The 72089-nt window shown below is 39.8% G+C and overlaps 2 protein-coding genes across 2 annotated transcripts; one reads left to right on the forward strand and one right to left on the reverse strand.

Annotated features, from left to right (window-relative positions):
- Positions 1-9409: 9409 nt before the first annotated feature.
- Positions 9410-11477, reverse strand: LOC143853918 (uncharacterized). The gene is made up of 4 exons (XM_077363612.1): positions 11082-11477; positions 10339-10942; positions 9993-10156; positions 9410-9838 (listed from the first exon to the last, which is right to left on the reverse strand). Exons 1-4 carry the CDS (start codon positions 11475-11477, stop codon positions 9410-9412), a joined length of 1593 nt encoding a protein of 530 aa, XP_077219727.1.
- A 1938-nt stretch (positions 11478-13415) lies between these two features.
- VPS24.1 (SNF7 family protein) lies at positions 13416-34131 on the forward strand. Its single transcript, XM_077364833.1, has 6 exons — positions 13416-13696; positions 13947-14023; positions 25311-25413; positions 30073-30194; positions 33135-33329; positions 33865-34131. Exons 1-6 carry the CDS (start codon positions 13585-13587, stop codon positions 33943-33945), a joined length of 690 nt encoding a protein of 229 aa, XP_077220948.1. The 5' UTR covers positions 13416-13584; the 3' UTR covers positions 33946-34131.
- The last annotated feature ends 37958 nt before the right edge of the window (positions 34132-72089 follow it).

The raw sequence follows: 72089 nt of genomic DNA on the forward strand, positions 1-72089 counted from the left end.
CTTCTGGAGGTATCTCTTCATTCTGAAACCCTTGGCTTCGTATATTCCGTTCACTTGGTTGACGACGAGCTGGGAGTCGCTATGGACTTTTAACTTTCCTGCGCCAAGCTCCGTGGCTAGACTTAGACCTGCCAGTAAGGCTTCGTATTCGGCCTCGTTGTTTGAGGCTTTGAAATCTATCCGGAGGGCATATTCCAGCATGAATCCTTCTGGGCCGTGGAGGACCACTCCCGCCCCGTGCCCTATTTTGCCTGCTGAGCCGTCAATGTTCAGGGTCCAGTGAATCTCGTCGCTCTGTTCCGCTGAGCTTGGCGCCATGTCTTCGTGAGCCGTCTGTTCGGTGGGGCGCTCGTTATTTTCCATTGTTGTTGGTTCTGCTGCCGGGGCCGTAGATTCCACTATAAAGTCAGCAAGGGCTTGGGATTTAATAGCCGGCCTCGGTCGGACTTGTATGTCGAATTCTCCCAACTCGATGGCCCAACTTACCATCCTGCCCGAGGTCTCTGGTTTTTGGAGAATTTTCCTCAGGGGTTGGTCGGTCAAAAGCACAATGGGGTGGGCCTGGAAGTATGGGCGGAGCTTCCGGGCTGCGTTGACGACTACGAGGGCGAATTTCACTATGTTTAGGTACCGGACCTCCGCGCCGTGGAGAGTCTTGCTCACGTAGTACACCGGATGCTCCTTCTTGTCGCTTTGCTTGGCCAACACCGCACTCACCGCCGTGGGGCTGATGGCCAGATACAAAAATAGTTCTTCCCCCGGCTCGGGTTTGGCGAGTACGGGTGGTGTCTGAAGGTATTGCTTCAAGGCGTCGAAGGCTTCTTGGCAGGCCGGGGTCCATTCAAATTCTCGTATATTTTTTAGTTGTTTGAAGAAGGGCTGGCATTTTTCTGCCGACTTGGGCATGAATCGGCCGAGGGCGGTGATTCGCCCTGCGAGCCTCTGTACTTCTACCGCCGTCGCAGGGGGCTCCATGTCTAGGATGGTCTGGATCTATTCGGGGTTGGCCTCGATCCCCCTCTGGCTAACCATGAACCCTAAGAACTTTCCGGAAGTTACTCTGAAGGCGCATTTGGCGGGGTTCAGCTTCATCCGGGCTCGCCGCAGGGTGTTGAAAGTCTCCTGAAGGTCGGAGATGTGCTTGGAGGCTTCCAGACTTTTCACTAGCATGTCGTCTACATACACTTCTACGTTCCTTCCGATTTACGCCCGGAATAGCTTATTTACGAGCCGCTGGTAGGTGGCGCCCGCGTTTTTTAACCCGAAGGGCATAACGGTGTCACAGTAGACGCCCTGATTGGTAATGAACGCTGTTTTTGGGATGTCTGGCTCGTGCATTTTCACCTGATTGTAACCCGAGAATGCATCCAAGAAGGTGAGGAGTTCGTGTCCGGATGTGGCGTCGATGAGTTGGTCTATGCGCGGAAGGGGGTATGGGTCTTTTGGGTAGGCCCGGTTTAGGTCTGTGAAGTCTATACAGGCCCGCCAGCCTCCACTAGCTTTTTTGACCATGACGACGTTAGACAGCTACTTGGGGTACCAGATTTCTTTATTGAACCCGGCTTGTAGCAGCTTCTCCACTTCGGCCTTTGTGTGAGTTTGACGTTCTACCGCGAAGTTCCTCTTTTTCTATCGAACGGGTTTAAGGGCTGGGTTCACGTTTAACTTGTGAACGGCCAACTCCTTAGGTATCCCGGGCATGTCCTTGGCGGACCATGCGAACATGTCTTTGTTCGTTCTGAGGAAGTTGATCATCTGGTCTCGCACGGGGCCTTTCAGTAGGGAACTGATCCGGACTTGTCTCTCCGGCTGATCTTGGGCTGTGGGGATGGATTCTAGCTCCTCGGCGGGCTCTCCTCTGATTGTGCGGGCCCACTGCCAGGGATCTTCACTACGGATCGTGAAGTTTTCGGCCGGGGCGTTGGTCCCTCTTAGGCTTGCTGCATAGCACTGGCGTGCTATCATTTGCTGTCCCCGAACCTCTCCTACTCCGGTCGGAGTGGGGAATTTCATCTTGAGGTGGGGGGTGGAGACTACTGCTCCCAAATCTCTTAGAGCGGGGCGCCCAATAATGGCGCTGTAAGTGAAAGGTATATCCACAACCATGAAGGTGGTCAGGATGGTCTTTTGGAGGGGGCACGCCCCGAAAGTCACGGGTAAGTCGATTTTAGCATTGACCCGCACGGATGCCCCAGAGAACCCGTAGATGGAATACTCTGCGGGTCCTAGCCTCTCTTGGCCCAATTTCATTTCTTCGGAGGTTCCGAGGTGTAATACGTTGACGGAGCTTCCCGTGTCGACCAGAATCTTTCCTAGGTCGAAGTTGGCGACGACCAGCCTGACGACCAGTGCGTCGTCGTGCGGGACTTGTAGCCCATCAAGGTCTTCGTTGGAAAAAGTGATGATCTGGTCTTGTCGGGGTGGATCCGTTCGGGCCTTTTGGAAGGCATATCCATGGAGAACACCCACTCTGCGTATGCCCGTCGACCAACTGTTGTCGGCCCTCCCGCTGCCGGTCCTCCCTCGATGATATTGATTTTTCCTATGATGGTAGGCGGCTGTTCGCGGGCCTGCGGTTGTTCGGGGGGCTCGTCTTTCCAGGGGCGCTGGTGGCGGCATGCGTCGTGCCTGCTGCGGGATCGATGTCTGCTTCGGGAGCGATGCCTGCTCGGGGATCGGTGCCGGCTAGTGGATCGACGGCGGCGGCTGGACCAGCGCCTATCGGGTGACCGATGCCTGCCTCTGGGCTCGTCGGGTGGATGCTGGACCTCGCGCGAACTTTCGCCAGGGCTCCTGAGATATTGATTCAGGTGTCCTTCTTCGGCCAGCTTTTCCAGCTGGAGGCGGAGGTGGAAGCAATGGTCAGTTTCGTGGCCGTGGTCCCCGTGGAATTCGCAGAACTTTTTGGCGGACCGCTTCTTTGGGTCCGTGGCCATTCGCTTGGGGGGGTCAGGAGACCCTGATCTCTAATGGCTAGTAGGACATGGGAGAGGGGAACCTTTAGTGGGGCGCTTCCCAGTCTTTCGAAGACGGGGATGGGGTTCCGGCTCGCCTGTTTCTCCTCGGCCCTCGGCCTCAGGATCCTTCGGCCGTTGTTGTTTTTTCTTTCATCGGGGCCGGACTGGCTCCGCTCTCGGGCGCAAGCTTCTTCTGCCCGTACGAACTTGTCAGCCTTGGATTCAAGTTCCTGAAGGTCCCGTGGCAGCTTGAGGGTGAGATGCAGCTTGAGATTCGGATCGGTGGTGGCATGCTTTAGTGTGGCGACCGCTATTTGGACGTCCATGTTAGAAAGTTGGGCTAATTCGGCGTTGAATTTTAACATGAAGTCTCTTAGGGTCTTGTTTCTTCCCTGCCGGAGGGCTAAGAGGGCATCCACTGGATCATGGCGGAGGCGGTTGTTGACGAACCTTGCACTGAACTTCCTCCCGAATTCGTGGAAGGATGCGATGGAGTCAGGCTCCAATCTCATGTACCAGTCGTTAGCGGTTTTTCTTAACAGGGAGGCAAAGGCTCTGCACATGAATCTGTCCGACGCACCTCGGAGCGTCATTACCCTTTTGAAGGTTTGGAGGAACTCGAGGGGGTCCGTGCTTCCATCGTACAGACCGAAGCGGGAGAGGTCTATGTCTGCTTTTGCTGGGGTTTTTAAGACCTCCGGGGTGAATGGAGATGCTGTTTCCCTCTCCCATTCGTCGAGGATGCCGTGGGTGTAGGGCTTTTTCATTTCCAGTTTTACCTCTCGGATTTGCCTCTGTAGGTCGGCTATCGGATCCGTGTTGGGCGGTTGCGCTGAGGTTGCTAATTCTTCCGCCCGTACCGGGGGCGGTTCCTAGAAATGGGCAGCCCGGACAGGGGGAGCGCGGCTTAGCGTAGCCTGCCTCCCGCTGTCTCGCTGGTGTCCCCTTGCTACGGGGGACAAGGGGCTATTCGCTAGGGATGGCGTTCGGCGAGTCGGTGCTTGCTTTTACCGGGGATGACGCTCCCCAGGCTGTTCCTCGTCGCCTTCGTCATGGGCTTCCGTCTGGTCCTGCGTTGTCAGGGGCCTCCCCTGAGCCGGAAGGTTCGGCGGGGGCAAGTGTTGGAGTAGTTCTCGACGGAGTTCGTTGAACATCTCCATGGTGGGGACCATCTGCGGTGTGCTGGAGGAGGGCTGGTGTCGGCCTGAGAGCGGTGAGTTGGGCTCCCGGGAGCTTGAGGTGTGGGTTTGTGCGCGTTGAGCCTGGTTCCTGGTCATTACCCCTATTTCTTGTTGTTGGGTGTGGTTTCTCATCGCCATAAGGCGTTCAGTACTCGACGGGTCCCATGGATGGCGCCAATATGATGGCGTCTGAATCCGGGTCTGCGATCGCGCGGTCAATAGAGGGCCTCCACGGGGTCTGCAATCACAAACAAGGGGGGTCAGGGGGTCCGGGGTGGGTCCCGGATGACCACTTCGACCAATCAATATAAAGGACAGCAAGAAGGAGAGAGGGTTTTGGCCGGGTTTACCAGGACCAAGGCGCAGATTCTTTTCTGGGCGCGTGAATGAGTGGATCGGAGGGGACTAGCAGGGAGAGTAGGATCAAGTTCCTAATCTCCTCTGTCGTTGCCTCACCTCTTTTTCCGGTTGTTTTTGTGAGGAGTAAGAAAAAAAGATCGATCCCCTTCTTCTTTCCCTTGCCTCCCTTTTAAAGGGTGGCGTGTGGGCCTCTTCATCATTATGGAGAGAAAATCTTCCTTAGTAGGATTGGGCCGTCCCTCTGTCCGGACGGCGCGCGTCGTTTTGGTAGGATAATCCCTTCCGCAATTTGTGATGATGAGTTTTGGAAGACGAGAAGGTGACACGTCTCGTGGTTGAGCTGCCTTGCCGTTTCCCTACGCCTTTCTTCATGATGGCAGGGCTCTGTAGTGCATGAGTGACACGTGTCGAGCAAAGGGGGCAGTACCGTATTTATGTCTCATCAGACCATATTTGGAAGGCCAAGACATCGGAGATCCAAGACGCACGAAGACTTAAAGCATCGCAATTGAAGATCGAAGTCGTTTTAGAATGTAAAGATCCAATCCTAGTTTAGGTGTTTAGAGGCATAAATAAAGTAACTCACACACCCTAAATATTTAAGAGATTGTCCTTGTGGTGTTCCAACACTTTAGAACCCTCATAACAATCCCAACTTGGTGTAGAGTTGGAAGCCCAAATGAATAAGAAACAGAATTGAAAAACCAGCTGCACTTAGGCTTCTTGGAACTCCGAGAGAATTCTCGGAGCTCCGAGAAATGGTCCAGTAACATTTTCCAACTTCTGTTTGTATTCCCGGAACTCCGAGACCACTTGTTCGGGAACAAATTATAGTCGTTGGGGATTTTGCCAGATTTACCACTATGCCTCTCAAACGATCATATTTGGTTTTTCTATATATATGGGTATTCTAAACTTCCCAATAATGAATCCTAACACTCCAAAAAACCTATTGGAATATCCTAAGAGTGAATCAAGCTTATTTTTGCCACTCATCTTCTATAATTAGGATTTGGATCATAGGCTTCAATTTGTACATCTTCTACAAACCTTATAAACCCTTGTGAGGGATTTTTTGTTTCTTTCTTTCTTTATTCAAACGATTATATTCGGACAAGTGTTCGGAGAAGTGGATCCCACTCTCCGTGGTGAGTATTGCCACCAAGTTTAAAGGCAATTGGAATTGTAATTGGCATCGATCTTCGCCGAAGTTAAGAAGATCAACATAGTGAAGCCATCAACGGGTTTGGTTGGTGGAGTGGAGTAGGCCTCGCGTTTTGAGGACCGAACCATTTTAAATCTCGGGTGCACTCTCTCTTATCTCTTGCTTTACATTTGCATTGCACTTATGATTTAACTTGTGTGCTTAATTTTCATTTTTGATCTCTTAATCTTCATATTTGGGTTAGAGTTTTCAAAAGATTAAAACTTGTTAGGAACCTAAATTTTCCCTCCTCATTGTTGCCGTTAGAATAAGTAATCGGGCCTACCCTTGGAATTTCACTTGGTATCAGAGCCTTGGCTCTTAAAAGATTTTGTTTTCTTAAAATCTTTGGTAAATTTTTTTTAAAATTTTAACAAGGGAAAGATCATAAGGTCTTTGGCATCTTTCTATTTGTGAAATGGCAAACATAAATGGAATCGGACTTCCGGAAGGCCATTCCACAACTAGACCTCCTTTCTTTGATGGGTCCAACTATGGACATTGGAAGACATGGATGCGGATCTATCTTCTCTCTATAGATGTGGAACTTTAGCATATTGCTGAAAATTGATACATTTTGCCTTCCAAACCATTTGAAGAATTGAATGTTGTAGAGAAAAGGCACGGAAATTTAAATTACAAAGCTATAAACTCTTTGTTTTGCGCCTTATCTACGGAGGAGTTTAATAGAGTAGCTCTTTTTTATTCCGCCAAGGTTATTTGGGATACTCTTGCCGTTACCCATGCGGGAACATCACAAGTCAAGGATTCCAAAATAAACTTGTTAAAGAGCAAATATGAAATGTTTAGAATGGGTCAAAATGAAAGTATTTCCGAAATGTATACCCGATTTTCTAAAATATCAAATGAATTAGCTAATCTTGGTAAATCTTATCCTACTGATGAGCTTGTCGGTAACTTGCTTAGGTCACTTCCTCCAAATTGGGATCCAAAAGTCACCGCCATACAAGAATCAAAGGATCTCAAGACATTAACTATGGAGGAGCTTGTAGGATCTCTTATCACTCATGAGATGCTCCTCACTAGCCGTCAAGAAGAGAAGAAGCCGAAAGAGAGAAAAAGAAAGTCGATCTCTAGCTCTAAAGGCCTCCAAGACGGACTCATCATTCTCAAATGAAGCGGATAGTGATGAGAAAGAAGCATTAAGAAAATTTAAAAGCTTATGGAGAAAGAAACACAAAAAGGATAAAAAGAAGAAGAAAGAAGAAAGTGAAGTAGAAGGAGGAATAAGGTGTTACAATTGCAAGAAGACGGGACACAAAAGACCGGAGTGTCCACTTCTCAAGTCATCTTCCTCGAAGTACAAGGGAAAGAAGAAAGATTGGAAGAAGAATAAGGGTCTCGTTGCCGCTTGGGATGCTTCAAGCACGTCGGGCAAAAGCTCAAGTGAAGGGGAAGCTAAAAGGATGATCTTTACTTCATGGCACTCACCCACGAAGATGAGGTAAATTCTAACCCCTCTTGTAATTCATCAAGTAGTGATAGTGAAAAAATATCTTATGATGAATTGTGCATAACCTTGCATTCTCAAATTTCAAAAAATGAAGTTCTTAAAAAATCTATTTCAAAATTAGAAAATGAACTTGATGTTTTGAAAAATGAATCATCTTCTTCCATATCTAAATCTCAAGCACAAATTGAAAATTTTAAACTTGAGATTAAAACCCTTAAGGGTTGTTTGGATGAGAAATCTTGCCAAATTGCTAAACTCCAAAATGTGGCAAGTTCTTCCAAATCTTATGAAGATTACACTAATGATTTTCTAAATCAAATAACCCATCTTCATAATGAAAATGAAAGGTTAAGATTATGTCTCCATGGATTCCTAAATGGTAATAAAATTATTGACATAATCTTGAAGAAGGCTAGTCATAGACATAATCATGTATTTTATGATATGACTAGTCTATCTAACCTTCATGTTATATGCCATTATTGTGGAATCAATGGTCACTACCAATTCCAATGTGCATCTAAGATTAGGGATTGTGGTGGAACCAAGAAAGCTTGGGTTCCCAAAACCCGCATATGATTCTCTTCATATGTGTTTAGATTAGGGGCTTGCACTTAAAATTGAATATCTTTGTATGGTTGTTTAAATATCCCCTCTTGTGTTGAATAAAAACTCTAAATAGGGGGAGTTCTATGTTTGTCTTTTTCCTTGAAGAAGGGGGAGCTTAAAATTGTAAATTTCATCCCTTTGATTTTCTTTTACCCCATCTTTTTTATTGATGCCAAAGGGGGAGAAAAATCTAGTGTAAGGAAATATATATGTGCTTTTATTGGAAAATCTCTTGTGCTTGTCATCATAAAAAAAAGGGGGAGATTGTAAGCCCATTGGTTCCCACCTTGGCATTCCCATCTTCTTTTGATGATTCTAATACACAAGTGATTTTATATTACTAATGTGTTTGTATGTCTAAGTTGTAGATCATAATTGTGCTAAGACAAGATTGCTTGGATTGAGGCCAAGAAGCACTCATTGGACCACATTCAGAAGGCCAAGACATCGGAGATCCAAGACGCACGAAGACTTGAAGCATCGCAATTAAAGATCGAAGTCATTTTAGAATGTAAAGATCCAATCCTAGTTTAGGTGTTTAGAGGCATAAATAAAGTAACTCACACACCCTAAATATTTAAGAGATTGTCCTTGTGATGTTCCAACACTTTGGAACCCTCAAAACAATCCCAACTTGGTGTAGAGTTGGAAGCCCAAATGAATAAGAAATAGAATTGAAAAACCAGCTGCACTTAGGCTTCTCGGAGGTCCGAGAAATGGTCCAGTAATATTTTCCAGCTTCTGTTTGTATTCCCAGAACTCCGAGAGAAATTCTCGAAACTCCGAGAAATTCTCAGAACTCCGAGAAATCTCTCGGAACTCCGAGACCACTTGTTCGGGAACAAATTATAGCCGTTGGAGATTTTGCCAGATTTACCACTATGCCCCTCAAACGGTCATATTTGGTTTTTCTATATATATGGGTATTCTAAACTTCCCAATAATGAATCCTAACACTCCAAAAAACCTATTGGAATATCCTAAGAGTGAATTAAGCTTGTTTTTGCCTCTCATCCTCTAGAATTAGGATTTGGATCATAGGCTTCAATTTGTACATCTTCTACAAACCTTGTAAACCCTTGTGAGGGATTTTTTATTTCTTTCTTTCTTTATTCAAACGATTGTATTCGGGCGAGTGTTCGGAGAAGTGGAGCCCACTCTCCGTGGTGAGGATTGCCACCAAGGTTAAAGGCAATTGGAATTGTAATTGGCACCGATCTTCGCCGAAGTTAAGAAGATCAACATAGTGAAGCCATCAACGGGTTTGGTTGGTGGAGTGGAGTAGGCCTCGCATTTTGAGGACCAAACCACTTTAAATCTCGGGTGCACTCTCTCTTATCACTTGCTTTACATTTGCATTGCACTTAGGATTTAACTTGTGTGCTTAGTTTTCATTTTTGATCTCTTAATCTTCATATTTGGGTTAGAGTTTTCAAAAGATTAAAACTTGTTAGGAATCTAAATTTTCCCTCCTCATTGTTGCCATTAGAATAAGTAATCGAGCCTACCCTTGGAATTTCATAACGTCACTACGGGCAACCAAATTTCATGAAAAGATGTACCTATATGGTGTGATTTCGTTTGTAAGGAGTGGTTGCTTTGGTCCTGGAGGGTTTCTGCAGTTTCATTTGTTGTGCCCCAATATCCCACACGCACTACATTTGTGATGTACTCCAGACACCAACTCTCTCTGGATTCTAACAGTCCGTGGCCTTCTCAGGACTCTTTGGTTTAAGAATGGCTCCACAATAGGCAAAGGTTGTGTAGGTTGAGGCCACTGCGACCTATCCAATGTTGGATGCACAACTTCTTCATATGTCTTACGCAAAGTCTCCATATGGTAACAAGCGTCAGTGAAGTCATAGGAATCTAAATCTTTGGAACCAATAGCGGCCATAGCATAGGCACAAGGTATGCCGAGGTTTCGATACTCACCACAGGTACATGTCTGTGCTTGTAAGTTGACACTATCCTGGTGGTACTTTGATTTCACCTCAAGCAAAAATAGATCGCATCCCAATACCAGCATCCTCCTTCCCTGTTCATCCCCTAGCTGAATAACCTCTAGGGAATAGGAAGTCAACTTGTTAGTCCAACCGTTACTTTTACTCTTATAGTTATCAAATGTTTCGGACGCCTTCCTCTGTGTGCTCAACCAAAGTGGCGATGGGGAGTGTCCTCGCTTCTGGAAGAACAAAATTCATTACCTCGGCCCCATTTGATGTATAAACATTGTATCTTTTCCCCATAAAATACACACCTGCCCAATTCTCCTTTGGAATCTTCATCAACCATTCGTACATGGCCTTATTCCTTTCTTCAATCTTCCCCATGTTGTCACGGAATTCACTTTTCCTCAATGCAGTAGCGGCTATCCAAAGTAAATCCTTACAAACCACATCCTTAAATTTATCGTATAGGTTGGTCTGCAGGTATCTTATCCAATATGTGTTAAACGACTCGGGAAAAACCTGACGAATTGCTTTCATTAAACCTTTTTGCCGATCTGAGCAAAATGTTGTGCCTAATCTTCGGTCCGATGCCATAACGTACATGTGAAGATGATAGAGAAACCACCTCCATGTCTCGAACATCCCCCCTCAACAATAGCATATGCCAGTAGAAGTATCTGATTGTTCCCATCTACATCGCATGCAATCAACAATATACCGGCGTACTTTCCCCTTAGATGTGTACCGTCGACGATCACAACGGGCCTCAATGTCCGATTCCAAGCACAAAAACATGGACCAATTGCCCATAATGGACGGCAGAAGGAATTTTCTCCTCTATCACATAGATCGCATAGCCTGTACACATACATGTGACTCCCATGGTTTGCGCGGTAGAATTCTAATGCATACGCAGGTAATATACGGTATGAGTCCTCGTAATTTCCATGGAAATGATCGAGCATTATACCCTTCTCAATCAGTGCCTTCTGATAACTAAGCTTTACACCCCATTCCGACTTCATGCAGTCAATAGAAATATTTGCTTCAACCAGCTGACCAAATTTACTTATGCAAGCCTCAACTGCCCACCTTGCTGCAGCATGCGGATGATCATTTCCATATAGTTGAGGAGTACAGGTGTGTTCTGCTACAAATCTTTTCACCTTGGCAAATTCGTTAAATTTAATAGCACTTATTCGCCACTGACATCCAGGTGATTTACATCTAACTGAATACTTCTTAGTATTCGTAGTAATTGGAACATAAAGAAATCGCCGCCTTAACGCGTATTCACGAACTACCCTTTTCAAAAAATGACAAACTCTGAAACACTGCTCCTACCTTCAATTCTTGACCATCTTTCCCATATAAAGCATCCCCTTCGTAATTGATCATCTCGGGATCGATATCTACTACATCAACAACGTGATTCACATCGCGTATATTACCTCCACTGTCATCTTCGTCAGATTCAACCCCATTTACATTGACGTTATCATCAATCATGTTAATCTCCTCATCCCTCCAATTCATATTCATGAATGGATCAATCCTACATGGCTCAATATTCCCCGATGGCCTACATGGATTCGCCCTCCAATTCATATTCATGAATGGCTCAATCCTACAGGGCTCAATATTCTCCGATGGCCTACATGCCTCCTCCCTCCAATTCATATTCATGAATGGCTCAATGCCGAGCTCAATATTCTCCGATGGCCTATATGGCTCAATCATGCATGGCTCAATAATGTGCTCATCCCATCATCTCGGTCAATCATGCATCGCTCAATATTGTCCTCACCCAAGTCATACTCTTCATCATATGGGGAACCAGCTGCGCATTCATTTAAGTCAAACATGTGCCGAGATAAGAAAGAAACGATAACTCATTAAAAGATATGCTGATGTATAAATACAATGCACTATTCGGAAAAAAAACATACTCACATACAAACAAGTTATGCAATTACTACCTCGGAGATGGGGGGAAATGGATAATCCAGACCGTCGTCTGACAATGGAATAGTCGGGTAGCTTGAGCTTGGCTGTATTGTATTGCGGACAAAACCTGTATCACTTTCATTATATCTGCAAAGGTATATAGGTATATACCATTATTGGATTAGCACATATAATGCAAACAAATTTTAATGAAGGGCAAATTTCATATGATCCAGCAAATTCACCTGCCAGATGGAGGATCATTACCAACCGCAAATTTCTCTACATTCACATATTGTGGATCGCCCTCCGACAATGGCACACTCGGCAAACTTGAATTTCGGTGGATTGTGTTGGGGACCGGAACATCTTTCACATCTTCCACATTTCCACAAGGTAGAGTAGATACACCCTGACTCCCAATATTCACATGTTTCGTTAAATAAATGATGACAGCATTAACCCCAGGATTATCAAGCATCCCCATTGAAACAGAAAGGTTGTGATCGTTGTTGATTTCATAAACAATGGACTTCGATGGATCGACTATATAGCGACACCGGATTGAGAATGACATATCACTTTCAGTAATTCCAATGGTATCACAAATTACAGATATAAATTCAGGGTACCTAACTCTATGGTTTACCGTTACAGCCTTAAGCTTCCCTCCAACATAATCAAATGATCCATCCTCCCTTACATTACCATCATAGTATACCATAAATGTTGCCATATCTACCTCCATGCTCTTCTCTCAATCAATTTCTAACAGTTGCAATTAATACATATAACTAATGACAACCTCATACTGAAATCAATCTTTTACAACTACACTTCATATTAAATTGCATGCAAAAAACATAGGAGTACATATACCATCAATATTCAATCCATGAAAATGCATTCCTTACATAGTTGTTTTGATCCAAACCCTAAATTGACTGTCCTTCGCGAGTTCAAGGACGAAAGAACCATGACAGAGAGGACTCCTCACCGTCTATAAGCCCAAGGATGGTAAAAACAATTGAAATAATTTTCACAAAATTATTGGATTTTAATGCCATTGGATATCCATCCATTACATTTCCATTTCTCCCCTTCTCTGCTGCAAGAAGGACAAAAAAAAGAAGGCTCAGTATCACTCATATCATTTCCCGCCAGCTTATATTGTTAACGTCGACTCTAACGTCCACATTAATGTTGACGTTAACGTGGAGTTGACTCGTTACGACTAATTCTTCACAAAAGTACTTATGTTTCGCACGAAACTAATTACCATTATAAATAATGCTGAATAATACATTTCTTTCAATAATCAAGGGATGAAAATGGCCTATTTTATTGATTGTTATAGTTACCAACTCTCCATTACGAGGTTTCCCATTCATTTAAGGGGAGTTTAATAAACTAATTTTCTTTACGGGACGTTAATAGTGAGTTTCCCACAACTGCAACAATTGGGTAAAACGTTTAGTTTGTGGGTTTGGGAGTGTCTCGATCGTAGCACTGCATTTATGGTCGACACGATAATCATTAAATGCAAACCGAAAGCAATGTTCTAAATCAATAAAATATTACAAATGGGCTGCAGAACAAAAGAATGATTGAGTTGTACTCAAGGGCTGCAAGGAAGGCAAAATGGTCTATATTTGGTCTGACACACGTGCTTTTGACGTGTCAGGGCGTAAAGTTGAAAACTGGCTGCCTTTGGAAGTTCAGAAAATAAACTAGCCATCTTTCGTGTTTTCCTCTCTTTTTCCTTTTGAAAGTCTCGTCGAAGAACATTACCCATAGAAAGTTCCGATTCCTACCATTCTCTCTCTTGATTTCCCCTCTTTGATATAATTCTTAGGGTTTCTTCTTCCCATTCGTTTCCTTTAATTTCTTTGGGACAAAAATGGAGAAAGTGAAGAACATATTAAAACCAAAACCAAACCCTCAGCAACAATTGAGGGATTGGCAAAGACGGCTAAGGCAAGAGTGCCGTAACATCGAACGCCAAATCCGTGGTAAATTTTGATTTAATATTTTTTTATGTTTTTTTTTTACATTTTCTGCTCATTTTTTTACAAATAGTTTCTTTGCATCTTTCCTATTAATGGTTGTAATTCGATCGGTTTTGGGGATGTGGATTTTAATTATGGGTCCATTTTTTATTGTGTAATTTTGGTTGTGAATTTACATTTTGGGGTTGGGTGTGATTCTTTTTCAATGAATTTGATAAAAAAAAATTTGGGTATTTTTTTTTTTTTTTGGCAGATGTGCAGAGAGAAGAGAGGAATGTTAATAAAGCGATAAAAGATTCTGCAAAGAGAAATGATATGGTTTCTGCAAGGGTATAATTTGTTTTAAAGTGTTTGATCTCAAGCCGTTTATTGTAAATTTGGAGTTTGTATTGATTTCGGTCTCTCTATATATTATAATTTAGTTTGGAATTGTGTTTAATTTTGTTAAACTGAGGATATTTGTTTCATCTCTTGGGCCTTGTTAATGGTTAAATGCATCATTTGTTGCAATTTTAATAGTTCTAATTTTTTTCACAAAACTTAGTACTAAGTCATACAATTTGAAAAAGAGCGAAGCATTAAACTGTTGGATGTGAGAGGTATGTTTTTGAGTCAAAACAAAAATTTCCATTGTGACAATTGATAAATTGCATTGATTGATCCAGCAGATGCTTCCCTATTGTTCCTAGATCAACAAAACTGTTTAGGTTTCCTTCTTGGAGAATTTTGCAAAGGGTCACAAGATGCATTTTATGCATTTTTTTTATCTTTCAAATCTGATATTCTTCTATTTTGTTGACTTAATTGAAAAAAAATTGCAGAACTAATCATATTATAAGCAAGAGAGGGAAATGATTCCGATCTTCAAACTGTAAGCTAATTCTGTGTTCATGAGGCATGATTCTGATTGATGCAAATCAATACTTATGAATGCTAAAAAACTAGTAGGAATCCACCAATCTGCAGTTGAATGGAAGAACTGAATCAAATGACAGGCACTTCTTCACTCTAATTGCCTGCATTAACTACAGAGAGGGAAATAAAAGCATTAAGAAGGATAAGTAACATAGATTTTTTTTTTTTTTTGCATGAATGATAAGCTAGTTGTCGTAATTTTCCATTTCAAAAAAAAAAAATGCATGATAAGCTGAAAATTTTGTAAACTGTTCATTGAAATGCTGCTCATATATATGTATGAATTACAATTGATCCAACCCTTTGATCATTTTTTTTTCTATTCATATTTTTATTTCTAGAACAATTTATATTTGGTCATTAAAAAAAAAAAATTATACTTGAATATATTGACTGTTTTATACTGCCCGAGAACCCAGAAACTGGCCACTATATTCCCTATGGATCTCCTAAAATTACACAGAATCAAATTAGAAACAAAACTCTAAAACCAGCCATACTTTTTTAGTGATAAGGGGCTTTTGAAGAACCATCTGAACAATCCTAGAAAATTTCAGAAAAAATAACCTTTTGCACTTCCGCCATGTAATTTGGGTCGTCTGGAGATTCTCCTGATCTTTGGTCTTCTGAAGCGTTTGTCGAAGAAGGAACTATTATCACTCAAGGCGGAATGTGAACAGTAGTCCTCCAGAACTACTCGGACTTCCAACTTTATGAGCTTTAACAGATGTTGCGACATCCCTTATGGCAACCCTTCCGACAATTTTTTATCATAAGAGGTATCGCATGGAAAAGGATGTGTTGGGGGAAGGCCCATTATCTCCACACATAAAGTCCTTACCATTGTGAAAAGACTTTTCACCTAACTTTCGCCACTTCTTTGGGAAACCCGGACTTTTCTTGGGGCTCCAATTGCTGGGATCATTTGTTACTTGAGACGCATGGCTCTTTCCTGAGCTTTGGAGGCTATATTCAGTTGTCCTCTTAGATGCTAGGTTTGCACGTTAACTACTTGGAGGGACATAAAGGATTCTGGAAATCTCCAATACCTCCTCATCCTGGCCTTCCACCAAAGTTTTAAATTTCAGTTTTGGTTTCGGTTTTGGTCTCTACGAAAGCGGAAACGTTTAGGTTTCAGTCTCTACGAAAACGGAAACATTTCAGTTGAGAATTTTGGTGGAAATCGTGTAAAATTACAAAAATGCATAGAGACATGCAAATGAGAATTTTAAGATGAAACTTGAGGAAATGCTAAAATAAGCACAATTACACACTTAGAAACCATTACATGAGCAAGACAACCATCTGTAATGGTTTAAGAACATCGAACATCTAGTGGCACGCCCTGTCGGCTGCCATGCATGTCTGATAGTTCAAGTACATATGACCATGCACATGCAATTTATCTACATATTTATATAGGGCGGCCCAGTGCACGAGGCTCCCGCCATTGCGGGGTCTGGAAAGGGCTAGATGTACGTACTCTTACCCCTGCTTTGCAGAGAGGCTGTTTCCGTGATTCGAACCCGTGACCACCAGGTCACAATGGAGCAACCTTACCGTTGCGCCAAGGCTCACCCTCTCCATATAGATATTTATATATAATACATATATCACATTTCACATGCAATTCATATAAATATAAGTATGTAATACATACTGATATAGTATACCACTAATGCACTTACGATCTTGGTTTCAATATTTTTTCGGTGTGGATGGAAACAAAAACATTTAGGTCATTTCATGTTAGTTTCGGTGAAAATTTAAAACCATGCCTCCCATGACCATATGATCGAATGAATACTGTGGGCAGAGATGATGGTGAATCCGAGCAAGTAGCTCTTGGCGTGTGTGGAAGATATGCATCAATATACTACCCTAGCTTGAAGCTCTCTAATACTGTTACAAAAGGCATTCTCACTTTAGCAGTCAGTTGGATAATATGCTGAGCTTTGATTGGCGTCTTCATCTTCCAAGCTTTCTGTTGACCCATAACTTCAGTCCTCCAATTCTTTTCAGTGAGCTCTTTCTCACTGTCAAGAATATAGTCTTGGGGCCTCTAGGTCGCCTCTATCTCATGATGTATCTCTGAGGTGATGGGAACAGAGCCTCCCTCTCCTGAAAGCTTGGCGTCCCGTTTATCACCTTTTGAAGAAAGTCCCATGAGGAAAAAAGTAAATTTCATAAAAGAAAATAAATAATGGGAAAAGTAACAAAAGATGACTTGGTCCTTCTGCATCGTAGACAAGTTCACCTTCCTATAAGACATCTCTAAAGAGAAGCTGATTGAACACATGCATCCTAGTAGAAGGATTTATTATATGAACCAGACATTGAAGGTTCTACGCCCTTAGGATCTCCTACAGCACTGTCATCTTGGTTTTCTTCCTCGTGAGGCATACATACAGGGAGATTTGGACGATAACTGTCCATTGGACAACTTCAGTATTTGGGCACTTTTCTTTTGGAAGGGTAGGACAAGAAACTTTGATACATAATCTGTGAGTGGGAGAAAATACCCTGTACTTATTGATTTTTGAGAGCCTAAAACAAAAATAACCTGGTAGAAGTAACCCTGTACTTTGCCAGATGAAGAAAAGAGAATTAAAGCAAAAATACGTAGGCATGGTTACTTGAAGTGGAAAGCTTGGTAGAAGTGCAACAGTTAGAGGCTTGGCACTCCTCTTAGCTACTTGTTTGACTTGAGGGGCTTTGCTCTTTCTTGTTTGGCTTAGCTTCAAATACCTTAAGCATCAATAGGCTCAACATGCTCCAACATAGAAACCAAAGTATTCTCTACTTGTCTAGGATGCTTATGTTTTTTACACGTGGGGCCTTGCTGTGGTGGTCCATTGGGAAAAGACTTAGAAGTGGAGGCTTCGAAGCTAAATGAAGCATCTGGCTCTAGGAATGAAAGATTAGTTGTCTCTGAAACCAAGTGAGCAACATCAGACTTTTGAAGAGGCTCATCAGGGAGATCTTGAAGGGTTGACTCTTCCCACTCTCCAACCACAGTATCAACATCTCTTTACCTCTTGCCTCTGCCTTCCCACCTAGCATTCACCTTCACCCCTTTTGTCTCCATATCAAGAGATCCAAGCTCTATAAGGATGTCAACATCATTATAAAAGTGGGCCTTGTGGTTCTTATACCAAATAAAATCACTTGGAAGCATGTGAGGTATTGGGGTACCTTTCCAGTAATTTGAAATTTTGCTTTAGTGTCAAAGAAAGAGTGATTGGAAATGTTACTGCACACAAACACACTAGTGGAACATTTCTGATTAATGGAGTTAATATTGAAGACAGACATACTGATGGGGACATCAACGAAGGAGGATTCAAAGTTTACAACGAAGAAAGAATCGTAGGAAGGAGAATGACTGATTTTTGCATGAGAGATGGACGTTCACACATGCTACATATACCACAAGTGCTGTGCCACATGCCACATGGCGTCCACTCTATGTTGACGTTTTTCTTTTAGTTGTTTTTTATTTTCGTCATTTTATTTGTAGCCTACTTTTTAGGCATCAAATCTCATCCGTTTTGTGTGTTTTTTGGTATTATTAGAAAGGTTTTTCAATTACCTATCTAATGGGCCCAAGATCACATGAATTAGATGTGATTTGAGCAAGTTATGAGGGTTTTTAGGAAGTGGTATAGGTCTATTACGGGATTACTATTTTAGGTAAGTTTTTAACTTTTTTAGTTTGCTTTGGATTAGATGAATGGTTGAGATTAGTTGCTTAGGTCTTAGGTTATCTTCTAGGATTTCTTTTCGTATAAATACATCTTGTGAAAGCAATGGAAGGGACTTTTGAATATTGAATAAGGAATTAAAGTTTTTGCAAAATAAGCTATTGAAGCTTGGAAATTCTTCTCCTCTCTTCTTGGTGGCTTGGAGCCATTCTTCTCAATACCCTCTCATCTTCTCACTTCTATTCTCCTCTCAAATCAGCCATAAACAACCTCAATATTGCTGTTGTCCGCCAATTAATTCTGCCTCAAATCAACCCTAGTTAACTCGTAGGTGCCTTTAGCCTTTAGATTCATCCCTAAGAGTTCTTATAGTCTTTAATCCCATTAAGAGTGTAGGATTTTCCCTAATTTAAGTATTGTAATGCATCACATACCTTGGCTCTATCTAAACTTGCTAATAGAGCAAGCCGAGCAATAAGGTATGAAGTGAATGTCATTGCCAGACCTCCATGGAAGATTGCATGGATGTTGAGACATCAAATGCCCCAGGCAGTTGATAGTCATGGAAGGACCATAGTCTTCCTTTCCCTTTAGAAACAACCTCCAAATCAATGTTTAAAAATGTGCATGTGACGCGTAACGCGGCCAAGAAAAATCCTTGTCGACTCGGCGTGGATGTGGCCAAGATCGTAGTTGATGTAGTTATAACTCGGGAGAGTCAAAGGAGTTTTTATTGAATCCGTAGGGCAAAATGCAGCATGCGGATGCGGTGCAACGCAAAACACGGCCAAAGTAAAAGGGAGTCGACTTGGGCGAGTTCCGAGTCGAGTCAACGAGTTTTTAAACACTGCTCCAAATAAGCCGTTAAAAGAATTTTTTTCTTGCACCAATGGCGCTTCACAAATCTTGATTAGGTTGCATATTGAGAAGAAACTTGGGAGAAGATATAAAAGGATTCTCTTCCATTTTTGCCAGTTATATAAATATTGCAAAAATTGATATAGATCCATTTGCATATATATTGCCATGGGAGATGAATGGCCACTGATGACAATTTGACATCTTCCGCCGAAAATCCACTTATATTTACCAAGGAATTCAAGCTTATTTATATGAGGTTCAAAATATCGAGAGCTAAAGATATTCTCACTCCCTTAGCCATCTCTACCCATGTCAAAGGTCTCACATTTGATATATTCGTCCTTTGAGAATGCCATGACTTATTTACTCAGCCATAGAGCAAAATACTGAAGTAAGGTCTCATATGATAAACCTTAGGGTTAGAATTGAAAGGAAGTGGTGGTATCATTCCGCTTCTTGTGATTTTTGGCCATTCAGAAAGTCCTTGAAGGCGAATTCTCTTCCATGTCAGTGGGGAAGACTACATTCATCCAATCATTACTACACTTAGCCTATGGTAGGGTTGCTAATAGTGCTACAACCCTAAGTGTGGAAAGACACAGTTATCAAATGTTTGTGTAGAAAACCACACGGAAGAAATAGTTGTGCGGTAAACCACACTAGAAATACGTAGGTGTGGACAGTCCACAATGGAAATTACTTAGTTCTCGACCCTTCTATGCTTTTTAGCCCAAAGATATGGTCCCAAGACTCCCAACATAGTGCTATGACCTGTTCGAGGGTCGAAGCACATTTTTGTTATCCCCTCCAAACCTACGGCAACACCCCACCCACGCGCACACACACACACACACACTCACCGAAAAATAAAAAATAAAAAAATCCTGGGACGATGTTGCTGCAGTGCAGATCACATCATTCCGGCGCAGCAGTCTTGCAGTGCAGATTGTAGCATCCTTAGACTGCGTTTATATGTAGGTTAGCCCGAAACAATCCTGGACTCTGAACTCACAGTGTGAGTCAGTGTGTCAGCCAAGTCACAGCATACAGAGTTCCGAACTTGCACTGCGGATCACAACAATCGACTTGTGAAAATACCCTTCATCTTTTGTAATGTTTCGATTCTTCAGCTCCCATCTTGCCTTTACAGTGTGGAGCACAGTATACGAGATGTCACTGCAACGGGAGCTCTGGTTCATGAGACCCTCTAGGTATCGCAACATGCAGAAACATCATTCCTATAAAGCCTTTGGGGGATCACATCAATAGCCTTAATTATGGGGGTCATGTACAAGTATTCAGGTTTCGGTTTTAGTATGCATTTGTTTTCTGAATATCAGTTTTGCTATGCATTTTTTTAGTCATGATGGAAATGGGAACATGTCAGTTTCGAATGGAAATTATACACCTTCACTCATGGCTTCAATGTGTTGGGGTCTCGTTATCTTCTTTATGACTAACTATTGTGGGGAGTTAGCCTTTACTCTTCTATTGGCCACACTGATGGTGGAAGAGGACATGGTCCTGAGTTAGGGGAGAGGTCGTAGCAATGGTAACAAAAAATGTGCTCATTGTGGGAGATCATCGCTCCTCTGACAAGTGCTGGGACGTGTTTTGGGAAACCTTCCTCCTGCAGATCAGGCTTCCTAGATCCTTGATGGAGATGATACTTGGCAGCATGCTTCCATAGAAAATTTTGCAGTATGCTTCCCTAAGGTGATGATCTCACGTGAAGATTATGACAAGTATGCGGCACACTCAACAATCAACTCATGGGCATGTTGATTCTTCTGATGCTAAGGTTAGAGCACTTCGTTTGGGGTTACATGTTTTTTTGTGATCGGATGGAAGGCTGTCTTGGAGAGGGGGGATTTGTCTAGTGTGATCTCTTGGGCATATGGCAGTAATGCTGGGCCTTAGTGGCTTGATAAGAGGTTTATTGATGAGATATGTGACAAGGTGAGGGGGAGAGCGATTGTGTTCACTCACATTTCAAGGAGTACTAAAAAGCATTCAACCAATTGCCCATCCCCATCCTATACTACTCTGGCACATTCACATTCAGGTAATTCATCCTTCTTGTTTCTAGTTAACTCTCTCCTTGGGTCATCGAGTCTGGTGCCTCTTATCATGTGCAAGTTGAGTCATTTGTTTTTCCTCATTTGATAAGTCTCTTTTAAATTCCCACGACAATGTTCCTATCGTTGCTTTCACTATTATCTATCTTACATGTTCCAACGTTTATTTTTAATTTGTTATTTGTTAGTAAACTCTCTGCAAAGCAGGGGTAAGGCTGCGTGCATCTAGCCCTCCCCAGACCCTGCAATGCCGGGAGCCTCGTGCACTGGGCCGCCCTTTATTTGTTAGTAAACTCCCTAAATCTCTTATTATCTCGTAGCTTTTTTTAATCTCTCTTATAACGATGATTGGTAGTGAGATTGAGCGTGGTGGACTCTACTGTCTGGATTGTAGCCCGGTCAGTGTTACGATGCTGATTTACATGCTAAAATCTTTCCTTATCTTGAGTTTGTAACATTGGCTTAGTTGTCAATTTTGTGCCATTTCGAACAAATTTTTTGAAATATTCAATTCAGTAATAAATTTCAGAACATAAACTCAATCGTTACTTTCGACCGGATTTTCAAAAATTCCAAAAATTTCAATTGAATTCAACTGTTCTAGAAATTTTGTTCGAAAAACTCCGTTTTGCCCAAAATCAACCAAAAACATAGGTAAAAATTCCACCTATGTTTTTTTTTTTTCATTGTGGCCCTCAAATATCATTTTGTTTATAATCATTGAGGGGCTATGTATGTAGTTGTCCCTTCTCACTCAAATGGGAGGGTTAAAACACATCAAAAAACCCCTCTTTTGTACATTTGAGCTTTTCTACATTTCCAAAAACCCTAACAAGAGGGTGACGACGGTCATTTCTAGTTAGCTTTTCATGCAAGCTTTCCTAGATTACATTCTAGACCTACGGGCGAGCTATTTATCTTAATAGAGTTGTGATTTGAAGGCAGTATACTTTTTTTGGTTTATTTTATCGTTTTTTGATGGTGAAATGGGTGCAGTTATACAAATTTATACGTCGGAACTATTTGAACTACATACAGGGAAACATCCAACTGGGTGAGATCGGTTTATACTATTAATTATCTATTCAATGGCACTGTTGGAAAACTGAAGGCAGGGTTGGTTGCTAAAGGTTACGGACAAATGTTTGGAATTGATTACTCAGATACCACTTTCTTGTTGCAAAACTAAATTACGTAGAGTGATTGTCTCTATTTTTTCTTTGCACTCTGCCACCAACCTCGAACCTTACACCTCAGAGACTATGGCAATTATTGCCTCAAACCACTAGAGCATGCAGGCGATTGGTTATTGTCTCTATTTTTTCTAATCATAATTGGCCATAGTGCCAGCTAGATGTAAAGAATGCCTAGTTAATGGTGACTTACAATGCAGAGTTTATATGTAGCAACCTCCAAAATATGTTGCTCAAGGGGAGTCAAGAAAATGTTTGTAAGTAGCGAAACGCTATCTATGGTTTGAAAGTCTTCACATGCTTGGTTTGATACGTTTTAGTTCTATTGTTACCAAGTACGATTTTGTCGTTGTCATGTGAACCAATCATTACATGTATGGAGACAGATGACAAACATTGTGATTTTAATTGCCTAGAAATGATCAAAGGAGAATTGATGCAGCAAAAAAGCTATTTACAGTAGTATATGCAGACCAAAGATCTGGGATAATTATGTTAATTCAGACCAAAGATCTGGGATAATTATGTTAATTCCTTGGCATTGAAGTTGCATGATCAAAGATTGGCATTACTATATCACAAACAAAGTATATTACTGGTCTTTTGTTAAAGATAAGTATTGTTGGTACAAATCCTATTGATACTCCTAGGATCCTAATGTAAAATTATTAAAGAATAAGGGAGATTTGTTTGAGGATCCTATTAAATATTGCCGCCTTGTTGGAAGGCTTTTTTACTCGACGTATTCACGTCCCAACATTACTTTTCTCTAAGTGTTGCAAGCTTGTTTATGCATAGTCCTATTGTTGATAATTGGTACATTTTTTCTAGGCATTTTGAGGTATTTAAAGGGTGCACTCGGCAAAGGAATATTTTTCAAGAAAAACCACTTAAGAATTGAGAGTTTTTAAGATGTGGATTGGTCACTATCGACAGACGTTCGTCAATGAGCGAGTGTACCTTTGTTGTTATCTGGTGCAACAAGAAGCCGAATATTGTTGCACGATCCAGTGCAGAAGCAGAATATCGTGTGATGCTTACACAATGTGTGAGTTGATATGGTTGAAGATACTTATGAAATAGTTGAAGTTTGAAGTTTGTAGGCCAATAAAGATGTTCTGTGATAATTACGTTGTTACTTACATGGCTAGCAATTAATGTTCCATGAGAGGACTAAACACATGGAAGTGGATTGCCATTTTATTTGTAAAAAGGTCACCTGCAAATTAATATCTACTCCATGTTAGGTCCAAAGATCAATTGGTGAACATATTCATAAAGACACTTGCTAGAAGTCAGTTTGGTAGTATTTGTTCTATATTTGGCATGGATGATATCTATGATTTAGCTTGAGGAGGAGTGTTACCATGCCCAGCTTGTGGGGGATTGTTAAGAGATTAATTTAATTTAGGCTGATTTATATTATGTTTTGGTGTAATTTTGTTGCTTTAATTTTCATTTACATTATTATGATGGGTCCCATCACTGATGCCCCTAAATGGCACTTTACATAATTAAGTGAACTTTACTATATAAAGAATGTGAGTCATGGGTTTGACTTCAGCCTCCAAGAATTCTTTCTTCTCTTCTTTTCCCTTTTTCCCCCTTTTCTCTCTTTCTTCCATATGATTTGAAGGTGCTTTGTTTTTTTGAAAAGGTAACAAGTTTTTTTCCAAGATCAAAAGACGATACAAGTGGAAAAGTTGTCCCCAGCAGCAATTATAGGAGCTTTGTATTAGATCAACCATGGGAAAAGGAGGGGTATTATAGATTTCATTGCAACTGGGGGTGGTGTTTTTTTGTAATTGGGAAGTACTCAAACTTCAGACTAACTAAATCTTGAGTTTTGACAGAATTGTGAGGCTTAAACTCCGTAAAGAGTCTAGGCTTAACCCACAGGGATATGCCTCCAATAGTATGTCTCTTTTTTGGAGCCTCGATGCTAATCTTTTTAAAAACTATGCAATCTTCATAGAATTACTAAAAACCCTATAAGAAATTTAAATATTCTGAAAATCCAAAAATGTTTATGCTCATCCACATTATCATTGTATCACTGCCAAATATCTTGAAAAGGGGATAATCTTTGAACTCTTGTCAAAATTTCATTTATCAAATGAGGATTTGATATAGAAGTTACTCAACATGAATTAAGAATTTAACATAGAAGTTAACTCAATATTAAAGAAAGTGATACTTGTAAAGTGAAATGTATTTACATGGATGATACTGGTTGGGGATTCAGCCAATTCAGTTTCATGCGTTTAGATAGACTGAGTTGGGCTCGCATTAGGGTGATACTATGGAAAAACACATATATCTTGAGACACTTTTTTTGCAATGGCAACCTGAAAGTTATATCAACTAAGTTCTCTTTATTATCTCTAATGACACTCTAATCCGTGAAATGTGACTGAGCCTGGTGCCCCATGAATTTGTAGGATCTAGGTGATTCTTGTTATTGTGTGCTTGATATTGGCCACCATACCTTTATAAAGTAGTGTCCAATACTCCAATGTCTCATGCATCAACTTGCTGATGCTGTGAAAAAAAATTACTAACAAGGAGAGCACTTTTTACACGAGGAAATAATGCAATACTATTGGTGTGTAGAGGCAATCCTTTATCAGTTTCCGTTCCAAAATTTTGGTGGATTGTTTTACATCTTATATATTGACTTACATTTATTTTTGTTCTTTCATGACCCATAAATCATGAAATTATACCTTCTCTAGAGTGGTAGCCTATTTTGATGTCTTGGCTGTTCAGTGGTTACTTGCGTAAATTATCATTTTTCATTCAGAAGTTACAGTCCTCGTGAGTTCTTACATGGTTTCCATGTTCTGGTGGTCTTACTTTTATCCAGGTGCTTGCTCAAGAAATTGTGAGATCAAGGAAAGCGGTTAACCGTCTGCATGAAAATAAGGCACAATTGAATTCAATTTCAATGCACCTCGGGGAAAGTGTTGGTATGATTATTTGCATGCTGTAAATCCTTGATTTCTTGTTCCAAGTTGACGGATGTTACAATAATTATTATGTTCAGTTTGTACTTCCTTGCTAAAGGAAGTGGATTTTCTCGGAGGAAACCGTCGTTACTTGTGTGTTAATATTATTTCTCCACTCAAATATATTTGAATGGACTAGAAGCTCAAGATTGATTTGCGGTCAATTTGATGCAGGACAATTCCTAAACGAGGGAAAATCCTACACTCCTAATGGGATAATGGGTTCTAGGAAAGTTTAGGGCTGACTCTTAAGAGGCTAAAGACACCTACTGGTTAACTATGGTTGATTTAAGGCAGAATTAATTGGCGGGCAGCAGCAATATTGAGGCTTAAATTTGCATTAAATAATGAGAAAGAACACAATTAGCATGAAATAAAAATTAAACAAATTAGTCAACAGTTAAAGGGTCCTTCGGGTAATTAGTTAAGGGGAAAATTAGGCTAAAACGGGGTTTTAAACGTGCAACCAAGTAGAATAATTAAAACAGTACCAAAACCTATGAAGTAAACCTTATTTTGATGAGAAATCATCAATAATCCAATAAAAAAACAGTAATAAATTTCTGCAGAACAAAACGGGTTCACATCGGTCCAATTTAGGCCAAAAGGGTATTTTGGTAATTTGGACAGATCTGGAAATTCTGGGTAAACTGCTGTGGGTTGAAAGATACTAGGTTTAAATGATGAAAGAAATCAGATTTTCAGGTTTAGGGGGCTGCTACGTTGGCCGATTACACTTTCAATCTCTAAAAGCAAGTTTTGGGGCTTGGAAGGTGTGAAAATTTGATTGGCCTCGAAAGGGGTTGTAAAACTATGAATTTTGATTGCTATGGCTAAGGTTTAATCCCAAAATAAGTCCTTAAAAGTTTCAAGATGAGATCTTAAACGATGTAGGAGATATTTGAATTTTGGGTTTTTGTATCTTAGGGTTCAAGAAAACACAAAAATTGAAGAACTAATGACTTACTTGTTTATGGCTGATTTGAGAGAAGAATAGAAGTGAGAAGATGAGAGGGGATTGAGAAGAATGGCTCCAAGCCACCAACAAGAGAGAAGAGAATAAGTTCCAAGCTTCAATAGCTTCTTTTGCAAAAAAAACTTTAATTCCTTATTCAATAGTCAAAAGTCTCTTACATTGCTTTCATAAGATATATTTATAAGAAAAGAAACCCTAGAAGATAACTTAAAGTTAAAAACTAATCTCAACCATTCATCTAATCTAAAGTAAAACTAAATAAAGATAAAAACTTATCTAAAATAGTAATCCCGTAATAGACTTATACCACTTCCTAAAAGTATGCATAACTTGCTTAAATCACATCCAAATCATGTGATCTTGGGCCCAGTAGATAGGTAATTGAAAAACCTTTTTAATATTACAAAAAACACGCCAAATGGATGAGATTTGATGCCTAAAACGTAGGCTACAAATAAAATGACGAAAATAGAAAGTAAATAATAAAAAAACAACTAAAAGAAAAACGTCAACATAGAGTGGACGCCATGTGGCATGTGGCACAACACATGTGGTATATGTAGCATATGTGAACGTCCATTTCTCATGCAAAAATCAGTCATTCTCCTTCCCACGATTCTTTCTTCGCTTGTAAACTTTAAATCCTCCTCCTTCGTTGATGTCCCATCACAATTGCATGTGGTTGATGTTAGAGTGTGCTATTGTTGTTGGGGAGATTGATGTTGAGGTCACTTTTTGATGCAATGCAGATGATGAAACACAGATTTGGATTTAGGAATCTTGCTTGCAAGTCACTAAATAAAAAAAGAAAGGAATAACTCAAGAAGAGAAGAGTTTTTCTTTCTCTACTTTTCTTTTTAAGTGTATAAACTCAATAATCATAAAAAATTAATCCCCAAACCCTAATCATGACTGCTTTTATAGTGGCAGCACTTACATGAAAAAAAACCCTAAACCAACTCTAATTCCTCCAGGAAATAAATGAAAACAAAAATAAAAATATGCTAAAATTAAATTCTAGAGCCATTGTTTCGTGTTGTCCCATGATCGATCACTAGATTTGTCGATCGATAGTCAAAACTCTGAATTTATGATTAGTTCTCTCGATCAGTGGATTGAGTCATTGATTGATCTGCTACCTCTCTAAAAAAAGGGCGGCCCAGTGCACGAGGCTCCTGCCGTTGCGGGGTCTGGGGAGGGCGAGCCTTGGCGTATCTTCTTGTTGCGTTTCTTTATAACTATGGTAAAATGTGGGCTTCTCCTTAAACCCTTGCTTCATTTCTTCTTGGCATGATCCAGAAGTTCCATATACTTCTATGCTATCTGATCTGCATCATTCTCCTCGGGTTGGAGAGAACTCGCCTCGAGTTCAAGTTTCTTTATAACTATGCTTGACGTTGAACACGTCTTGAGTAAGGATATGGGTTGGAAGCTTCAATCGGTAGGCATTGCCATCGATGGTTGCAAATATTTCGCAATGAGCAATCTTCTGAGGGCTAAGATTGCTATATCCATCCCTTGGGAACCGGTCTTTTGTGAGGATGACACAGACAAAGTCTCCAACGTCAACCACTAACTTTCGATGATGCTTCTCCACGAGTTTTATACTTGTTTGCGGGACAGTCTAATTTATCACAAACATGGGCATGAATTTCAGGAAGATTAGGACGTGCTTGTCAAGGCTTTCCCATTCTCTCTAGAGAAACCAGGCAGAAACAGAGCATGAGAATCTCGGAAGTGACTCCGAGTTGATCCGAAGAATCCCTTGATTTTAATCATTGGAAAATGAGGAAATACGGAAACGGGCTGTGTGGGCCGGGTGAGCCGAACGAGATTTCAGGGTTTCATATCTTTTCTCATTCCCCCCACTTAAAAAAGAGGAGTAAGTTCTTTTTAGAATGGTTGCCGAACACAACCTTAGCAGCAACCTCTTCCACCTTGCGATGAACACACTTCATGTTTAGTAATGGGGCAAGATCAGGGGCGATTTTAGGATTATATCTGAACACCACCTCAAATGGATTATGCCCCATAGATCTGTTTGTGGATCTATTGAATGTGAATTAAGCTTAGGATTGTTCCCAAGTCCCCAACAAGGTTAAGAAGCAAATTGCCAGGGCTTCGATACACAAATTTTGGTGTATTATCCACTAACCAATGGGCAGTAAAGGATAGTGGTACCAATAAGTTTCCAAAAACTTCACCAAAAGTGCCTGATAAATTTCGATCACAATCTGAAGTATGGAACTTAACACTTCATGCATGCGAACAATCTCATGAAAATATGAAGCAATATGCTTCCCTTGACTTCTGACAAGCTAAAAAATGATTCATCTTTGATAATCAATCCACTACCAAAATTACCGAATGCATACCTCTTTGTGGGATTCTCTAATTGATCACGAACACAAGAATGCAACAAGCTAAAAATGATCCATCTTTGATAATCAATCCACTACCATACTGAATCCATACCTCTTTGTGGGATATTCTCTAATTGATCATGAACTCAAGAATGAATTTCATGAAGATTACCAACAACCTCTTCCTCCTTTCTATGAACACACTTCATGTTGGTAATGGGGCAAGATCAAGGGCAGTTTTAGGATTAAATCCGAACACTGCCTCAAATGGACTAAACCCCATAGATCTGTGTGTGTATCTGTTGAGTATGAATTCGACTTAGGATTTCTCTTGACAAGGTTAAGAAGCAATTTGTGAAGGCTTTGATTCACAACTTTTGGCATATTATTCACCAACCAATGGGCAGTAAGAGGGCTCATGCCTTGATCTCCACTTAGGGTCCTCCATGAAGATCCCAAATGAACTCGTAGATGATGACTCTGATCATTAGAAAATGATTTACATAATTTGTAGGAGGCTAGTTCTGAGGTGGTTATTATGCATACATAAATTTCTGGTGTGATATTGAAGTCTCCATGTTTACAAGAAATACAAATAATATCTTTTTTTTTGCATATCCACAGAGTTGGAAGCTCTGCTTTTGGAGTTTGAAAGTAGCATATGGACTAAATCGACTCACTTTCTTCTGTAATTCACACTCAATTTTAGTGGGAGCAAGATGGTAGCTTTGGGATGTATGATAGTGAAAAAGTTAGCATCTTAGCATGAAATTTTGTTTCCATCAAATGAAACTTGAAGAATTTTTAGCATACTGGTCTTAAGATTACAGATGCATCTGGCTTGAGGTCGTATCTCAGTTGGAAAGTCCTTGGTGTGACAACCACGAAGTTGTGGGTTCAAACCAAGCTTATACATAGACACACACGCACACGCACACGCACGCACGCATGCACAGAGAGAGAGAGGGAGAGAGAGGAGAGTGAGAGAGATGCATTACTTCAAAGGTGCCGCATTTAATGGCCATTTATGATGTGTTCATGTTGATAACTGATGTTTTCAGCCACGTTCCCATATTTTGAAATGGGACGTAGCTATCTGAAATCTGGCCAAAGAAGTGATGTTGTTGTCTTTGTAAATTTCCTTAGGATGTCATTCATTTTGTGAATTTTTTTATTGTTGTTTTTCACATTTTTCCATTGAATGTACTCCTTGATGAATAATCATGACGGTTGAATTTCTAGCCAACCCTTGATGGTTACTGTTATTGGTTGCATCTCCAGCCACTGCCAGAACAGTGGGACATTTGTCGAAGAGTGCTGAGGTCATGAAGCTTGTCAATGGACTTATGAAGGCTCCAGAGGTGGCTGCTACAATGCAAGAATTTAGCAAAGAAATGACTAAGGTATTCTATTTACCATTGTGTTGTTTTAGTTTTCCAATCCTCTTCTTTTTTTCTGTAATTTACAACTGAATTATTTAACTCTTTTATCTCAAATTTCTATGGATGTATGGTTAGAGCTGTTATGCTCTGGATGAAGTGAATGTATTTTGATTGTATCCTAGTTATTATTCTTAGTAATAAATTTTTATTTTTGGTAGATATACCACATTTTTGTGTGAGATCAGTAATAGAATTATTACTGCCAAGTATGATGATAAAGTTTTTATTTGCTATAAATTTAAGGTGTATTGAGTACCTCATTCCTATTATTCCCTTGGTGAAGTGAAATGCTTGCAACCAACAGACGTAGTGTTTTAGGGATCGTAAAATTACACAGGGTGAAATAACTTATAATGGTAATGCTCATGTTCTTAGTTCCATGAAACTATGGTTTGGACTTTTGATGATATATATTCTTGAAGCCATTTTTGGTCATTTGAAATAGATGAATATGGCACCTCATGGCTTTCCTTTGTGGTATTCTCTGAAAAAGATAGCCTATGCTGTAGACTAAAGCAAAGAAAGAACGAGAAAATAGATGGAGCACACTGAATTGGTGTGTCATGGTTTATCCATAGATATTCAATCTACGAAGGTGTTTGAGGGGCAATATGCTAACTGTTTGTTCACATTTTACTCTCAAAACATTTTGGTTTCACTGCATTTAGACTGCAAATTGATCATTGATGATCAGAGGCGGCTATCTGGCCTTCATTGATTCAAAATGTGAGAACTCTTTCAGTTCGTCTTTAAATCTCATGCTTTTTCTCAATATTGTTGTCTTGTTCAATATTCTCTTTAAATCTCATGTGTCTTTATTTTTTTTTTTTAAAGATGACAATTTAATTGATACTATGAAAGGTACACTAGGGACCAGGGGTCCCAACTTACATTACATAGCAACAATACATATTTATATGGCCAGAAGCTTAGTCCTAGGCTAGAAAGGTTACTAAAGGAAGGATATCCTGTACCATAGCCACACATACCATAGTCACAAATTCTAGGCCACCCAAACCCCATAAAATTCTAGCAATCTTCCACAGGAACACCAGGCCACCCAAAAACCAAAAAACTTTAGCACCGCCCCACCTTAACCAGACTAAACTATGCCGCACACTTCTCCAGATCCTCTAGGGTGTGCTGAATCAGGAAGTCCGGCATCTCGATGAGTAATTCCTCCGGAACCCGTTCCAAATGACTAGGGAGTATTCTCTCGGCAATCCTTTCTTCCACTTGTCGGATACCTACCACCTTATTAGTTTCCCAATTTAGCCTCCTCTCAGCCCTTTCTTCGGCCAACAGAGATTTGAAGAAAGGGTGTTTAAAAATGGCGACTGGGTGTCTCTAACCTCGCCTAACCCAATGAGGCTGTAAAAGGTAAAAGGGCAATCTTGAGCGTCTAATTTAAAGATCTTTTCCATTGCTTGCGAAGAAAATCTTCTGCTACTTCTTTGGGCGTCGGATCCATGATCAAGGCCCTTTCTTCATCATAATTCATCGATTTTATCCTCTTGAGACATCCTTAAATCTCGAGTTTACTGGTGAACCTTCGCTACCTGGGGAGATGCATCGGCCGGAAATCATCGAGAAGGGGACGGGTCAAACTTTTGACATTTGCATCGGTGCAGACGTGGAGGAGTGTCTACTAGACAGAGCCAATCGGAATGGAGGTGGTGAGTCTGGAGGTTCTCTGTATCCTTAGTCTTCTCTTCCTTATCTAACAGCTCCGAATGGATGTTAATGGTTGTATATGGACCGGCACGAGCACGGAATCATCATGCACTATGGCCGTGTGGGAGGGGCACTCGTTTTCTTAAAAGAAGAACATAATTTGGGAGTTTAGGGGTTTGGGGACAGAGAGGAAAAAGAAGATGGTGGCAAAGGAATTCTTCCTTAGGAGAAAACCTGATTTTTATATCATTGAATCTAAACTTCGGGGGTAGAGGATTTACTCCGTTTAGATGAGAAAATGATTTCGGGTATCAAGGACCTTGTTTGCGAAATTAGAACGATGATAGCACTAGGAGGAGGTTACCAAATGTGATGGTAGACTGCCTGGTCAAAGAAGGTGTTTTCTTGAAGGTCACAAGTGTCTTTATTGTACTTGGCAGGGAGGATCATTGAATTGTATTCAGGGGGTTGTAATTTCTGAAGGGGCGTCAACACTATGGATATCAGGGTCAAATTCTAGGAAGGTCGAAGGAGTTGAAATCTTAGATTTTGTCTTGGATCGATAAATGTAAAGGGGATGGGTAAACGGGGAATAGTTTTGTATTTTTCATTTGGGCCCTGGAGTTATCTCCTAGGTCCTCATACAATGTAGTTCATGAGGGACTCCTGGTCCCTATTTCATGTAATTCTCGTATGCATTATCAATATTTTTTTTTCAATTTTCAAAAAAAAAATAGTCTCAGTGAATAAACGTCTCCTTCTTCCACCGGAGAAAACAGAAGGATCACTAGAATTACCTTGATTCTTCATTCCTGAGAGGTATCTTGGTTGACCCAAACTAGAAGCACCCAGAATACGTAATGAATCCAAAGAGACTCCTTAAGCTACTCACTATTCTTCAAGTTGCAAAACTTATAATGCCAAAAAACCAATTTGTGACCTTCCAGCTTTCCTTTCCTCGACCAATTGATATTGGTAGGCAGTAGATATTATTCAGTCTGGGCTATTTCAATCAGCTTCTCACTTATGGGTTTAAGACTTTCAAGTGAACTGAGTAGAAGTAATGTTCCACAATTCTTTCACATACTAAAAAGTAATACAAAACATGCTTCATTCAGAAGTTCTTTCTTTGAAATATTGGTAGGCAGTAGATATTATTTAGTTGCTCCAAATTGCAATACGTTGGAATGAGAAGTTCTTTGTTTGAATTGTCCCATTTATTTGTAGGCTGGGGTGATTGAAGAGATGGTAAATGAGGCTGTTGATTCAGCATTAGATTCAGAAGACATGGAAGAGGAAATTGAAGAGGAAGTTGATAAAGTACTTACTGAGCTAGCTGGCGAGACCGCTGCACAACTTCCAGAAGCTGTCAGAAGGGAGAAAACAAAGGAACCTGTCCAGAGAGCAGAAGCCGCACAGGAGGTATGAATGACAAATTTCACTCTTTTTCCTTCCTAAGTCACAAACATCGTTGTGGCAAGGGAAAATCTCTGGATATATATATATTTTTAATTTTTTTCAAAAAAGAATGGTAAAATAAAATTATTTAGAAATATATAAAAATTTTATAATTTAAGAAAAGATATAAAATAAAAAATGTCAAAAATATATTGTGATATTTTCATGGTAAATGGTAAAAACGAAAATATCGCTATATTTTTTAAAAATTTTGGGATTACTTCGGGTTTTTGTCATTCCATCAAATTGACGTGATAAAATTGCGATATTTTCAAATTATCGGAGATATTTGTGACAGATTCCTTCTAGGAGAGCAACTTCGGTCTAGTCGGGTTGAGCTTTTGCTAAAAAAATGAATAGGAATGAAGCCAAACCTGACCCGATTTGTAGATAAAAGCTCGATCCGAATTCCCAAAAATCGACCAGAGTTGCACTCCTAATTCCTTTAGTCTCTTGTTTATTTAATGACAACTGACTTAAGTTTTGTTTGCATTTTCAGCAAGAAGCTATAGCTGAAGGTGTCGATGATGATGAAGAACTGGAAGAGATTAGAGCACGACTCGCAAAAGTCAGGTCATAACTTGACCGTTTATAGGAAGATGAGTTTGTATTTTATGGTGTATCATCTGACTGGTTCTTTGCATGAAGAACAATGATAAGATCTTGGAATTTCTATGTGATTTCTATACCTTATAGATCATTGACTAACAGATGATTGGCTGTTTAACTGTGTTTCAGGAATATAAGGCATATAAAATTTAATATATATATACACACATACACTCTACGATTCTCTGTTTAATCAATCCTCCACCGTCCACTTCCAGCAGATCTTGAGGGCATGTTTGGATGTGGAGAAAGTTTTTTCCTGAAAATTATTCTTTTCTTGTAAGGTTCCTTTATGGATTTTTTTCTCTTGGAAAGGTTTTTCTTTTTTCTTTTTTTTTTTTTTTTTTTTGACATCTTTCAATTTTTTGGAATCTTAAATATTATCATTTGGTTGATGATGGTTAATATTTTCATGAAAAATTATTTAAAGGAATGATGAAGTGAAGCTTGCCTTTTTCCTAGAGCTCATTTGTTAAAAAAGCCAAGAGAAGAGAGAAGGATTCCTTATTTAGATTGGAGGAATTTTCTACAAAAGTTTTCAAAGGAAAAATATTTCTAAAATTTCCATTTTTTACACACGAAAAAATACAACTCGAACAAACCCTATTCAATTTTTACATTGAAGGACCTTCAATTTATGATAACATCTCTCTAAATTAACCATAATAATATAATTTCCCTTAAGCCATGAAAAGAAAAAGTTTTCCCTAGAAATTTTTTTCATCATAAATGTTTTCCTTTCTATCCAAACCGGGCAAAAGTTGGTTCGCCGGTTTGCTTTGTTCAGGTTTTGGTGGCTGGGGTTGGATACAGTGAGATCACGCCCATTACGGCCTAGTGTGTTGCACCTCTGATTGATCCGAACCGTCCATTTGTAGGCTTTGCTTTAGATCCTTTATGGCCCACAAATTGAATCGTGGAAATGATATGCTGTGAGTGATGGAAACTGACGATTAATTTGACTCGGGTATTTATATAATTGAAAAATACTAATAAATTCACTAATTGGGCCCCACTTTTACCTTTATATGATCAGATCCGTTGATCCAAATGGTAACTATAAGTCCGTTGATGTAAACTGACCATTAGTTCGATGTGTGATCATTAGGGTTTCCAAATATGAGATATGGGGTAGATTTTATACCAAATACTTTCTAAAAGTATTGTTGGGCAAAGCCCGCTCCAAAGGTGATACTCCCTTTCAATCCAAATATGAAAACTATTTGAGCAGTAATAAATTGACAACCTTCTATTACAATATTCACCCCCTATTTTTCAAAATGGGCACCATACCATAGGATGATCCTAGCCGTTAAATTCACCCCCTTCTATTACAATATTCAACCCTATTTTTCAAAATGGAATGTACATACCAAACCATAGGATTATCCAGACCGTCCATTTGATGGGCCACAATGTAAATAGGTTGTGCCCCAATCATTTCCATAGGATGATCCTAGCCGTCCAAAATATAGAGGTTTGATTATATGGAGTTTCTCTATAGATCGGAGGGCTAGGATCATCCTATGGAAATGATTTTTGGGCACAACCTATTTACATTGTGGTCCATCAAATGGACGGTTTGGATCATCCTATGGTGTGGCATGTACAGTCCATTTTGAAAAATAGGGGGTGAATATTGTAATAGAAGGGGGTGAATTTATCACCGCCCAAACAATTTTCATACGCTAAGGGGCCGTTTGGATATGCGGATTTTAGAATCCAGGTTTTTAGTTTGAAAACAGTGTAAAAGAGGGTTCTTGATCAAGCTGTTGTATGTTGTCCTGACAGCGCTTCTTTGATTTTAAGTGAGAAATTCAGGTTTTAAAAATCTCTCCTGTATCCTAAGATTTCTAAGACCTGGAAATATGGGATACGTGGATTTTAGAATCTGGGATTTCTTCAAAATTGTAGCTAAGAGACAAAAGAAGAAGCGGACCAACCGAAACCAAAATGTTTCCATTTCCATGATGATTGAAACCGAAACCAACATTTAAAACCTTGCACAATAGTATGTTCTTTTTTTTTGTTGTTAAATATTGGCAATGGGCACGTTTATGAGTCCATAACATTTATTTGTTGTAATTGGGACATAATTGCTGCAATTAAGAAAGTGCTGGCTATGGATATTGCAAGCAGGCTTAACTATTATGGAATACTCTATTCCAAGTGGTCCATATTTTCATAAATTTCTAGGGATAGAAATCAGTACCCCTGAGGTCATTGGTGTTACACAGGCGCACATGCTAGATGTTTGTTTTAGTTTGACTTTTAAGGTTTTATGTCATCTTTTACCCTTAAAGGTCAGCTGATATAGTAACATATATTAATAGCTCCAAAGGTATGCACACGAACTTACAAAATGCTTTCACAACCCCACCCAGACTCATGCTATTTAGATTATGTTCTCCAAGATAGGTTATCTATCCATAGTCTCAGTGAAGAAAGCACATAATGGATATGTGACTTGATGGAATTTTGTTTCGCATTGCATTGTGTGCAATGTTCTTCACGAAGTGGTAGTTATCTTATGTTTTTTGGACACATGAAATACTTCATTTTTCATTTCCATTATTGCAAAACCAACCTTTGATGCAGCACAATATCGTTTTCTTTCTTTTGATTGGTATGATTGATTGAGTCGAAACTTAATAAGCTTTACATCTTTATGGACTCAATCCCATGAGATTCAGTGCAGATCAGTCACTGATGGATGAAACTGCCACTAAGCTCCTAGGGACATGCATATTACCTAGAATATCCTTCATCCAAGCAACACTCTTGGTTATAGATGCCTTACTCTCGTTTCAACCTCTTTGTGGACTACCTTGCTTCTTTATCTCTTAGAAAAAGAAAACGCAGATATACAACAATCCTTTGGAAGAATGGATGAATGTCTAGTCAAATGCTGAATGGTCACTGGCATTTGCAAGAAAAATTAGAGTTTAAGGTAATCTGATGAACGCAATGAGTTTTCTAAGCAGCACCCATCGTTAAAGCCATCGAAAAAGGATATTGCTGTTAATGTGAGTGCAAGAGAAATATTTGCCTGAATCTGAGGAGGTGGTTATGAATTATAGAAAGGTGTGAAATAGTGTCTTGGCATCCAAGGTAAGAATAGATGATCGGACATAAGATGGCATGAGTCTGGGTGATCAGCCATGGAAGACTTCACCCAATCTGTATTTTATTGATATAGCTGTTAGAGTAATTAGGTCAACCAAGAGGTTGCTTGAAGCATTACACCCAAGGTATCTAATTTGAAATACAAAGTTTGTTGCCTCCAGCCCTTATATATAGAGATACACTAGGGTTAATGACTGGTTAATGGACTCTAGCCCATGTAGGCCCACTACACCGGTCCATTATCTTATTAGGCTTATATTAAAACATACATGGGTTATATCATATACCCAACAATCTCCTCCTATGTTCTACACATAGCACAATCCAATAGATAGATTGTGTGATGTCCAAATAAAATATTGAATCATCCACATCACCATATCATAAAAGATCTGTAATCCAGCTGAAAATACAAATACTTTTATGATTAATCAAGAGTTTTAGATATAATCTAAACTCAACCAAAAGATAGTTTCACATATAAGTGAACCCCACTGATCTTAGAGGAATTCATTCATGGGGAATGATTCTCATCGAGATCCAAAATAAAGTTTCACAAACAAGTGAACTCTATACATACTGAAATGAAAGCATAGTCTTCATGACTTTAGAAGATTTACTCATCAAGTAAGTCATCATCATCAAAGTCCAAATCAAGACAAGTTCCTCATTTTTCGCCAATCCCTGTGAATTACCAAATATGGATTTCCATGAAAATGAATCTAATCATTTGTGTAAAACACTAAAGTATCTAGTTCTACCTGAAGAAGAACTTAGTACAATTCCATAATTCACGAAAGTATCTAGTTCTACCTGAAGAACTTAGTACAATTCCAAAATGGTTAAAAAAGTATCAGTATCACTCTCACCATAAGCATCATTGTCAAGTTTCAATAAAGAACAAGACCTAAACAGCTTCTTTTGCAAAGAACCATTCATCATTGTCAAGTTCAATAAAGAACAAGACCTAAGAGTTTCTTTTTGCAAAGAACCATTTCATGTTTTTTTTTGGAATGGTACAGTCATCTTATCCATATTTGAGTTAAGCTGTATCATCAAGTTTGGAATGTACAACCTTTCCCAAAAAGGACATGTCATCAAATGTGGAATGACACACAACAACTGTAAACATCATCGAAACATACTAAGTGCCTATCTTAGCCAAAAAGGAGATTCGAAGATTCAAAATAACATGGATGTAGGTTAAGTCCCGTCTATACAGACTTTAACCTCATCTCTCCCACAGTTTTGAATATTCGATCGTTGGTCAATCCCTTTTGTGAGAGCTTCAGCCTATTATCCTTCGATTTCGTATCAATCAAAGTGATAATCTAGTGTTCTTGAGATGATTCAGCATTACATGTTTCAGCCTAAGATATCTCCTCTTACCATGAAAGAGTGAGTTCTTCACAACCATAGTTGTTGCTTGATTATCACAGAACACACTGAAGGAACTAATCCTTAACCGGGTCAGTGGAATATCCATAACCATAATTAGATGCTTTATCTCTTTTACTTTCATTTGCAATTGAAGCGAGAGCATAAAGGTCCAATTCGACTTCCACACAACAGCGGTAGATTTGTTGGCCCCTAATTCTGATCCCCATGATTCATCATAATATTCTTCCACGATAAGTGGATGGCCACCATAGTTTTGAGCATACTCTTGAGTACACAAAAGGTATCTCATCAACCTTATTAGGGCATCTCTATGCTCATGGCCAGGATTGCTAGTAAAACGACTCAGCATGCCAACTATAAAGGCTATGTCTGGCCTACTGCAACACAAACATGAGACTACCAATCAGTTTAGAATAATCTAACTGGCTCACACTATCTCTTCCTTAGAGATCAGCTTCTTGGTATAATCAAAATGGTGTCTCAATCGGTTTGCACTCACTACATCCTCAAAAGGAAAGTAGTTTTTCATATAATGGGCTAGGCCAAGGGTGATTCCTTACCTTTCAAAAACTTACTTTCATACCAAGAATGGTGTTAACAACACCCAGGTCTTTTCATGTCGAATTCTTTACCCAATGTTAGATTCACATTACTCATCACAGAGAGAGATTGGAAACAAGAATCAACATCTACAGATAAGCAAATAATCATGACCTTATTCGACACAAAATGATAGTAAAGGCATTTATCCGAGTAATTTGTCAGAAATCCAAAGCTCTTTACTACTTTGTCAAATTTTTTTTTATGTCACAATTTAGGTGCTTGATTAAGACCATAACAAACTTTGTATAATCACATACAAATATCTACTTACAGCCCATAGCCTTAGCCCCTTTTAGCTAATCGACTAGCTGCCAAGTTAGATATTCTAACAGAGAGCTCATTTCATCATCAATGGCTTCTGCACACAACAAAGAGTCCCTAGATCTCATCGCTTCCTTATAGGTTGATGGATCATTCTCTACATGGTAGGTCACAAAGTCCTCACCAAAGTTCTTGGGTACTCTATCACATGGAGGAGCATTTAGAGTTTTAGGATGTGATTTGCAGTCAAAGCTGCCTCTCCCCAAATGCAACTACGCATGCCAGCTGTCATTAACATGGAGTTTAACACTTAAGTTAACGTCCTGTTCTTACACTCAGCTATGCCATTTGATTGAGGTGAGTGAGGAGCAGTAGTTTCAAGGATTACGCCCTGAGAGGCACAAAATTCCTTGAACCCTTTCAATGTGTATCTTCCCCTTCTTTATCACTCCTAACTCTCACACTTGTCAAATTTAATTGACATATATAATGGTATTTTATGAGTGTTAGTAAGTTAGACTATTTTCTGATAGTGCACATGTCCCAATCGGTTGTGTAACAACTTAGGAGCAATTAGCGGTGAACTATTCTAACTAACTGTCTCATTATCTAAACTCAAATCAAATATACCATCTATCAAATATGCACAATTAAAATAGTATGAGTTAACAATCAAAAGTTACTCTACCACACATAAATGAAATACATATGCCAGCATAGCCTGAAAGACCAATAGAAATTAAATTCTTTTGAAGAGTAAGAACTACTTTAACATTTTTTAAAGTTAGTATTTGCCCTGAAGAAAGGACCAAGTTCGCAGTACCAGTGTGAGTCACCTCTGCCTCAGCTCCACTAGCCACTGTAACAGTCTCTTTCACGCCAACAACATCCGTAAGTAGTTTCTTCGAGTTGCAAACATGGTAGGTGGCTCCTGTATCTAACCACCAGGCTGAAGAAGTACTGGCCTTACCATTGCCTAACATGGCAACAAAACTCTTAGGCTCAGCATTGCCCACCATCATATGAGCTTCCTTTGGTGGTGTGTCAGATTTAGCCTTCTTAGGTTGTTTACACTCTGCAGCAAAGTGACCCCATTTCCCACAGTTGTGGCACTTGCCCTTCTTTTTCTGAAAGATAGTCTTTTTGGCCTCCAACTTGGGATGTTCACTTTTAGGTGACTTGGATTTTCGAGGAAATTTCTTGGGATATATTACCGCGTTAGCAGCAGACTGTTGCTGTCTAACCATCTCCAAGTTATTCCTAGCTCGATTCTCATCTTCGATTCGAATGAATCATTTGAGATCATCCAGTCCCACTTGCACCTTTTTCCGATACATCTCGGTTTTAAAAGAGTGCCATGCAGATTGTAACTTATATATAATTGCACCCACAAGAAATGAATCACAGACAACTATTTTTTCATTATGCAACTTAGATCGCAAATTCTCTAGATTAGTTACTTGAGGAGTGATTTCCCTGTCCTCTTGAAACTTAAAATCCATGAATTTGTCCACAAGATGGGTCTTGGACAGTTCCTCCTCCTTCTTGAATTGAGCATCTAAGTTGTCCCTATGTCTTTAGTAGTGTTATATTTACTATAGGTTTCTGCAGGACGGTCTGAAAGACAATTCAACAAGTAGTCTTTGCATAAATCCTCATCTTTAAGCCATTGAGATTCATCAACTTCTTCATCCGTCTCAGTAAAGATACTCAAAACGGTGTAAAAACAGTTCATGTATTTTAGACCGAATTAGGTCTTTTGCTTTCATGAGGTAAACTCAGATCCTCCAAACGATTGAAGTTTGACCATCTCAAACGGAGCAAGATTCTTTTTCATAGAATAATTTAGAGAGAAGTAAAAATTGGAAAGAGTGCACCTGATTGGCGAATCGCGAGAACTATAACAAACCGCGTGAACCGAATCCAACACTCGAACCGAGAGAACCACAACGAATTTGCACCAACGAAAATCGGTACGAAACTTGCACTTCAGCTCCAAGAGTGCAATATGGGTTTTGTACCCAAAAGCAGAATTCGGCAATGTAAGATCTTTCCAAAGAAAATTCGAATAAGGGTTTTGTACCCAACAAAACGAATTCTGAGGAGAGAAACCCACGGCCAAAAACAGGTTTCAAGTGAGTGAAATCCACGGCCAAAGCAAGACTCGAGGGAGTGAAACCCACGGCCAAAACAAGATTCGAGCGATGGATCGATTGTCTCATCCAACTCAGTGGCGTCCAACCAGCAGCAAGAAGTAGTGTGAACCACCACTATAAAACCCACACCCAAACCTGAGTCGAGATTCTGTGAGAAACCCACTTCAATGGCAGATTGAATCAACCGGCGGCAGGTAGAAGAGGGAGAAGCAACCCAACAAAATTTCCGCCCAAAAATATCTCAGCAATAGAATCAATCTAAGCCCAGAAAGATTCTTCCTTATTGTTGCTGGTCCACAAGAATTTAGGGGATCGTAATCTTTTTTTTTTTTTGCCTTCTCTTCACAACAGTTGGGTCGATGACAAGGATTAAAGAATGATATTACCTCACATAGATGAAGAACCACCACCGTTTCTAATAAATCTCACGAGAGAGAGAGGCACTAGCTGAAGAAGCCGTTTCTATCAAGAATTTCAACGTTGGCAGATGTGGTGGGAAGACGTAAAAACTCCCCTTTTGCCCAAACGTAAATCAATTAGAGAGAGAGGCGCTTCTAATACATTGAATAAAAAGTAGGGTTCATATGCTTCAAGATTGTTAGAGTAATTACGTCAAGCAAGAGGTTGCTTGAAGCATTACACCCAAGGTATCTAATTTGGAATACCAAGTTTGTTGCCTCCAGCCCTTATATATAGAGATACACTAGGGTTGATGACTGGTTAATGGACTCTAGCCCATGTAGGCCCACTACACCGGTCCATTATCTTATTGGGCTTATATTAGAACATACATGGGTTATATCATATACCCAACAATAGCTTCTACTCTTATTTTTTTCTTGAGTTCAAGTATTTAATTGTTATCATCTCTCATCAAGGAATCTCATCAACCTGAACAAATAGGAGAGAAGTTGTCCTTATAGGAAATCTTGATGAATTGGATGCCACTCTCTAGTAGATTTCTCAGCGGGGACTCGACATATTGCTGCATTGAACTTGACGAATCATGCGTGTAGATGTATTTTTTGAGCCTATAACTCCACGACCTTTGGGATGAAGAGCCCAATAGGAAAGCTGTATGTATACTTTTACATTATCCCTGTGAAGGAAGACATCCATGACTTCAGGTTGGAATATCTCCTAATGCATTACGAAAGCTGCATAATAGATAACTCTGATGGTTTTCATTTTAGAAACAAGAACAAAATCAATTCAACTGTTTAAACTTATCTCTCCCTTTCAACCAGACATGCTCTGTATCTTCCCAAATTCTATTCGGCTTCATGTGAGGTGGAGATCCATTTAGACCCTTCTGACTAGGCCTGTCAATGGTCCCCCAATGAGATCCGTTGGATCCGAATCGGATCGGAATCGCATGGTCTAAAATCACGTCAGATCGAGATCCATACTTTGTATACTATGCTCAACTGTACCATTTCCGATTATGATATATACATATACATAGTACATACATAGATATATACAAATATACATATGAATACATACACACACAAATAACCCTCTGTATTTTGTGTACGAATAAATTATGAAGAATACTTTTGTACAAAAATGAGTTAAAAAAATCTCTTCATAAGTTTACTCCTGCATCAGTTCTCTCACTTCTTCCTCATAAAAAGTCAAAATTTGGTCTGAGTATCATTGTCGCCGTCTGATAACGTACATTGTTTCAGTATGAACCTTTTGTTTTGGGATTTAGGACGGTCGTTTCAAAATGGATCATGACCCAGGCACTAAAAGTAGGATCCGAGGAATGTTACTTGTAAGATTTAGAAAAAGAACCACGTGATGCAAAAGATTGAATTGGATTAATATTGGGTTTAAGTCCAACCCAATAAGGGCTTATTTGGAATTTGTTTTAACTAGAGGGATAATATGGTCTTTTTATACCTAAAGCATATCTCTAAGTGTAGCCCTAATTTTTGGCAACTAGAGAGAACAACACAAAATAGAAGAAAAAAGAGGGGAAATTCGCAGGAAAAAGGGTTTCTGCGCAGCAGTGATCAAACCGACGATATGAGGTTGATCCGTGGTCCGATTGAGCTGATTTGTGGATAGCAGGTTCGTGACATCTTGATCTACATTCTGAACGGTTGGATTGTGATTTGGAGTTCTCTAAATCAGGTTTCTCGGTCGTTTACGGACATCAAATTTTGGGTGAGATCTTCACCATTTTCTTTAACTTTTTCTTCTTGTTTGGAGTTGATATTGTTGCTCTATCTTCACTCATATTTGTGGATTCCATTGTTTTTGGAATGGGGGATGTTTATCCCGTTGATGATGTTGAGAATTAGGTTTTGTACCTAAAGTATTATAGTGGAGATTTGGTTGGACTCCGAGAAAGGTCCCGTAGTTTTTATCCTTCACGTTGAAGGAGTTTTCCACGTAAAAATTCTCTCGTGTTGATTGTGGTTGTTTGTTGATATTTTTTGTGATTAGTATATTTCCATTATTTGTGTTCAATCGTTTTCTCACAGGTTCGATTAAAGCGGGAAAGGGTTTTTTCCCAACACAGTGGTATCAGAGCATTCGGGTTGTTTGCACACAAGGTGTTTGTGATATTGCTTGAGAAAAGCAAGGTTGTTATTGACTTTGATTGAACGATGGAAATGAATTTGAATAGAATGATCAGCTTGAATGGAAGGAATTATCATGTTTGGAGGGGTAAAATGGAAGACCTTCTATATGTGAAGCGTTGGCATCTATCGGTGTTCGGCGATACAAAACCTGACAACATGACCGATGCCGATTGGACTCTTGAGCATAAAGTTGTGTGCGGGTTCATTCGACAATATGTGGATGATAATGTTTTGAATCACATTAGTAAAGAATCACATGCCAGGACTCTGTGGAGTAAGCTTGAATCGTTGTATACGCGAAAGACCGGCAACAACAAGATGTACTTGATAAAGCAATTTATGGGGTTGAAATATAGAGATGGACAATCTATATCCGATCACTTGAATGAGTTTCAAGGAGTGATAGATCAACTTTCAACCATGAATATTAAATTTGAAGATGAGGTACAAGGGCTTTGGTTGCTTGGTACTCTACCAGACTCGTGGGAGACATTTCGTATGTCATTGAGTAATTCTGCTCCTGATGGTATTGTCACCATGGACTTTGTTAAGAGTGGCATTCTAAATGAGGAAATGAGAAGAAAAACTCAAGGTTCTTCGTCCCACTCTGAAGCTTTGGTTGCCGAAAACCGAGGGAGAAGTCAAAGTATAGGTCCAAAAGGTAAACACAAGAGCCGAAGTAAGTCACGTTCATGGAAAAAGGATGTTGAGTGCTATGAGTGTGGCAAGAAGAGCCATATTAGGAAAAATTGCTTCCAACTGAAAAGAGAGAAGAAAAATGGTAGTGACAACAATGAGAAGAAGGATCACAATGACAATGATCGGGTCGCCACTGCCACTGAGGAACTTGTCATTGTATGATATGATGATAATGTTAATTTTGCATGCAATGAGACGAGTTGGGTCATTAATAGTGGAGCTTCGCTTCATATCACATCAAAGAAGGAGTTCTTTACTTCTTATACGCCAGGGAACTTTGGCACATTGAAGATGGGCAATGATGGCTTGGCCAAAGTTGTAGGTGTGGGAGATGTGTGTTTGGAGGCAAATAATGGAACAAAGCTGGTTCTCAGAGATGTCAGACATGTACCAGATATTCGTTTGAATTTGATTTCAACTGAAAAACTTGATGAAGAAGGGTTTTGCAATACCTTTAATAATGGATAGTGGAAACTCACCAGAGGCTCATTAGTTGTGGCTAGAGGAAAGAAGGAGTCTTCTTTATATTTGTTGCAGGCCAAGATTTCTAAGGGTATATGTAATATTATGGAAGATGGGAATGCAACTGAGTTGTGACACAAGCGATTGAGTCATATGAGTGAGAAAGGTATGGGCATATTAGCTAAGAAGAATTTACTCTCTGGAGTGAAGAGTTCAATGCTTGAGAAATGTGCACATTGCTTGGCTGGAAAACAGAGAAGAGTTTCATTTCAAAGTCACCCTCCTTCGAGAAAAGCAGATTTATTTGAATCGGTACATTCAGATGTTTGTGGTTCAATAAAACCTTTAACACTTGGTGGTGCTGCTTACTTTGTTACCTTCATTGATGACCATTCCAGGAAACTTTGGGTTTATGCCTTAAAGATGAAGGACCAAGTGTTGGATATATTCAAGCAGTTTCAGACTTCAGTAGAGAGACAAACAGGAAAGAAGTTGAAATGCATCCGGTCAGACAATGGTGGTGAGTACATCGGACCATTTGATGAGTACTGCAGACAGCAGGGTATTCGACATCAGAAGACACCTCCTAAAACACCTCAGTTGAATGGTATAGCAGAAAGAATGAACAGAACATTGGTTGAGAGAGTCAGATGCCTGATTTCAGATGGCAAATTGCCAAAATCCGTTTGGGGTGAGGCTTTAAGTACAATGGCACATGTTATTAATTTATCCCCCACTGTTGCTTTAGATGGTAATGTGCCTGACAGAGTTTGGTTTGGCAAGGATGTCTCTTATAACCATCTAAGAGTATTTGGTTGCAAAGCATTTGTCCATGTTCCGAGGGATGAGAGGTCCAAGTTGGACGTCAAGACACGACAATGCATCTTTCTTGGTTATGGTTCTGATGAATTCGGCTACAGACTTTACGATCCAGTTGAGAAGAAAATTGTGAGGAGTCGAGATGTTGTTTTTGTTGAGAATTAGACCATAATGGACATTGAGAAGATGGAGAAGATAGTATCCAGAGATTCTGATATATGGGTTGATGTTGACTCAGCCCCATCCATCGAGTTGCAGACGCAGTTGCAAGGTCAGGATGACATCGATACTCAGTATGCTGTTCAGGATCAGATTCCATATCAGGTTCAGGATCAAACTCAGAATGACCAGCAGAGTGCATATGACAATAATGCTCAGGCAGATGGTGTTGTTGATGTTCAGCAGCATGCACCTACAGTTCCACCAGCTACTGCTTTGAGGAGGTCTACCAGAGACCGCCATCCATCCATTAGATACTCTCCTGAGAAGTATGTACTACTAACAGATGCAGGTGAGCTTGAAAGGTTTGAAGAAGCAATGGAGGATACGAACAAGAAAGATTGGGTTGATGCGATGCAAGATGAGTTGAAATCGTTGCATGATAATCGCACCTTTGAGTTGGTGACATTGCCTAAGGACAAGAGAGCTTTGAAGAATCGATGGATTTATAGGTTGAAGGATGATGGGAATTCTTCACATCCTCGATACAAAGTTAGGCTGGTCGTTAAGGGTTTCAGTCAGAAAAAGGAAATTGACTATGATGAGATCTTCTCGCCCGTTGTGAAAATGTCTTCAATCCGGGTTGTCTTGGGTTTGGCAGCTAGTCTTGATCTTGAGGTTGAGCAAATGGATGGAAAAACCGCTTTCCTTCATGGTGATTTGGAGGAAGATATATACATGGAGCAGCCAGAGGGTTTCAAAGTGAAAGGTAAAGAGAACTATGTTTGCAAGCTAACGAAGAGCTTATATGGGTTGAAGCAAGCGCCGAGACAATGGTACAAAAAGTTTGAGTCTTTTATGGGAGAGCAAGCCTATAAGAAGACAACTTACGATCATTGTGTCTTTGTGAAGAAGTTCTCAGAAAATGACTTCATCATTTTACTGCTCTATGTGGATGACATGCTTATAGTTGGCCAGAATGCTTTAAGGATTGAAAAGTTGAAGCGAGATTTGAGTAAGTCGTTTTCAATGAAAGACTTGGGGCCGGCTAAGCAAATCTTGGTATGAGGATCAGTCGTGATAGAAAGGCCAAGAGGTTGTGGTTGTCTCAAGAGAAGTACATAGAGAAAGTGCTTCAAAGGTTTAAAATGGATAAAGCTAAAGTGGTGAGCACGCCTCTTGCTACACACTTCAAGCTTAGTAGGAAACAATGTCCATCGAGTGAGAAAGAGGTGAAAGACATGGACAGAGTTCCTTATGCATCCGCTGTGGGTAGTTTGATGTATGCAATGGTTTGCACAAGGCTAGACATAGCTCATGCGGTTGGAGTAGTTAGTCGGATTACTTCAAATACAGGAAGAGAGCATTAGAATGCAATAAAGTGGATCCTACGATATCTCCGAGGCACTTCTAGTTTGAAACTTTCATTTGGAAGTGAGCAGCCGATTGTTGTTGGATATACTGATTCAGACATGGCAGGGGATGTTGACACCAGGAAATCTACTTCAGGCTATTTGGTCAATTTTGCAGGGGGGCTGTGGCTTGGCAGTCAAGATTGCAGAAATGTATTGCCTTGTCTACAACAGAGGCAGAATTCATCGCAGCAACTGAAGCTTGCAAGGAGTTGCTTTGGATGAAAGGGCTTACAGAGGAACTTGGTCTCACTCAAGAAAGGTATGTGCTACTTTGTGATAGTCAAAGTGCTATCCACCTCGCAAAAAATTCCACTTTTTATGCGAGGTCGAAACATATTGATCTAAGGTATCATTGGATACGAGACATCTTAGATTCCAAAGAGTTGGAACTACATATAGTACATACCGAAGCTAATGGTTCAGATATGATGACAAGGGCACTTCCGAGAGAGAAGTTTGATTTTTGCCGGCATCTGGCCGACATGGATTTCACTTGAGGAGTCAGTGTTGGAATCTCCCTCATTGGGCTGGAGGGCGAGATTTGTTGGGTTTAAGTCCAGCCATTGGGGCTTATTTGGAATTTGTTTTAACTAGAAGGATAATATGGTCTTTCTATACCTAAATCATATATCTAAGTGTAGCCCTAATCTTTGGCAACTAGAGAGAACAACACAAAATAGAAGAAAAAAGAGGGGAAATTCGCAGGAAAAGGGGTTTCTGCGCAGCAGTGATCAAACTGACGATCGGAGATCGATCCGTGGTCCGATTGAGCTGATGTTTGGACAGCAGGTTCGTAACATCTTGATCTACATTCTGAACGGTTGGATTGTGATTTGGAGTTCTCTAAATCAGGTTTTTGGGTCATTTACGGACAACAAATTTTGGGTGAGATCTTCACCATTTTCTTCAACTTTTTCTTCTTGTTTGGAGTTGATATTGTTGCTCTATCTTCACTCATATTTGTGGATTCCATTGTTGTTGGAATGGGGGATGTTTATCTCGTTGATGATGTTGAGAATTAGGTTTTGTACCTAAAGTATTATAGTGGAGATTTGGGTGGACTCCGAGAAAGGTCCCGTGGTTTTTATCCTTCACGTTGAAGGAGTTTTCCACGTAAAAATTCTCTTGTGTTGATTGTGGTTGTTTGTTGATATTTTTTGTGGTTAGTATATTTCCATTGTTTGTGTTCAATCGTTTTCTTACAGGTTCGATCAAAGCGGGAAAGGGTTTTTTCCCAATAATTAACTCTTTGAGGTAAAAAAGGATTACTCGTCTTTAATTCTCGAACTTGGAGGAGAAGGGTGCTCTTTTTACTAATGCAACAAGGTATAGTTCTTCATATATTGAGAAATTAGACGTCACTTGGAGTTGATCCCTTCTGGTTTGCTAAATGTAAGAGACAGGTTCATCTCTCATCGAGATCAGAATTTAGGAGTAATAGCAGAAGTCAAGGGCGCATATACCAATCCATAATTGAACCAGAGTAAAGGCTTCTCAATGAGATTTAGGCTTCTTCTAATCAGTGAAAGTAAATGCTTAAAAGGTTGCAAGCCTCGAATCACCTGCTTATTTATTGTTGGGTATAATTTTTTTAATCTCTTTTCAGAAGAAAGTTAGTTCACAAACTTGCTACCAACAAAGGTAGGACACAAATTGCCTTTTGCAAAATCAGGTAGGTTTACAAAGCATAAACAATTGAACACTATAAGGTCATTATATGAAGGAACACTATCTTGAATAACGTCAAGAAAATATTGATTGCCTGAGCTGCTATAGTTTGTTTGATAAAGAATAAACAATTAAGACAATGCCTTCCTGTAACCTTAAGCAAAATGTACTTTCTACCTTCTTTTAGCCACTATGGTTTAATAGGATAAGAATATATTAGTATTGATGTAGAACTCCATTATCTAGAATAGAAGTTCAGATGTAATGGGTTATTCTTCTTTATCAAATGGCATTTTCTATTTTTATTGTTTTATTTCAGATTTTTTAGTGACATTGAAAAAATTGGAATGTATAGCAAAAACCTCAAAATTATGTTTCATTAGGTAGGTCATGTTCACTAGGAAAAATTATCAACAAATGGAATAAAGTAAGACTGACCTATATGAGGTAAAACATGCATACCTAACAGATTAAACTCTGCTGATTCAAACAATTTGGGATGAGAACTCAACCAAGGTAAAAGGAAGTTGACTCGAGCAAGTCGATATCTGACCCGATAATTTTTTAGACAATGAAATTATCATTCCCATTGAGGTGAGTTTATTCTTATTAATGAAATCCCAAAAGACAACAACCAAGAGGGGGAGTGAATTGGTGTTTTCAAAATTTTCTATTTGAAAAGCTAGGGCAACTGAGATTAGCCTAATTAGTTCTAACCCTTGTTCAAGTTATATTCAAAATAGAAGGAAAAGAGATTACCAACACCAAAAGAGAGAGGAGAAAGAGTAAGGAGACCACACAATGATTTATAGTGGTTCGGTCACAATTTGACCTACTCCACTACCCAAGTACTTCGCCTTTCCTTGAGATTTTCTCCACTATGATGAGATTCCTTGACGCCGCCTCACAAACCGTATACAACATTCACCACTTCAACAAGGGGACACACCCTTGTATTACAAATACACCTCCAAGGATGTTCTTCTTCATTGCACTCCGGCCTTGAAGCAAGAAACTCCTCTTTACAATCTCAACAACAAATGAAAGAAAGATGAAGAAAAATGAAAAACACTCAAGCCTCTTGTAGGCGTATACAACTCTCAAAGCTCACAAAACTCCCAATGATTGAAACCAAAAACTTAAGGAGAACCTCTTGACAAGAAATGAATGCAAGTTCGAATACTCAAGAGATTTGAAGAAGAATCCTTTTGATTTTAAAGAGTAAAGCTCTAGGGTTTGATAAAATGCTCAAAAGGTATAAAAAATGAGGGTTTTCTTCATGTTTAATACCCATAGTTGATTTAGTAAACCTCAATGGCAAAACCGTAATAAAAATGGGTAGGTGGGGTAGTTGCACCTACCACTGGCAAGTTGAAACGGCTCTTTCGCCGAACCGGCGCGGTCGACCTGGCCTCCTCGGTCGCCCGCTCTTATCGGGCGCCTATTTTTATTTTCAAAATTTTAACGCCGCGGTCGACCGGAGTCACCGCGATCACCCGCTGAGGGCTACGTGTTCGAAAAAATATTTTGGCTCGAAATCAATATCGCGGTCGACCGAGGGGGTCGCGGTCGTCCGCGGAGACCAACCTGGATGATTTCTCATATTTGAGAAATCATCCCGCAATTGGCCGAGTTGGCCCGGTCGACCGGCCTGATAAATTTTGAGATGCCCTGGAATTTCAGGTAGCATCCCGTGGTCGTCCGGCCTAGCCTGGTCGACTGGCCCTGCTTTAAAGACTTGTTTTAAAATATTGGTGAGAGGGACTTGGGGCCTTGGTCTTTGGGCTTTAAACATGTGTTTTCAAATACATTAATACACTTACAAAAATAGTTTTAAATATGATTTGAAAACATCAAAACATGCAAATATTAAATGCCAAGAGGACTCATATGCATTCTAAACATATGAACCTTGAGTCTTCTTGATCTTCAATCTTCTTGGGTGCTTGCATGAGTCTTCCTCTGTCTTGAGATAGTCTTTGAACATGTTCTTGTGCTTGTGGTTCCCTTGTTTCTTCAATACACCATATGGCTTGAAGGTTAACCGCTAATACTTGACTTTCTCCAAGACTAGCCCTTGTTCTTCTAGCTTCAAGTGTTGACTTGAATAAAATCTGTCTAAAACACAACACTAGAGAAGCCATTAGCAAACTACCATCAACTTGGGTTTGTTGATCATCAAAACAAGAGAGGGATGTACCCTTGGGCTTACAATTAAGTTATAACAAAGTGATGCTTAAGAGGCCAAGTGACTTCCTTTCATAGTCGGACAATTGACTGAGGGGAGTTTCAAGTAGTAATAGATTTCTACTTGTTCCTTACCTCTAGTTTTTACAATTCACATTGGTATGGAAATTTAGGTTGTTCTTGTACGGTGGATATTTATTTTCATTTAATTGTTGTTATTATACGCAAAAGGGCAATAAAAACATCCAGATTGATTGTCCTCTCTACTTAATCCCTGTTCATATACAATTATAATACCAGCATTAAAATATTATTAAAAACCAAACCATCTTGGATAAATGATGACGGACAAACATACTCGTACATGAATGTGACAACAATATTCTATAGGATTTGTGTTTAATTTGTTATATCTTTCAAAAACTATACTATAACAATTGTCTAACGGAAGAGCATTGTGATTGTTGGTCATGGACTTGTATGTGTATGGGCTTGGATGTGAAGCATAAAACGATTCTCAATTACGATTATGGATTAATTCCTTAAGTGTGTTCTGTGATAATCAAGCTACAATGGGGTTATCAAACTCTCAAAATGCAATAATTGCCAACGGGGGACACACTTTTGAAAAATTGCTAGAGAGGGATGAAATGGGGGTTATCAAGTCTCTAAAAGAGGGTTATTAACCCTCCAAATGGGGTTATCAAACTCTCAAAAGGGGGTTATCAACCCCCTTTAACAATTTTTCAAAAGTGTGCCCCCCCCCAATCCACTATTACGCAATCGACAATTTTTCCATAAAGAAAAGAAGGATAGCGTGTAGGGGTGTCAATGGATCCAGACAGTCCGATGGATCGTCCGAATTTGAACGTTAATGAATGTGGTCTAAACATATGAATAGGATCCATGGGCATATTTCGGATCATGAAATCTGGGATCCGAAAAATTTTGGATTGGGTATGGGCACGCCACAGATGCCCATTGGATAGTCACGATCTGAAATGGTTTGCAAAAATACCCTCCAAATTTTGTTAACCTAACCGTTCTATGAAGGGTATTTTGGTCAAAACCTCTCTTATCACAGAATCAGTTGGGAATGCGATTTCACTCAATTCAATCGTTTCATTTGATACTTTCACGAAGGATCTATGCATCATATTCTTTGATAATAATTATACATTATATTTATGTATGTAATTTTGATTAGTTTTATTGTTTACAAGCATTATTATACACATAGGATACATTTTTAATTCAGTTGAAGAAAATGCATAGAGACACACTAATAGTGGACTGCCATTCTAACTCTTTTTTTTTTAAATTAATTCTTTACTTAGCTTAGTGGGACATAATAGGACACTCCGATGGACGGTCCGAATTAAAATGGATCGTGATCATGATGTGGAAAGTAGGATCCGAAGAACAATCCGAATCCAACCCGACCGATAAGGAAGTTGAAGTGAATGATGATTCCATCATTCCTGAATCTCATGAGCTTCGTTCAAAGCGTATCAAGAAAGCTAAATCTTTTGGGGATGACTTTATGACATATAGTGTTGAAGCAGATCCACAGACATTCAAAGAAGCGACGAGTTCTAGAGATGCTCTATTCTGGAAATAAGCTGTTAATGATGAGATGGACTCATTGATCCAGAACAATACTTGGGAGCTAGTAAATCTTCCTGAAGATGCTAAGCCATTGGTTGCAAGTGGGTCTTTAAGAAGAAGTTGCGTGCAGACGGTTCCATAGAGAAGTATAAAGTTAGGTTGGTGGCTAAAGGCTTCACTCAGAAAGAAGGTATAGACTTCTTTGACACTTATGCACCAGTTTGTCGAATTACAACAGTTCGTGTTCTTATCGCTTTAGCAGCAATAGAAGGAATGATTGTGCATCAGATGGATGTGAAAATAGCATTCCTAAATGGTGATCTGACTGAGGAACTGTACATGCAACAACCAGAGGGATTCTATGTTGAAGGTCAACAAAACAAAGTGTGCAGGTTGATAAGATCTCTCTACGGTCTAAAACAAGCTCCAAAGCTATGGCACGAGAAGTTTGACAAAGTCCTCAGGAGTGATGGATTTGGTGTCAGTAACTCTGATAAATGCCTATACAGCAAGGTTGATGGGGATAAGGCAGTAATCATCTGTCTCTATGTAGATGACATGCTGATCATTGGGACAGATATACAGATTGTGACTTCTGTGAAAGATTTTCTTTCATCACATTTTAGTATGAAGGATCTTGGAGCTGCCAATACTATCCTGGGGATCAGAGTTCTGAGGACAAAGTCTGGGATTGGTTTGTCTCAATCTCATTACATCGAGGGCATGCTGAAGACATATGGATATTTTGATCTGGCTGAGTTATCTGTTCCATATGACTACAACCAAAAGCTCCATAGCAATACTGGAAGAACTGTAAAGCAATTGGAGTACTCAAAGGTTATTGGTAGTCTGATGTATGCAATGCGTTGCACCAGGCCAGATATCGCATTTGCAGTGGGGATGCTCAGTAGGTTTACGAGCAATCCAGGTAAGGAACACTGGAATGCAATCCAGAGACTGATGAGGTACTTGAAGGGTACTCTCAACTATTGTTTGTTCTTCTCTGGTTATCCATCAGTTGTAGAAGGTTTCTCAGATGCAAGTTGGTGTTCAGAGCCAGACGAGTCTAGATCGACTGAAGGCTTTGTTTTTACCTTGGGAGGTGCTGCGATTTTATGGAAATCCAAGAAGCAGACCATAATAGCTAAGTCTTCTATGGAGTTAGAGTTTTTTGCTTTGGAAAGTGCTGGAGATGAAGCTGAGTGGCTCAAAGATCTTCTGCTAGATCTTCCGTTGAAGAAATTGATTTGTCGGCAATTACTATCTTTTGTGATAATCAAGCGGCCAGCACTGTTGCAGAAAATAAGCTCTTCAATGGAAGAAAGAGGACTCTTCGTCTGAAGCACAGCTATCTATCGGATCTGATAAGTCAAGGGGTCATTGCAGTGATCGATGTTCGATCATCAGAGAATGTTGCTGATCCTATGACAAAAGGTCTGAAAAGAGAATTGGTCATGCAGACATCCTCCAGAATGGGACTTATGTCCATTTGAGGTATGAAAATTTGCATTTGAATTATGGTCATTTGCATTTGGGAATGGTCTTTTGTGTTTATATCTACCATTGTAATGACATTTATGGTTCAAAGACTTGTCTACCTAACTTTGTCGTTCATGGTTCAAAGAATAAAACACAAGTAGACGGATTCTTGATTGCTTGCATTTGATGCATAAAGGACTAAGTGCATTTGTTGCACAAGGGTCTCATTGCATTTATTGCAGAAATATTCTCTTGTCGGAATGGGTCTCTTGTCTAGATAATCTATTTATATTTTTATCTACCATTAAACTATATTACTGGTTCAAAGCTTAGTCTACCATCAAATATAGTTCATGGTTCAAAGAATGAAATATGAATGGATTTGTTTTGGTGCACTTTAATATAAATTGTTTGAGACCATTCCTGTGTTAGTGCACTTAACCTGTCGGAGTAGAGGATGGTTGTAAGCCTTAATGAGCCCAAAGCACTTTGTGTGTGGGATGCCTGGCAGGTGCATGCCTTGAGGGACTCACCTATGTATGGGTAGAGGCATATCACCTCTTATGTAGTCTGAGTAGGCAAGACTGCTAGAGCCCTACAAAAATGAATGAGTTGAGGTTGGCTTTAGTGCCTTAATGAGTCCTGAGTATTGTGGATACTCTGAGGAACTCACCTATGTGCGGGTGGAGGTTTGCCATCTCCTATGTAATCTGAAGGATTGCTAGAGCCCACACAGAAACCTGTCATGGTAAAGAGGTTGGTTATTAAGCCTTAATGTAGTCTGAAGTACTTCGGGTACGGGGTGTTTGACAGGAACACACTAAAGGACACACCTATGTTAGGGTGGAGACTATATGTCTTCTATGGAGCTGGCATACTCCTAGAGCCCTCCCAGAACAGGACGAGCACTGTGTGTGCTATTTGTTTCAGGCAAGCTTGTGAGTAGTGTCGTAGTTCAAGGCGTGGTCCACTACGCACTCGTACTCTGAATCTAGTCATGTGTGATTACTGAAAAGTAAAAAGGTGATGGTTTAAGGCTAAGTCCACCATGTACTTACACTACAATTCAGACAATCTATTTGGAAATTCAAGTCTTCGGACATTTTCATTATGCACAATGTGACTAGAGCTCTCTGAGTTTGTGAATAATTTGGAACTTGTGGGGTCTTGTTGGATTTTTTATTAAAATCTAAGTTTCAAATATTCAATAATTGGGCTAAGGCTTTAAGGTGGTTTTTCATATTCCTTAGTCTCCAAAAGTCATGCACAAAAGGACAAAAGAGTGGGCCTTTCTTGGTGACTCTTTGTATTCCATTTATGGTGGCTCTTTGATTTTCTCCTTTTAGTTGAATGCCTTTAGTTCTCTCATTAAGGGTGATTCCATAAAAAATGAAGAGACTCTTGGTTAGCTTCTAACAAGAGAAAAAAAGAGAGAAGGAAAAAGTTCTACACCATTGTTGTGGTGTGTGAAAGGAAAGCCAACCAAGGGTGTGTCCCATATTTTGGTGTGAGATTAAGATCTTCACAAGAAGCCTCAAAGTGTTTTGTAGAGCCTGATTTATTTAACTAGAGAGACTCGAAGCTTTGCCTTCAAAGTGTTTGGTAGGTGCACACCAACACTTAGTTGCTGTTCCTGGAGACGGTTCGGTCGTCAGATCCTTACACCGGAATAGGGCCGAATAACGTCTTAAGCGAAGCGTTCGAAGAAGTACAGTAGCTCTACAGATATTTTGGATTATCTATTCTCTGTTTGGTATTTCCATCTTTCTCTAAGTTCATACTATTGCAGTTTTCATTTTATAGTTTTCCCTATTTGCACCAACAGATCTAACCAATAAAAAGGTCAAAAAGGTTGGTGTTGTAGGAGGAAGGCGATAATAAAATTTTGGATGGAATATGAAAGAGAATGGGCATATAAATAGGAGTGCAAAAGGCACATCGGAAAAATAAGGATTCTTTGATTATCAATCAAGTTGAATTGAAAGAGGTGATATAATGACTTTGATTTGATGGGCATTGCTATTAGATTGATATGCTTATGCAACTGTCATAATACAAATAATGAAGTTTGTATGAAAGAGTTAGTTAAGGAGGCACTTTCCCTAATGAGAGGCCCGCACGCAAAAATCTATAATAAATAAACTTTTGGGGTTTCTTTTTTCAAAGTGATATGATCTCGATAAGATTTGGATAGAACGTTTCTGATCTTATCTTTGAGACACTATTTCCCTCACAAATCATAATCTTCACAATTTACCGCAATCCATCTCTCACCCTCTTTACTTAGCCCTTAGATCCCCAAGCACACAAAAATCCAATTAGTCTTATCAAGCATCGTTTTTCTCTCTCGCTTCGTCTGTTGGCTTCCTCAATATGAAAATTTTCCGGACCTGACTGCATAAAGGTCACAGAGACCAAAATTACATCGATTTGATATTCTGCTTAACCCAATGAAAGTACTCCTAATCAATCCAGTTGAAGTACATTTGCTCATTGTATGAACGTAGACCATTACTCATTCTTTTGATAATGCATTTATCATCATCAATTCCAATATAATAGTTAGTGATTTTTGGGCAATGGTCCACGTTAAAACTTTTTATCCGGTGCACCTAGTCACATTTTTTTTCATGTTCATGCGTGTGATACTATATTTCTATTACAGAAAAACTTAAATCATTCTTACAAACCCAATAGCCCTTTTGTAAAGCTTAAAGGACACATTGTGATGATCATTCGAGTATGCCCATTCACGAAAACAGGAAGGTAAAATTTCGTCCACTTTTCTTCCTTGGGACACCCGCTAGCAAATCCCAATTTATTATAGACTTACTTCAAAGCATACACTAAAAGTTGAAAGAGGTGTACATTAAAATTATTCTTTATGGGGCTAATTTTGATTACGTGCAAGAACTGAACAAGCATAATAAAAGCGTTGAAGGACACTTAATTACGTAAAAAGATCATGTTACCTACTAATTCGAGAAAAGAAGTGGAAAAGACAAAAGAGAAACAAATAACGGTGGGGCCATGCACCCACTGAGTCAAATCTCCGAGCCGTTCAGCGACTGCAGCGCTGTCGTCTCCATACACGCACCGCCACGGATTACAAGAAACCCCAACTTTTTCTTCACGCGTTTCATCTCCCTCCCCTTGAAAAAACCAAATACTACATGATGGGATATGAAAAGTTACCCCCAATCAGTCATCGACACGTGGCCCAGACGATGGCCCACTGACAAGCTGACACCTTTCCCGGGGCAGGTAACCTAATACCCAAGGTCCTCACTATAAATAGCCTTCACAAATGCCAAGGAAGGGGACCGAATCCCCAAGAGTTACAATCCCAAGTTGTGGTTTCCTCTTTTGGTGCCCATTACTGACTTGAGTGTTGAAGGGCCCATCCGGAGCTACGACTCCGGGTTGGTCTTCTGACCTTGTGCTCCCTTGTGCAGGGCCCAGCTCTCTGACCAGTTTGGACAATTTGGACCCGCCAAACCAGCTCCTTTGTCACTCCTCATCTGTTACCGATTTTGGGTGTAACAGATTGGCGCCATCCGTGGGACCCTGAACTAAAGGCTGTTCAAAGTCTCATCGTAAATGGCAGGGCGGAGGAGTGCTCGGGTATCTGCTGTGCGGGCGGCCCTACCTGAGACGCACCGTAGAGCTCGAAGTGAGCGAATCGCCTCACAGGTAATGGCTCCTTAGGCAACTGCAGAGCAGAGTCCAGCTCACTCGGAGCATCTGAATCCTGCTCCTACATCCGAACAAATCCAAACTCTTTTTCAACAAATGACAACCCTTGTTGGTCAGTACAAAAACCTAATCCAACAAGTGCCTCAGCAACATCTCCCAGAAGCCTCCTGATCTGTACAGGAAAGGTTGAGCCCTCCCAGGGGAGAACCTATAACTCTCTGCCGTGATCAGACCCACCACTCCTCAAGGCGAGTCCATCACTCCCGAACAAGGCATGCACAAACAGAGCCTCATCACCGTCACCAATCCTGGTCTCGTTCAATGCAAAGACACCAAGCTAAGGAGGATTGTGCACAGCAGAAAAAATTCCGGCATGGTCGAAGGAGCTTAGAAAGTCATTCAGACTCAGCCGCAAGTCCTACTGTGGAGGAGAGGAACAGGCCAGCGGGCAGAGTAGAAAAAAGGGCTGATCCGTTGCTACGAAGATTCGAGGAGATAGACCACCGAATTGAAGAACTGGCGAAAGATCATGGTCGGCCTATCTGAAAGACGTTCTCAAGCAGACTGCCCTTTACGGACAAAGTACTACGTGCACCAGCACCCAGAGGGTTCAAGATGCCACCGGTCCCCCAATATGATGGAATCACCAATCCCGTAGACCATTTGGAGACATTCAAAACTATGATGCTCCTCCACGGCGCTTTTGATGGATTCCTTTGCAGGGCCTTCCCAACCACTCTAATGGGAGCAGCTAGAGATTGGTATTCACGAATTAAACCCAACTCCATCGACAATTTTGAAGATTTTGAAGATGATCTGGCCCGACACTTCATGAGTAGTCGAAGGCCAAGGAAAACAGCGGCGTCGTTAATGGCCCTGAGACAGGAAGACAACGAGTCCTTGAAGACATTCGTGAGCCGTTTCAATAGAGAGGCTCTTTAGGTGCTGAATTTATATCCTTATGTTGCCATGAATGCACTCCTCGCAGGTGCCAAGTCCAACAATTTCGGCGATCAGTAGCCCGCCGAAATCCGCACTCAGTGGCGGAGCTAATGGCTGGGGTTGAAGATTACATATCCATGGAGGAGACATTAGTTGCCCTGGACTAGAACCGGAGGAGAACCTCTGAGCTCAAATCATCGTTAACGAACCGGCCGAAGACCTCGTCTCTGTTCCTCTGTACAGAGACAACAAAGAAAAGCTGGTTCAAGTCAGCTCATCCTTAGTGTGGACCCCGATCCTGAGAGGACGAGTGCGGCGAGGGACGCGATGTCCCCCTGCAACCCTCAAAGATCTCCACATGTGAAGGAGAGCTCTACCAAGGAACTCTCAAAATAGGTGCCACTCTCACAGCATAGCATGAGTGGCGATACAAAACGAATGAGATACATCCTGATCCGAAGCCAGGGCTCGAAACCAAGATGTACCTAAAAAATAACTCAGAGTCACCATCCATGGATACGCCATGGAACCAAAATAAATGCTCTGTCTGCAACGGATAACCAGAGATACAAAAGGTCCGTGCCTGATTACGAATGGAGAAGGTCCGAAGAGCACCCCCAATTCGTCCGAGTGCAAGCACTTGATCTCTTATGCCATTTATTATTAACCTCGAAGAGTTTTGGGCGAAAATCATATGAAATGGGAACAAATATCCCCGAGTGGACGTCTAACTAATCATGCATGACTCGGGGATGAAATAATAAGTAAACACAGCATAAATGAAAGAGATGTGTCACCCCTGCATCGCTAGGTTATGAGTGACATACCTAACTGGTGTCTAAGTTCTGGTGGACAAACGCATGCATGCTACAGCTAAAGGTATAAGGTATGCGCATGAAAGTAAAAGAACACAACAAAATATGAATCACGGCAACACAACAAATCCTAAACTCTAAACGATTTAGCCCGAGTCCTTGGATGGTCTGATGTTCATCCAAAGAAGCCTACGTATCCCCACCTCCACGAGAATCAGAGCAACGTAGTTCTTCGCGCCTATTCAAAGCTAGGATGCCTAAGACACCTAGACCTCTATCTATACTCGACCTAAAAAACCGGACTAGTTCTTAAAGCTTCTTGAACGGTCATTTAGATTTCAGTGAATTGTGGATTTTAGAACACCCTATATGCCCTAGCTAAATGCAAGTTAGCCTTAAGCTAATGCAGGTGATTCCTACAACCTACGTGTAACTAGGCTGTATGTCCTGAGGAAAACAAAGGGTGGACTAACGCATCCTATTCTAGTCATCAGTCGGCGATGTGAATCGCCAACTGACCGAACGGAGGCGCTCCTATAACTCTAGGACAAACCCCTAACTCTAAAACAATCACAAACAAGCACACAACAAATCAAACGCTAAACCCTAACTCTAAAAAAAACTCTATCTATGACAAAGTCCTAACTCTAGAGGAAGATCTTTTTGAAATCAAGGCTGTAAAGAAAGAAGGGTTAAAGTATTTAATTACAAAGTTTGGCTGGACTTGGGATATGGATCCCAAGCTGCACTACGTACCTCATGTAAGAGGATCAAGCTAACGTAGTTCTAAACGAACTCTCCTAACTAAAACCTAACACTTCAAATGATTTAACGGTTTTAATGTTTTTCAAATATTTTTGATATTTTTTAAAGTTTTCAAATGTTTTTTAGTTTCAAATTTCTAATGTTTTTGGATTTTAAAGCTTTTCCAATATTTTTTGTAAATTCAAATGATCTCAATGTTCTTGTGATTGTAAATGATTTCAAAGTTTATGGATTTTAAAATTTTAAATACTCTCACCCTTTTGATCAAAGGCCAAAGGGAACACACAAAGCAACACCCCAGGGTAAAACCCTTAGGGTAAAGGGGAAACCCCAAATCAACAAACAAGTATTCCAAAACAGAATGCAACAATCCACAAACAAGTAGACGAGTACTGCAAGAACAGAGAAAACATCCTAAAATCCCAAGCGAGCACAGCTCTAATAAGACTGAGCTAGTTTTTAAGAAAGAAGAAAAACTACAACTCTAAAGGAGAAACTCCCAGCTATCAAAACCAAAGAAGGGGTGCAAGTGAGTCAATGACTCTCTAATATCGCCACCAAGAATAGGGGGAAAATAGTCAAAGACTCGCTAGAAGAAAGGGGGATTCTAACATGAGGCTGGGTAAGCCTCCTAAAAGGAAAACTCCCTATATGAGAAAAGGTTTGTTTCTAAACAGAGACTCTATAAATGAGGCAAGGCATGCCTCATACGAGAAAACTCCCTACCAATCTAAGGTAACCCTCCTATGGGATAGACTTTAAACAACAAGGCTTGTCTCTGAAAGAGAACTGCCTTCCGAGACGAAACACGTCTCCCAATAGGGGAATCAAATATCTAAAGGTAACTAAAAGGACTTGGAAAGCTCACCTAAGGAAAGAGGGGAGTGCTATGCATAATTGACATAACCTGTTCTTACATTAATGTCTTGTATTCAAGCAAGTGACATGACTAATACAACAGGGTTATGTAAAACGTTGATGTTCTTTATATCCCTAAAGTTTCACTCAACTCAACCAGAAAATAAGCATAGCACATACAAGGAAGAAAATAACCTGGGACCAATAGAAAATCAATGCCTCTTAACCCAAAATCTTTTCAACTCAGTACTCATTACAACAAATCCCAAGACTATGATCGACTTGTAATATGATCAAATACCTCTTTATTGCTAGACATAATATACTAGCATTAGATAGAAATGTCAAATTTGTAAAACACCCTATACTTCAAACATATTGGATTCAAAGAAATCGATTAGCTCGTTATTATAAGAAACTTTCTTAAATAAACTCAATCAATCTAGCCATGCATTAACAATTACAACATTCCAATACTCCAGCCTATTTTATCAAAATATGATGAGTAGAAAATAGTCACATGCACATGTAAGCTTACAGGTGAAACTGAAGGTGAGTGATGATAATGACCAGCTACTATTAGAGACGTCCTGATTGTCTTATGATGCATACAAGCAATACAAAAGCATGGAATGTACATAAGTCACAATACAAAAAAGGATTGGTTAGCTAACTAAACTTGTCCCCCTCACATAATTCCCATACTATCTAAGTTATCTAGGAAATTATAAACATTCCAAAATACAATTCTAAGTTCAGTCTGCAACTCTATCATTATTTGGTCAAGAAAAATCTGATCAAACACAACTATTTACAACTTGAAGGTATTAGAAGAAAACTTCCCTTGCACATCAATTTTGAGTAAATTTTAAAATTTCAAAGCTATCCACATACTTTTTCGAAGAAAATCTCACATGCACCTTAATATATCACAGAGCGCGCAGTATTCCTCACTAGAAATAACTAAAGACATATTATTTATAATCTGCTATTCAATCTAATTCATTAAATCATAGAAAAAAATATCATTACAATTCTCTTGTAAACACAGCTAAACAAGAATAAGAACATTACCCCAAATATTTACAGATCACAAATCATCCGTCCAGCTGCTAATTTCTAATGTTATTTTTTTCGGAAAACCTATGATTCATCTATAGCTAATACTATCCAAGAGACTTTTTCATAGAAAATAACAGAAATAATCAGAAGGGTCAAATTATCTTTAAAAAAATCATTTCCGGCAGGAATACTTTGATTTGAATTTGATCACACACTGAAAGTCACTCACAAATGTTGAGATTAGAATTTAAACAAGAAATAAATAAGTCTAATTCACATCTTTTCTTTCCTATAGCAACACAGTAACATCAAAACAATTTTCAACTGGCCTTACTAAAACACAAATTGTTTGAAATTTAGAATCATTTTCACCAAAAATCACAAAGTTTAAGTAATGTTGAACTAAATTATATCACTGAACCGTCATGCTCTGTATTTACCCTAAGATGAACAAAACCTCCTTTGACCTTTTTTTTTTTTTAAACATAAACTAGCTAGAATATGTGAGAAATAATTACCGAAACAGGTTCAATTTTGATTCTCACAAAAAAAAGGCTCTAAAAGAATCACAATAAAGTGAACAGAAATAAGATCCATGCTATTTCAAAGTTGAAATGAGCATGCATAGAAAAGGTACTGAATGAACTTGCCTTTTTCTGCAGAATTAGGTAGTATTACAATCTTCTCTTCTTAATTCCTCAAAATTTTGAGCTTTTCTTTGCTCGATCCTTCTCTTTCTTGCACTTTTATTTTTTCTCTATTCTTTCTTCTGATCTTTCTTTTCTCTTTCTCTTCCTCTTTTCGTCTTCTTCTCTTCTTCTTTTTTTAAGGTTAAAATTGATAGATCTAGAACTCTGATGGATCCAGGATTTGAAAGAGGTTTTGATACTAAAAAATAAAATCGGCAACTAACACTAGCTAAGGAAGAAAATAAGATAATCAAGGTGAGAATCCAGCCGGAGTATGGCCGAAATTTGATCGGAGAAGAAGGGAAAAACAAACGATGGTTCGAGATTTTGATCAGGTTTCTCTCTCTCTCTCTCTAGAAATATGGGGAAAAACCTAAATAAAAAAAATGAGGGTTAAATGGCTATTTAAAGGCAAATCAGGTGGTTGATATTTGCACTACTAGTATTGATGGGAGCGCTGCTGCGCGGATTTTTGACAAGTTGCGCGGAGAAATCGTGTCCTATTCGGACCATGCTCTGTACTCTCCAGGATGAATCACCCCCCCCCTTCTGAATTTGCACCGCAACACTTATCTTGGCACGTTCGCTAGGCGAAACTGCTCGGATTTCGATGAAATTTTGTGGCAACCTAGATGGGACCCTAAGCTGCCCTAGGGTGAAATTTAGGCCCCTAATTCCTTGGTTTGAAGGGCTTTCTATTTACACAAAGAGGTTTAGGGCACGGTCAAAATGGGGTGTCTACAATCATCCAAAAGCAACTTGGATCCAACTCTCCGCTTATCTTGTGAGAATTTCACCTCAATCTTCTCCCACTTTCATCTCAATGTCAGAACCTACTGAAAACCTTCAGCCTCCTCATGTTGAGGAATTGCTGATCGAACTCACCCGTCAGATGAGCCTACTTCGTGAAGAAAATAAAATCATGAAAGACCAATGGGAAGAAAATTTTGGTACTCCCGCAGCAAAGGGTAAGTCTATAGCAACCACATCTGAGGTCCACCCTCAACCCAAGCTGTTTCCTCTAACCATCGAGGATCAAGAACAATATGGTAAGGAAAATCACACCTCAGTCCCTACCCCAGAAGACAAGTCCCTTGCTAAGAAATTCGAGTTGCTACTCCAAGAAGTCAAAGGGATTAAGAGCCGAGAATCAAGCACTTTCAACCCAGATGCTCTAACGTTGTTCCCTCATGTCCGTTTACCACCGAATTTCCAAATTCCAGATTTTGACAAGTACAATGGTACTGGTTCTCCTACTGCTCATGTGCAAATGTTCGTCCTACGATCGCAGTCCCAAGGTCTGAATTCGGAATAGATGGCCCAGCTTTTTCCTATCTCGTTGACCGACATTGCACGTAAATGGTATCTAGGTTTAGATAAGATGAAGGTTAAGACCTGGAATGAGATCACCGAGCAGTTCATTAAGCACTTTTCATACGATGACGGATCTGAGGTGACTATCTGTGATTTAGAGGCAACTAAACAGGAACCTAATGAGACATTTACCACTTTTGTAAAAAGGTGGAGGAAGCTTGCTGCTTCCATGACGGACCGCCCTACAGAGAAGGAACAATGCAAGATCATGTTAAACAATCCGACTCCAACAATGCTTCAGCATATGTCACTCCAGTATTGCCCAACTTTTGATCTCTTCATTAATGCTGGAACTCAGATCGAAGATGCCATGGCTAAGGGCATTCTAGCCAAGAGTGTCCCATTTTAAAAAGATTACAAGAAGCCTTCTTCTCCTCCCAAGGATGTCAATAATGTTTCCATTACAAGTCATCCTCAGAAAGCCATGGTGTTCAATTACAATCAAGAGGGTGATAAGCCTCAGGAAAAGGCTAAAAGAGAATTCACTTATCTCCCTGTTTCACCGCCAGATGTTTTGAAGCAATGCCTAGCTACTGGTCACCTTACCTTACTTCCTCCTAGAACTCCTCCTAATCTACTTCCAAAGACCTACAATGAGAACGAGTACTGCCAATATCACCAAGGTCGGGTACTGCCAATATCACCAAGGTCGTGGCCATACTACCAATCGATGCTTGTCCTTGAAGCATGCTATCCAAGATCTCCTTGATGAGAAGAAACTTATTTTCCTGCCTAAACTTGATGTTATTCAAAACCCTCTACCCAACCATTCAAATACAGCCTCCACCCATGTCAGTAGCATTTTCTTTGTTCACCCAGAGTTTGATCCATCCACCCATAACCACCATTCATACCTTTGACCCATCATACTATTCTCGTCCAAGAAAAGAGGGAAGGGAGGAAGTGTCTGTGGCATTGCTAGAAGATTCAGAGCCAGAGAAGAATTTGCCAGAATACCTTGACCTAGAAATCGCAGCAGTCAAAGAAGTAGTTGTTGATCCTCAGAGCCAAAGTGTTGCAGTTGAAGAAAGTTTTTCCAGTTAAAGCCTCATCCTTTATGGTTTCTCAAGTGTTAGTTTTGAGTCCAAATAAAATTAGTCAGTCTTATGTGTCTTTTTTTATTGGCAAGTACGGCAAGTCAGTTGATGAGTTTATTTTTATAGTTCGAATCATTTGTTCCTGAGCCTCAGGATAAGCCTTTCATCTGTGCTATTGTCGATGTAATCTTTTTGATGAAATAATAAAAGTTTCCGTTTCGAGTATATTCTTGTGTATGCTTCTGATAAAATGACGTTAATAAAATAAATTAACAATCCTTCCTCGGATGAGGAGGCCGACGAAACTTCCCTTGAAATAAAGTGAATACTCAAACAAGGGAAGGAGCGTCGAGCCCAGCCTTTCAAAGAAGAAATTAAAGAAGTAATTATTGGCACTGAAACCTTAGCTTAGGAAATACCAATTGGAAACATCCTATCCTCTAAGGAGAGCAAAGAACTAGTAAACCTACTTCGAGAATTCAAGATAGAACCGATCGTCCAACATAAATTCACACCAAGGATAAGGTCTGAGAAATAAGAGATCAAGGGAACAAGAATGTATAACACATGCATTATACAAGGGGCATGAGTGGAGCCTGCCTTTTATATTTTCAATTCACGGCTTCGGTTGTCAAGTTCATCATGCGGATATGAATTCTATACAAAGAAGTTTAAGAAGGCCATCAATTAGTGGAACCAACCAGTGAAATATCAAAGCAAATGTCAAATCCAAGTCATGATGTTGGAATTCGATTAAATGAGTCAAAGACATCAAGATCAAATTTAACCTTTAACAAGAGAGTGTGCAATCAGAATCCTGGAGGAAGGAGACTTAGTGAATATCTATCACTCGTTTTCAATCCAAAGGGACAAGTTCAAACTCTTACAGTGTAGATCAATCTTACCTGAAAAAGCCGTCAAACTTCGAGAGGAAAAAATTATAAGAACTGATGAACCTCATTGTAAGCCTAAGCACCGGAAGGCCTCCTTTGGCCGAACAAAACCCCAAAAATCATAACCCAAAAGCATAAAGAAAAATCCCATTTGCAAACCCTTTGAGCCTAAATATTCCTTTCAAACCCATACACTAGGGGCATCTGCTCTGAACTACGCGAGACCTGATCCCTTCACTCGGGTACGTAGGCAGCTTGGTTGATCCAAGTTGGGTCGTTCATTCAAAAAAAAGAAGTTCAAAAAAAAAAGTTCCAAAAAAAAGTCAAAAATAAAAAATCATCATAAAAAAAGAGCAATTTTACCCTTATACTATGGGCATCTGCCCTAAACTACACACGACCTGATTCCTACACTGGGATACGTAGGCAACCTGCTCGTTCAGGTTCGGTCGAAATTTGCAAACCTTAAGCCTTTTCTTTGCTAAACCTCACCCTACCTATAAGTACTTCCGGTGGATAGTGCAAAGGTTCTCAGTAAAGAAGAAAGAAAGAAGATAAAGAAAACGGAGTTTGAAGACCTGCTAGGCTGAAAACCTGAAATAGCGGTCTAGGCAAAAATCAAGGTCACTCACCTGCTAAGTTGAAAACCCGAAATGGCGGCTTAGGCAAAAATTAAGGTGCAAGCCCACTGAATTGAAAATCCAAAAGGGCAATTAAGGCAAAAGTTATGACAAACGGTCTGCCAAGTTGAAAACCTGAAAAGGCACCCTGGTCTTGGTAAGAAATATCCACAAGGGCAGTGTCCAATATCAGACTAAAAAATCTAAGAAATTCAAGCAGTCATGTTTTGCATCCTCGAAGCTCGGGGCATGAAACCGAGCAATCCAAAGAGCGTTAGTAACAATCCATGAAGTACTACTGATCTAAGGAAGAAAGTACAAATATTTACAAATTGATAAAGTACTCTTTGAAAGGTTAGACCTACCAATCAAAAAATGCAAATTACTCATGATCAGAAGCATCAATATTGTTATTCTTGTGTCTTTACATTCTCATTAAACCTTCAAAATTTTGTTTGACTCTTCTCAGTTACTCGTTGTCTCAGAAAAATTATCTCATTTGTGTAAACATTGTTCATAATTCCATCTTCTCATGCTGTAACTCTCTTGGTGAAAAGGTGAAGGCTATTCTTCTTCATTTACGCGACAAATCTTGAAAATGAGCAAATACAAGTAATCACAAAGGGATAGTTTCAAATCCAAAAAAAACACATAAGCAAGTGAATTGATCAACCAATGTTAAAATGTTGTGGCAAGGGACCTGTGAGAATGTTGTTTTCATCTTCAGATAACTAAACAGTTGAAGAGAACCTTAAGGCAATGGAAGAACCTCAGATGTAGTTTTGTTAAGATCTTTTGTCCCAATCCTCATTGAAGAAAGGCATTCAATCCTTGGAATCGAAGTATCCCCTCATTTATTCACATTCATGTCTGCCAAATCTCACTAAAGTTAACCGTCGATATTCTGTCCTAGCAGGAAATGTTCATCCAAATCCTCAACCGAAGAAATACCTGTTTAACTCAATCATCCCCAGCAAATCCCTTCAACCCATGCCATTCATTTCCGTCAAGAAACCCGAATTAGGACTAGATTCGTCTAGGGCCTTTGAGTGGACTAGCTGTTCATTCCGACCAAATCTTTCTTGGATTAGATGCCTACCCATCTAGGGCCTTTGAGTGGATTAGCCATTCACTCATACCATATCTTTGCTTCCGAGTGGACTATTTGTTCATGAAGAACATATCATTGCTTCCAAGTGTACTATTGTGGACCCCGATCCGAGGATGATGAGGAAACGAGTCCCTACATCCTCTAGGATCTCCACGTGAATGAGAGCTCTGCCAAAGAACTCTCGAAACGGATGCCACCCTCATAGCATAGCACGAGTGGCGATATAAAAAAAAGGATATGTCTTGATCCGGAGCCAAGGCTCGAAACCAAGACATACCTAAAATAAACTCAGAGTTGCCATCCATGGATAAACCATGGAACCCCAAAATCAAATCCTCTGTGCAACGGATAACCAGAAATATATATGGGTTCGTGCCTGATTACGAATGGAGAAGGTCTGAAGAGCACCCCCAATTCGTCTGAGTGCAAGCACTTGGTCTCTTACGCCATTTTCATTAACTCCAAAGAAGTTTGGGTAAAAATCATGTGAAATGGGAACAAATATCCCCGATTAAACGTCTACCTAATCATGCATGACTCGGGGATGAAATAATAAGCACACATAAAGTAAGATAAAAGATGTGTCACCTAATGACAACTAGGTTGTGAGTGACATGCCTAACTGGTGTCTAAGTTCTAGTGGACATACACATACAAGCTACAGCTAAAGGTATAGGATCAGTACAAGAAAGTAAGAAAATATAACAAAACACACAACATAACAAATCCTAAGATTCTAAACGATTTAGCCCGAGTCCTCGGATGGTCTGATATTCATCCAAAGAAGCCTACGTATCCCCGCCTCCGCAAGAATCAGAGCAACGTAGTTCTTCGCGCCTATTCTAAGCTATGATGCCTAAGACACTTAACCCTCTATCCTAGACTCGATCTAAAACACCGGACCAGTTATTAAAGTATCTTGTACGATTATTTAAATTCTAGTGAATTGTGGCTTTTAGGACACCCTATATGCCCTAACTAAATGCAGATTAGCCCTAAGCTAATGCAGGTGGTTCCTACAACCTATGTGTAACTAGGCTGTGCATCCTAAGGAAAACAATGGGATCACTAACGCAACCTATTCTAGTCATCAGTCGGCGATGTGAATCGCCCACTAACCGGACGGAGGTGCTCCTATAACTCTAGGACAAACCCCTAACTCTAAAACAAGCACACAACAACCACAACAAATCAAGGACAAACCCCCTAACTCTAAAAGAAACTCTCTATCTAGGAGAAACTCCTAACTCTAAAGGAAGAGCTTTTTGAAAACACTATTTAGAAAAAGGGTTAAAGTATATTTATTTACAAAGTTTGGCTGGACTTGGGACATGAATCCCCAGCTGCGCTACGTACCTCGTGGAAGAGGATCAAGCCAACGTAGTTCGAAAATCGAACTCTCCTAACTAAAACCTAACACTCCAAATGATTTAAGAGTTTTTAATGTATTTTTTTAAATGTTTTTGATATTTTTAAAGTTTTCAAATATTTTTGAGTTTCAAATTTCCAATGTTTTTGGATTTTAAAATATTCCAATGCTTTTGGATCTTTAGATGTTTTCACTCTTAAAGGAAACACGCAAGTACAATCACAAACTAGGGCAAAGCCCTAAAGTTAACAGAGGAAACCCATAAATCAGGTAAGCTAGCGCCAAAGACGAAGGAATGATCTAAGATCACAAAAGGCAAAGCTCTAATGAGACTATATACTGATCTCTAATAAAGAAGAGCGACTACAACTTCAAGGAGAAACTCCTAACTAAAAATACTAAAGAAAATGGAGAAATGAGTCAAAGACTCTCTAATTCTGCTAACAAAAGAGAAGGATGAATGAGTCAAAGACACCCTGATAATACTACCAAAAGAAACAAATGAGTCAATGACTCTCTAATAACACCACCAAAAGATGAATGAGTCAAAGACTCTCTAATAAAACCGCTAAAGAAAACAAATGAGTCAAAGACTCTCTAATAAAATCATCTAAAGGCCAAGTGAGTCAAAGACTCTCCGACAATAACACTAAAGCAAACAACTGAGTCAAAGACTTCCTAATAAGGACAAATGAGTCAGAGACTCACTCCAAAAGAAGGGGGACTCTAACTTGAGGCTGAGTAAGCCTCTTAAAAGGGGGAACCCCCTAATGAGACAAAGCCTGTCTCCAAATAGGGGCTCTATAAATGAGACACGGCATGCCTCCTACGAGAAAACTCCCTACCAAACTAAGGTGACCTCCCTAAGGGCAGGTCCCAAATGAGGCTTGTCTCCAACAGAGAACTACCTCAATGAGACAGAGTGTGTCTCCTAGCGCAACTCACTAATGAGACCACAATGGCCTCCTAAATGGAAGGATCAATGAATAGGGGTGTCTAAAAGACTAAGTAAGTCTACTAGATAAAGAGGGGATCACTACTTGGACTGAGCAAGTCCTCTAAGGATGGGCTTGGGTTGAGACAATGAAAAGGAAAATGCATGATCTCAGAACACCATCCAAAATCATGACTATAAAGCATAGAAACTATAGAACAACAGTTACGCTCCAAAGGACAGTATATATATGATTTTTAATTCAACCAAATCACAATTATAAGGCATGAAACCTATAGGATAGCAGTTACGCTCCAAAGGACAGCAGATATATGATTTTTAATTCAACCAAATCGCAATTATAAGGCATGACACCTATAGGACAACAGTTACGCTCCATATGACGGCAGATATATGATTTTTAACTCAACCAAATCACAATTATAAGGCATAGACATTATAGGACAACAACTATGCAGCGATGAGAATTAGTTATGTGATCCTTAACTCATCACAACTTCAAGGCATACCAGCTGTAGGACAGCAAGTATACTATGCCCGAAAACAAACATATAATTCTATCTCAGCCCAAAAATCATAACCATAGAACACTTAACCTGCTGGGACAGCCCTTAACCAATACTAAATAGCCATATGTTCCTTTATCCAGGTCCGAAATCTTAGCAGGTAAGTGCAAAAGCTAGTGAAGCAGCAGTCATGTGCTTGAATCAATCTAAAAATTTCAAAATGAAGTGCAATGCTTAACTAGTTTGGAATGGCAGCACAATCATTACTTCTATGAAAGCAAGAATCAAGGAAGTCAAAGCTTATAGTGACTTTCATAGTGTACTCGTCTGAAATAAAGAATTCTTGTCTGTTCAGCTAGACCATAAAACGAAAAAAGACATATTGACATGAACATCATAGCCATTACAAACTTTTGCAACTATGGAAACCTCCAGATCATAGAGCAATGAATTAAACCTTGATTTAAAGTTAAATTCTCATGACAATTTTTCTATTGAAGCAACTTCTCATGAATTCCATAGCTTATGCCAACAGATTTACATACATTCACATGAGATTAACGAGAGATATGAAGACATCCCTATGTACAATTACAGCATGCTCAATCTAAAGATCCAATTAAACAACATCAAGCACACCTAAACAAGCATAGACACACACGCACCATGCTGCTGCTCTGTTACATGAGAGAACAGCCATATACCGGAGTGATGAATTAGGGTATAACAGGGCTCACTTAGGGGGATCATAACAAGGGCTGAATTTGGGCCAACAAGGGTTGA

The sequence above is a fragment of the Tasmannia lanceolata genome, unplaced genomic scaffold (genome assembly GCF_043159265.1).
Source record: "Tasmannia lanceolata isolate RefF3 unplaced genomic scaffold, GAP_Taslan_0.1 ptg000020l, whole genome shotgun sequence".
In the NCBI taxonomy this organism is placed as follows: domain Eukaryota; kingdom Viridiplantae; phylum Streptophyta; class Magnoliopsida; order Canellales; family Winteraceae; genus Tasmannia; species Tasmannia lanceolata.

Bases quoted from the DNA above. Each gene is read 5' to 3' on its own strand.
- VPS24.1 (XM_077364833.1), top strand. From the start codon at position 13,585: ATGGAGAAAGTGAAGAACATATTAAAACCAAAACCAAACCCTCAGCAA. The intron at 14,024-25,310 runs GTATAATTTGTT...ACTTTTATCCAG, and splicing joins ATGATATGGTTTCTGCAAGG to GTGCTTGCTCAAGAAATTGT. The intron at 33,330-33,864 runs GTATGAATGACA...TTGCATTTTCAG, and splicing joins GAGCAGAAGCCGCACAGGAG to CAAGAAGCTATAGCTGAAGG.
- LOC143853918 (XM_077363612.1), bottom strand. From the start codon at position 11,477: ATGATTGAGCCATATAGGCCATCGGAGAATATTGAGCTCGGCATTGAG. The intron at 10,943-11,081 runs GTAGGAGCAGTG...CCTGGATGTCAG, and splicing joins AAGATGGTCAAGAATTGAAG to TGGCGAATAAGTGCTATTAA. The intron at 10,157-10,338 runs GTACGTTATGGC...TACTTTGGATAG, and splicing joins TTTCTCTATCATCTTCACAT to CCGCTACTGCATTGAGGAAA.